Genomic DNA, 72089 nt, shown 5'->3' on the forward strand with positions numbered 1-72089 from the left:
TACCCCTGAAAACCCTAGCAAGGGTGTTGCCCCTTGACCCCACCCTATACTACAATAAGGAGCACAGTTGGGGCACTACCCCAGGATCCCATAGGGGTGCTTCCCCTTGACCCCATCTAAGGGGCATTGACCCTAAACCCCTATAGAAATAATCTAGAGGTAAATTATGACAATTAAACCTTTGAGTTTGATTATGCTCCACATCACAACAATATCCCACTTGGAGACTAATTGAGCTCCATGACAATAATCTCCCACTTTGAGATTGATCATAGCACTGCTAAACCTGTAGCTCCCACTAGAAAATGAAACCACTCTAGACTCTATTGTTCTTTTATTATGTCTAGTCTAGAAGACTAACCAAAGATGAAGAGGAATTTAGCTTCTCCCTTGTTACTACCTTTGTAAACATATTTTCTAGATTGTCATCTCTATGTATCTTATCCAGCTTTAACTATCCATCATCTAAAACTGACTGAATGAAATCATACTACAATAGTATGTGTTTTTCTTTGAATACAAAGCTGAATTCTTTGCAAGATGAATGACACTCTGACTATAAGTAAACAAAAAATTATCCCTCTAAGGGTGTCCTAATTATTCTAAGAAGAACTAAATCCATATCGTCTCCTTGGCTACCTCTGTAGTAGCAACATACTCTTCCTTTGTAGTGGATAAAGCATTAACCTTCTATAACTTAGAAACCTAGCTCACTACTACCCCACCAATAGTAAATACATAACATGCAATACTCCACCTAGTATCAATATCCCCTATCAAATCTGAGTCAACATAGCCCTGTAAATTAGTAGTAGAGCACCCAAAGTGTAAATATCTCCCAAATATTTTAGACCATTTAACTACATTCCAATTCTCAATTCTTGGATGGCTCATATACTTGCTAACACCTCCCACTGCATGTACAATATCTAGCCTAGTACATACCATAGCATACGTAAAGCTACCTAAAATTGAATCATAAGATACATTAGACATCTTGTCCTCCTCTTCTTGTGTCTTGGGACACATCTCCTTAGTCAACTTCAAGTGACCAGGTAAAGGTGTGATGATAGCTTTAGCATTCTCTAGAGAGAAACATTCCAAAACCTTCTCAATATAATCAACCTAAGATAATGTTAATTAAGTATTCTTCCTATCTCTACAAATCTTCATACCAAGGATTTTTTTTACTGTCCCCAAATCCTTCATAGAAAATGCATGTGCTAACAAGCATTTTGGCCCCTTAACATGATCCACATTAGACCGAGTTACAAGCATATCATCAACATATAAACATAAAATAATGTAGCTATCATCATCCAAACTCTTAAAATAAACACAATGATCTTAATGACACTTGCTATATCCATGCTCATGAATATAACTGTCAAATTACAGATACCATTGTCGATGCATGCTTTAAGCCATATAAACTTGTCTTCAATCTGCGCACTAAGTTCTCCTTACCTTGGACCTCAAATCCTTGCAGCTATGCCATATATATCTCTTCATCCAAATCACCATGAAGGAAGGTTTTTTTAACATTAGGCTACTCTAAATAAAAATCTTTAGTAGCCACAATACTTAAAACAATGCAAATAGAAGTCATTTTAACAATAGGAGAAAATACCTTATCAAAATAAATGCCCTTTTTCTATGCAAATCCTTTTACAACTAACCTAGCTTTAAATATTTTCTTACCTCCATCCTCTTCTTTCAACCTATAAACCTACTTATTTTGTTAAAAAAAAAATACCTATAGGAAACTTGCATAAATTCCATGTCTTATTTTTTTATCAAAGAGTCCATTTCTTCTCTCATTGTAGACTCCCACTAAATCTTTGTATCCACTTGCACAACTTCATCATAATATTTAGGTTCACTAGTATCAATAAGTAAAATAGAATACAAGGAAGGAGAAAATATATTTGGAGGTCTACTTAGCCTTATTAACAATCTAACATTCACTAGGGTGTGTGATATGTGTTGTTGTGGTTGTTGTACATCATGAGGAACTACTGGAACACCATCTTTTAGAATATCATCCAACACTACATAATCATTTTTCTTCTTCTCATGTTGCTACAATAGATCTTTGTACAACACATTCTCATTTAATAGGACATCCCTGCTTCTTATAATTTTATGATTTTCAAAATCCCAAATACTATAACCAAATTCATTAATGCCATATCCAACAAATACACATTTCTTTGACTTAGCTTCTAGCTTTGTTCTATTTTCAAAATCTATATGAGCAAATACTTCACAACCAAAGGTTTTGAGAAAAGAATAACTCACCTTCTTACCATTCCATGCTTCCTCTAAAATACCACAGTTCAAAGGAGTAGATGGACCTCTATTAATAAAATATACAATAGTGTTGATAGCCTTTGCCCACATATGTAAGAAAAACCCGACATGCAACCTCGTGCTTCATGCATGCTACATTATAGTCTTGTTCATGCATTCAACCACTTCATTTTCTTATGGAGTCCTTGGAACAATTTTCTATTGATGAATACCATTAGTGGAGCAATCTTCTTCAAATTCATGACTGCAGTACTCACCACCATTATCTTATCTGAGATATTTTAATTTCTTACTAGTCTCATTTTGAACCAAGCATTTCCATTTCTTAAAAGTTTTAAATACATCAAATTTGTATCGAAGGAAATAAACCCATAATTTTCTAGTTGAATCATCAATAAATGTAACATAATAATGAGAGCCACTAAGGGAAGATACCTAAGCTAGTCCCCATAATCTATATGCACAAGTTCTAATTTCTCCCTTTTATTTCCCTTCTTAGTCTTGACAAAAATCACTCTCTTTTGTCTTCCATACACATAACTTTCATATAAATCCATATTAACACATTTCAAACCTAGTAAAATTTTCTTTGAATGAAGTACTTTCATATCTTTCTCACTCATGTGCTCAAGTCTATTATGCCACAGTGTTGTATTAGAATCTACAATAGTTATTTGTTCTCCTTTCTTAATTGCATCAACTATTCCTAAACATTCATTTTTCTCTAAAACAATCAAAGTAGAAGGACCAATATAACCTATACAAAGATATAATGTTCCTACTTTCACACCTTTTGCTACTAAAAAGGAACCTTTTGAAACCTTCCAATTTTTATTATTAAAAGTAACTACATAACCCTCATCACTATTGCTCTGCTGAAATTAAATTCCTACTCAACCTTAGAACATGTCTTACCTCATGTAGTAGCCAATGATTCCCATTCTGTAACTTAATCTTTACTTTTCCGTTTCCAACAATTTGAAAAGGTTCATTATCCGTCAAATAAACAAGCCTAAAATCCCCTTGGACATAATCAATGAAATAACCTCTATGAGGTATAGCATGAAATGAAGTACTAGAATCTAAAACCCATGAATCATCAATACTTTCTAAAGATAGAAATAAAGCATCCTCTTTGGATTTTTTACTTACCACATTTGCCTCTTTGTTCCCTTCTAGTTTAGCTCCTTCATTGTTCTTTCATGTCCAACAATATTTCTTCTTATGCCCTAATTTTGCATAGTACCAGCAATCTCTTGGTCTTCTAGATTAAGACCTCTTCCCCTTTGACTTTCCTCTTGATTTCTCATGATTTATAGAATTACTTCCTCTCTCAATCACTCTGCCTCTACTTTTTACATTCAAAGCACTTCCTAATGTAGATCCCCACCAAAGGTTTTCCTGTGAGTTTCCTCACTCAAAACAACACCGATCACATCATCATATTTTAGGGTACTAGATCTAGGAATAAAATTACTCATAGCCATTACCAAGTCATTCTAGCTTTCAAATAAAGAACACAAAATCAAAAGATCCCTAATTTCTTCATCAAAATTGATACCCACAAAAGATAACTTACTAGTAATAGTATAAAACTCATTTTAATGATCTACAATAGATTCATCTTCTACCATTTTCACATTAAATAAATGCTTCATCACAAACACCTTGATTGAAGCAAAGTTCTTTTCATACAGTTTCACTGGGGTTAGCATCAACTCTTCTATTGTCTTTTCTTTTGAAATATTAAATGCCATTGATTGTGCTAGGCATAATCAAATGCTTCCAAGTCCCTTTCTGTCTAAAAGATCTCATTCATCATTTGACATAGATCCCTAATTCTTGATTTTTCCTTCCAACAACTTCCATAAATCCTTCTGATAAAGATAGTCTTCCATTTGCATCTTCCATAGCTAAAATTTCTACCCATTAAACTTGTCAACCCTCAACTTACCCTCATCTACGATTGCTCCCACTCAACCATGAGACCTTCTTGTAGAGGATCACTAAAAAAAGTTGATCGTCTAGCTAAAAAGAAACAACAATGACCATCTAGCTCTGATACCACTTGTTAGGATTAACCTTAGATAGAAATAATAGTTACGTGCATATATAACCAATACTAGAAAATAGTAGATCACAAAAAGGAGAAAAGAAGACACCAAGATTTAAGATGGTTCACCCAATACTTGGGCTACATCCACCAACATCAAGTCTCATATTATTATTAGCTAGTGGTTACAACCTAATTATAATCTGTAATCCCTTGCAGCTCAATACCACTGCAAGAAGCTACAATATCACCATCACATATTGAAATCACTAACCCTAAGCCATTTTATACAAGCTTTTGTTGCTTACAAAATTAGGGATAGAATAATAGAAAAATATGTCTTTTACAATATAATGGAATTTTTGGCTTTCCCTCAAAAACCCATGCAGGGGCATTGCCCCTTGACCCCACTCTGTACTATGATAGGGAGCACACCTAGGGTGGCACCCTAGTACCCCGCAAGGGCACTGCCCCCAAACTCCCATAGAAATAATCTAGAGGGAAATCATACCAAATAAACCTTTTAGTCTGATTAGGCTTGACATCACAACATATTTCATTATCAAGTAACAAACATCAACCCAAGCATTTAGACAATTCTCTATGTTGAAACAACCATGTAAGCAGGTTGTCTCTTCACTCTCTTTAAAGACCTAATCCATGTTGGTCTCATTTGATTTCTTAGCGACTCATCTCTATTTCTTGCACACCATGGATAATCTTGTAGCTTGAGTGATGACTTATTTTCTAATCTCAAAATCAAAACCACTAATGGTGATGCATCAATCTTTCAAGGTGTTTTAACTAATTGCATGGACACCAACTCATTGTGCCTTTCCATAGTTTCCATAAATGGAAGAAGGCTATCTTTTGTAATGTACATCTACATGCCAAACTTATCTCAACACTTCTATACAATATGCCTTTGACAAATTTTGTTCAAATAATAGCCCAAGTGAACTAGGACCTTTTTCTCCTTGAGATATTCCAACTTGGAATTTTTATAAATACCTCTATTAATGGTGGTTTTGATTTTGCAAAGGAAACTAACCTTAGGGAGTAAAGCTCCATGTTTACAAAGATAGTCCTTCCAAAATATTGGTTACCAAAATTATAATTTTGGCCACTATGTTGAGGAGAATGATGGTATGTTGGGGCATGAAATTTAATGATAGAGGAGTTTTGTCATGTAAATGTAACTTTTTTGGGAGTTATTTCTATTATTCAAATAGATTATTATGTGACTATCATTAAATGACTAGCCCCTATCATACTTATTGGTTTTGTCCCTAATCTTCTTATGATAAATTTTTGTAAGTTTCCTTTAAATCCTATAGGTGATATGAAGCTTTCCTATCATACTTATTAACCACATAAATTTTCCATCCTTGAAGTGGTCAAAAAGGAATTCATACAACCAACTATGATATTTAATTAAATTCATGGTCCATTAGTGGTGGTGCATCCTTCAATCTAAAAGATTCTAGACCCAAAACCCATCAAAGGTTGAAATTTTTCATAATAGAGGCCAATGTATGAATTGCAAATAGGAAAGAAATAAAGAGATGGTAAACATCTTCCTTCACTTTTTTGAAAATGAAGCATCTATTAGGAATTTAAAAGCCTTTATTTCTCATAAAGTTATTAATATATAGGATTCATTCATGGAGTATTGAAACAACTAGAAGAAGCTTATCTTAGGAGTTAATTATTAAACCCAAATATTATTCTAGCAAATTCTTGGTACCTCCAAATAAATCACCTAAAGGTAAGAAGACAGGAGAGAGATATCATCCAAAGGGTTTGTAACCTAGATGATTATGTCATTAGAGGGTGTTATAAGTATATTTAATGTGTTGATCAACTCTTGGAACTCCTTAATGAGAACCAAATCTCGACGGTTACCTCTCTGATTGCTAGTAAGATTTATTCATTTCTAAGAAGGGATAATGTAGTCCTTAACATGATGTCCAAAGGTATTCTTTATAAAAAAATTGACATGGAAAAACTTTCTAAATATTAGAGGCTTACCTCTTAAGTATTTTTCCTCCAAAATCCTAGTTTTGTTCCCCCTACTAATTAAACATTGAAGAGCCCTTTGGATAAGGGTACAATTTTTTATTATGTTCTTCTAGATCCTTGAACCATAGGGGAGATAGATGGACATTGTTTACACTAACAAGACTTAGAATTTTAATAGATATAACTACAAGCCTTCTTATTTTTCCTATCATTTCCACTATTTTGTTGATAATCTTTAATACTTTTCAAGGTCGTAGTGTCATAAGTCTCCATAAAATGAGCTTTCATAATGATCTTTTTCTCTAAAATTTATGGATAGACCAATACTAATAGATTAATAACTCTTTAACCCCATAATGGGTAAGTGGAAGAAGTTGGGTCCCACTTTTGGGCAAAAAGTGGAAGCATTTTTCCTATTTTTGAAGTTTATTGTAAATAGATGTCAAGATTTGAGGCATTTCAATATTGAATATAAAGAAAGTTCATAATTAAAAATTCTAGTGTTCAAAATCTACTTTTCGAATATGAAATTTATTTGTGTACCCATATGATAGATTTTTATTTTGGTATGGATCTTTAAAAGTATTTTTTTCAAAATGCATGTTTCACAGCCATACCACACCCATGTATGGATAGCATAATTTGACACCAATAATTTTTTTTGGTAAATCGTTTTAAAGGAAGTTAGCTAACACACCAAAGATTGATGGTAATATTTTTCCTTAAGTTTTCATTGAATTTAATACTTTTATAACTTTTAATTTTTAATTAGCTATAAAGGTCAATTTTATAACCTCTCATGTACAGACACCTTAAGTTGATCAAAATTTCACTTTTCTCAAATTTTTACTTCAAAAGAATTATATACATAGATTGATGATATATAAATTAATTTAAGAAAAATAAAATTAGAAAATTTATTAAAGTTGTAGCTAACCTCACTATTTTACATTTAGATACCACTTTTGATTAAAAAGAGTGCAAAAATAGCAAATAAAAGAATAACACTATTGTTAACATTATAGTTTTTGACACTTGAGTGCCAATAAACTTACCTACTTTCTATATTGGAGCCGAGTACACAATGGATGTCAAGCCACAACAAATGTTGAGTTAGGAAAAACTTCAAGTGCTGAGTAGTTTTCAGATGCCAAGTGAAGATCAGGTGTCGAGTGAAGTCTAAGTGCCGAGTAACACAAGGTGCCGAGTAATAACAAGTGCCAAGTAACATAAGGTGCCGAGTAATAACAAGTGCCGAGTAGCATAAAGTGCTGAGTGATATAGTTTTGTTTAGCATTAGCAATGCTTCAAGAGCCGAGTAACTCAGAATATCAGCATAAGAGTTTGTAATTGCACAAACTATGATGCAAACCATTTTTGCAGCTGACATAAGGTAAATCTCAAATTATTTAATGATAAGAGGAAATCTTTTATCTTTCCCATGATATATACATGCAGCGAATGAGAAAAATGATGAAGGCATGCAACCAATGGAAGAAGCACAAATAATAAGCGAAAAATGGAGATTGAATATGGATCATAGATCCATACCTAACCCTACATCATCAAATGTCTTTATAAGGAAGACAAAGTTTTATTGTAAAATATATGAGTGGACATACAAAGGTGCACAAGGGAAATCTTTTTTCAGAGCGAAGGTTATCAGATCACAAAGGATCAAGATTAGAGAAAGTAGAACAGGTGCCTGTATTTAGCAATCAAGGATTGTAATCTATCAGGTTCATTATACTTAATACTTTCTAGCAATTGTATTAGAATTAAAATCCTATGGTGATAGGTTAGCTTAACAGCTATTTCATAGATCCTTTAACTAGGTGATTAAATCCTTTAATAGGGTGACACTTCATGTAAAGTGTTTGTAAAGCCTCTAACCAGGTCACTATTAATACAGTGTAAAGCCTTTAACAGGGTAGACCATCAGAAGTGGTTGAACAATATTACTGCAGTAATTTTTGTCGGTATCATCCTCACTCCATTTTTACCTTCTTATTCCTAGAGGGTTTTTGGGTTACCAAATTCCAATGTTATGTGTTGTTGATGCATTTTTTATTTTCATTTTTACTTGATGTATTTACATGCATGCAATTTACTTTCACCTAAAAAGTTTTATTGGTTAAAGTGGAATACTTATGATTCACCCCCCCCCCCCCCCCCCCCCCCCCTCTCATAAGTACTCTTTCCATATTTGAATATTCCAAAAATTGGTATCAGAGTGTGCAGGTTCTCACAAGGAAAAGTCGAACAGCTTGGAGGAAAACATCTAAAGATGGGAGTTTTCAAACTTGGAAAGATCATTGAAAGTAGGTGATAGATGTGCAACTTGCTCTGCATAGCTTGGAGGAATCTAGAAACAAGTTGAGAAACTCATTAAAAAAAAGGAAGGATCTAGCCATAGCCAAAAATGAGATAAACTACAAGGAGATTGATACCACCAACATATTTTCCAATGAAGATACTAAAGAGTTTGATGCAGCAATAGCAGAACTGATGGAGAAAAACAAAGTTCAAGTAGAGGAGATAAGATCTCTCAAGATGGAACATAAATCACAGGCCATAATGATATGTGAAATCACTGAACAAAAGAAAAGAGCAGTTGAGGATAAAGTCATGATGGAAAATGACAAAAGAAATCTTGCAAATAGACTTGAAGAAAAATGTACTGAATTAACAAGGATCTCAAACATGTAGATGGATACACTTGCCCAAATGATGAACCTTCATCATGAACTCAATGTGAAAGATATTTTGAAGATACAGAATGAACAAATGCAGAATGAATTGAACAAAGAAAAAGAGGTTGCAGAGAATCTCAACAAGTCAAGTGAAGCCATCAAGTATTTTGAACAGTTGCTGAAATCCCCAAAATCTACCCATGATACATTAGGACTAGGATACAATAGCATTGGAGTTGGGGAATCATCAAAGAGTGCTAAACAAAGAAGTGACAAAGGTAAGAATTCAAAACCCACTTGTCTTTACTGTAATAAGAAGGGGCATACAACTAATGTGTGCAGGAGTAGAAGATTCAATCAACCAAACACACCCAAGAATAAGAGTTTCTATCACAAGTGCAACATGCAAGGACATATGACACAAGATTGCAGATCCAATGTCTCAAGGACTTAGAGATTTGATGGACATTGTTATAATTGCAGAAAGTATGGACATAGGGCATTTGAATGCAGATCAAAACCTATGTGGACATCAAATCAACCAGCAAAAATAGAAGGGAATCAAAGTCATTATCATTGGGATTACAATACTAGGTATAGTTGTCATTATTGTCAAGAATATGGACATATACCACAAAACTGCATAAGAACACATTTTAGAGGGAACTACAATAGATGGTTGAATCAAACTACATGTTTTAGTTGTTTGAAAATTGGTCATATCAGCACGAACTGTCCTACAAGATCAAAGGCACCCAAGCCTGAAGAAAACAAAGGAAAAGAAAAGATTGATGTCGAAAAGATAAGGGGGCAAATGAATAAGACTTGGAAAAAGAAAGATGAGTGCAACACATCAGGTTAAGGGATCACTTCATCTAATGGGTCAAGTGATCACACTTCATCAAACTAAGCATGAAAAGTATATGGGATTGATATACAAAGCTATATCAAAAATCAGTCCCAAGAAAAAGAAGCCATGCAAAGTATAAATCTGCATGAAAAATGATGTCAAGAAAAAAACTAAATGTTGTTGCTAAGCTGTCTTTGGATGCCGATCAAAACTCCAACACATGCCGAGCTCCTAACAGTGACTGAGCTGATAACTGATGTCGAGTTGGTTAACTCTAATGGAAGCTAAGTAAAGTGGAAATGTAGTGCAAACCGAGTTAGGTTAATTTCTTCAAAAATTGAGTTGGCAGTTGAGCATTTAATGTGATGAAAATTGGGTATATTATCATGATTTCAATCATTTTTACTCATCGCGATCAAGAAGCAAAGAAGAGGAAAAAGAGCAAAGCGGCTTCATAGCAAGAATCCACCATTTCAAGCAGATTGCAACCTCACTCAACACATTTTTCATCGATCTTAAGGTATTTTCATTTGTGCCAAGCTACGCAATTTCGTATTTTTTTGTTGTGAAAACCCTAGTTTGCATAAATGGCATCAAGTTCCAAGAAAACCAAGGATAAAGAAAAATTTGAAGTTCAGTTAGTTTCAAATAAGGTCAAGCAACTTTATTTTTGACCCATTCCCAAAGTTGCATACAAAAATGACCCAGCCGGAGCTCTCTCCCAAATTCCTCCAAAAGTTGTAATGGTCCAAGACATGAGAAAATGTTACAACTATAAGATAGGAGCCCTAGGAGATATGGAAATAAGGAAAGCTTATGAGAAATTGTGCTTAGATGGAGTCTGGAAAGATGAATTCAAAATCATTGAAAGAAAGGGTTTGACCTGAGTTTTGGGCTTTCCCACCGTGTTCAAGACAGAATGGGTTAGACTTGTGCTGAGCATAATTCATGGTGGTAATCTATGGTTAGAAGATACTCCCATCAAATTGACCAAAGAAATCATACATAGAGTAATAGGGTAGCCAACCCTAGATCGGTTCAAAACCTTGTGAAGTGAATCAGAGGAGGTTATTGAAAAGAACACTAGTGCCCAATGGAACAAAAGAGGAATGACAATTCACACCATATAGGATCCTCTAATTGAGTTTGCTGTTAGAGTCATCGCCCATAAGTTCTACCAATCTAGTAGACTCAACAGTGTACCTTGTATTGCAGTAGATGTAGGCTACAAAGTGGTCAAAAAGGATCATACTTATTATCTTGCAAAATTGCAACTACAATAGATTAATGAAAATCTAGCTACTATAACAAGAACAAAGGGTACTCAATGCAAATTTGGAGCAATTCTAGTTTTTATATTCTTTTATGTTTAGAATGAGTTTCCTTCTTTTGGAAAAGTGACATGGAGGAATGATAGAACAATCACATCCCAAATCAATGAATATATAGAACAAATGGGAGAAAATTTTGACACCTTGATGACAAGCTATTTTGAGGATTTCAAGAAATCCATAAAGTAAAGATCAAGGATACCAGTTTCCTTAGTGGAAAAATATACTAATGATATATGTTTCTTAGTTGACATTGGTTTTACCTATATCCAAGTAGTAATACCAAGGGTAAGATGGTTAAGGACATTTGGATATGAAATTAATGTTGATGAGGCATCTGCAGCAATAACTGCATTATTGGAAGAAGAAACAGATAAAAGTGCTCCACATTTTGGCACTTATGATGTGGTAAGATCAAAGATAAACATGGAATTAAAGACTGATTCCACATTGAAGAAGAAAGACAAATTATTAAAGAAGATTAAGAAGAAATTTGGTAAAAAAATTGAGGCTAGAGTAGAAGAAGAAGATGAAAATGATGGTGAAGATGAGCAAGAACAAGGGCCAATGGAATTAACTCAAGGCCTTGGAGAAGACAAGGAGGAAAATTTTGAGGAAGAAGAAGTCAAGGAAGCACCAACTGAAGCTAAGCCAAAGAAGAGAAAGGCAACAGAACAGCCTCCAGCTAAGCCCAAACCAAAGAAAGTTGCCATGCCATCACCTCAAAAGCCAACAACATGAGCTGCAATAAGGGCCTCCACTCTAAAGGCTAAAGAGGAAGTTACAAAGAAGGAACAAACCAAGGAAACACAAGAAGAGCCAAGAAAAAGTAGAAGATATGTGGCTCAACCTGATACTGATGAAGAAGATCAATCTAAAAAGGTAAGCCATTCTTCAGTTGATATTTTAAGTAAAAAGATTGGAAATGGTCATTTAAGCAAATTAAATAAAGTGGATTTCAATAAGTTTACTAAAAAAGAATAGAATAAGATAGAAGAAATAGTGTATGGAATGATGGCACAGTTCAAGTATGCTCCACTTGAACTAGATGGACAATTGCCAAAAGAATTGTTAAAAATTGTAGAAGACAGATGGCATTTCTGTTTAGAAATGGAGAAGGAGATTAGGGAATCAACCCTAGCAAGCGTATTGCCAGATTTGACTAGGGAACAAGTAAAGAATGAAGTCAAAAGGCATAATAATAGGTTTACACCTAAATATAGGGCATTCTTCATACTCCAAAATAGGATGGAAGAAATTGTTCAAAGAACAATGAAATCATGGAAAAACTTGTACAAGAAGATTGAAGATCTTCTTGAAGAAGAATACAAGGAAGAAGCTGATGTTCCAATAGAAGAGAGGAGAAAAAGGAGAGAAGAAAACATAGTAGTAGAGAAAAGAGAATAAGAAAGGAAGGAAGAAGAAGAGAAGAAGGAAGAAAAGAAAGATGGAGTGGAGGAAGAGACACAAAAATAGGATATAACGGCAACAACTGAGCAAGAGTAGCGACCAGATTAGAGTGTGCAAGACACACAATTGCCACCCTCTAGCCCTCCTCATGAGCCCATCACACCTGTAGACACTATAACTATTATTGATTTTCCTGATACTTCTGCTCAAAATATCAATCCATTAACTATAGAAGATCTCAAAAGAATTCTTGACCAATATATACAACAAGCAATATTATGTGCAGATCCAGTATTGGTCAGTATAGATGAACTATAGAAACTAGTAGAAAGTACAATTAGAGATAAGGTGAATCCACAAGAACCACCTTCTGTCATCTCTACAACTACTAGTAGTCAATTTCAAATGCCAACAAGCATAGCTGATGCTGCAATATAGAAACCAATTGCAACTGTAGCAAAAGGAATAGGACAAATGAAACAAATAGAACAAACAGGATAAACTATTACATCTGATCCTACAACACAAATGCAAGGTGCACTTCCACAAATTGTAATAATTGATCATGGTAGACAGGAAGAGAAGGAAACAATGGAAACCCCTAAAGAGTAGGATGCAATACAAACATTAATAAATTTTCCTACCTCAGGAACTCCTTCACATCAACCATTGCAAATAATAGCTCCAAGATCTACCTCTAACAGAGTTGCAAGGGTTCTTCACTATGGAGACCCTGAATTAGATGAGGAGATAGTCATACCAGGCCATGACTCAAAAAAAATAACCATTGATCAAATCAATGAGGTGTAGGAAGCACTAAATAGGAGGAAAAGATAGGAGATACTCAGGAAGGAGTATAAACAAAATCAAACACTATATGAGATTAAGGACATCTTTATGGATGCCTTCAGTTTGCAATCACCAGATTAGTCAAAGCATATCACAGAACAATTATCAAATATTGTTGATCAGGTGACAAATGAAGACCTAGAAACAAATGAAAAACTTATGGAATGGTTAGAAAGAAAATTCCAGGGAAAAGTAAATGAGCAGATATCAAGTCAAATTGCACTTTCCCAGGTTGAATTGGGAAAGCAAATTGACAAAGTGAAAAAGGTACTTGAGAATATATTCTCATTGTACAAAAATTTGTGTGATTTTTCATACTTCACACAAGAGACAAGCCAAAATATACTAAGCCTGGAAAGAAATTTAAACATTTCAAGCATGCAACTTCCAAATGATCTAGCTCAAAGTGAGAAGAATTTTTCTCAATCACCTCACACTCACAAAGAAATAGATGTATTAATAGCAGATGAGGCTAATATCAAGGCCAAATTAATACAACTCTAGTCCTCCATTACCCCACATTTAGAAATACTCCATAAAGATCAAGTATATGCTGAAACTGTTCTCAAGAAAGACCCGAATCTTTCTACTTCAGAAGGACTTATTCATCTTGCTGCTGAGACTGCCATCCAACATAAGTCACTAAAAATTGCTTTGAACAATTGGGATGTAGATCTTAGGATGATTATGGAGGTAAACACCACATTTTTGGCTAAATATGGTCTTAACCCTTAAACGTTCTTTGACGTAAGTGTCAAAAAGGGGGAGAAAAGAGACATAATAGGGGGAGATATAGATATTATGAGATGAATTAATGGGGGAGAAAAGAAAGATAAAAGGAGGAGCATGATATAAAAATAAGGCACAATCAACTTAGGGGGAGTTACAAATTTTTGAGGTATATATTGTAAGTTATAAATTTTGATCAAGTTTTTCTTAAACTCTGTATATACCAATCAGATTAGTAAATGTACTCATAAGGTCAGTTAAGTGTTTTCGTTGCTCATGTCAAAGGGGGAGATTGTTAAAATTATGGTTTTTGACACTTGAGTTCCAATACACTTACCTACTTTCTATATTGGAGCCGAGTACACAATGGATGCCGAGCCACAACAAACACCGAGTTAGGAAAGACTTCAGGTGCTGAGTAGTTTTCAGATGCCAAGTGAAGATCAGGTGCCGAGTGAAGTGTAAGTGCCACATACAATAAGGTGCCGAGTAATAACAAGTACTGAGTAAAAAAAGGTGCCGAGTAGCATAAAGTGTTGAGTGATATAGTTTTGTTTAGGTGCTGAGTTATCTAGGAAACAACATGTGCCAAGCATCAGCAATGCTTCAGGAGCCGAATAACTCAGAATATCAGCATAAGAGTTTGAAATTGCACAAACTATGATGCAAATAGTTTTTGCAACTGACATAAGGTAAATCTCAAAGGATTTAATGATAAGATCAAATATTTTATCTTTCCCATGCAATCTACATGCAGCCAATAAGAAAAATGATGAAGGCAATGAACCAATGGAAGATGTGCAAATAATAAGTGAAAAATGAAGATTGAATATGGATCATAGATCCATACCAAACCCTACATCCTCAAATGTCTTTATAGGGAAGATGAAATTTCATTGTAAAATATATGAGTGGACATACAAGGGTGCACAAGGGAAATCTTTTTTTAGAGCGAAGGTTATCAGATCACAAAGGATCAAGATTAGAGAAAGCAGAATGGGTGCTTGTATTCAACAATCAAGGATTGTAATCTATCAGGTTCATTATACCTAATACTTTCTAGCAATTATATTAGAATGAAAATCCTATGGTGATAGGTTAGCTTAACAACTATTTTTTAGATCCTTTAAATAGGTGATTAAATCCTTTAACAGGGTGACACTTCATGTAAAGTGTTTGTAAAGCCTCTAACTAGGTCACTATTAATACAGTGTAAATCCTTTAACAGGTCAGACCATCAGAAGTGGTTGAACAATATTGCTATAGTAATTTTTGTGGGTATCATCCCCACCCCAGTTTTACCTTCTTATTCCTGGAGGGTTTCTCGGTTACCAAATTCCAGTGTTATGTATTGTTGATGCATGTCTTAGTTTCATTTTTACTTGATGTATTTACATGCATGCAACTTACTTTCACCTAAAAAGTTTTATTGGTTAAAGTGGAATACTTATGATTCACCCCCCCTCTCATAAGTACTCTTTCCATATTTGAATATTCCAACAACTATAAACTTTATATTTATGAATTTAGGACAATGAGAACTCTAATGGATTTTTGTTTCATAATTTTTTTAAACTGGGAAGACCCTCTAAAATTTATTGGAAGCTGTGAATTTTTTAGTTCAATGCCTTAGGCAAACCTTAAGAGGTGAAAGCATATGCATGGTCTTACCAAGCCTATCTCAAAGAAAAAATCTAAGGTAGGAGAAAAATATCCTGTCCCATATTGTCAAAAATGTGCACCTATGATTTGAATTTCAAAAAATTGGTGCCCATCTTGAAAAACTCATATCTGAATTTAAAATCCCCAAAAAAACAAAGAAAAATGATTTTTTTAAAAAAGTGTACCCATTTTTCAAAATTAAAAAATGAGTACCCGATTTTTAATAAAAGGGTGCCCTTTTTAAAAAAATTCAAATTTTTTATTTTGAAAAAAATGGATACAAATTTTTTGAAAATAAAAATGGGAACTTGATTTTTAAAAAAATGGGTGGCCATTTTTTGAATTTCAAATCAAGTACCCGAGCCTAAAATGGGTGCCCATTTCTGAAAAAGTGTGATCTCAATCCATGGACTTTCACAAAATTGAGACCCAACTTCTTGCTTCTACCCTAATTGTTTTCCAATATCTCCTATGTGATATGGGAATATTTTCTCTCAACAACAGATTCGACATTGAGTGAAATCTAATAGTTAAATTTTGGATATTTCCCCTGCACCAAGACTATTTTTCTATGGTAGTCATGTATGCTTAGATGTTTATTCATTTTTAGTTATAGTTGGTAGTTCTAAATAGTTAACATTATAGCATTTCTAAATTCTTACACTTATAATTTTTTTCCCATCATGAATAATCTCATCCTACTTTAATAGAAATTTATGGACTTGGAACAGCACATTTTTGTTTAATTCTCAAGCATGGCCAAAATTTTCTAACCATGAAAATAGTAATCTTGAGTTTCCAAAAATTACCATTGATATGAAAATGGTGCTTGATTTAGTGACAAATCATAATATTTGGTAAATAATCGTTTAATATTAAATCTTTTTAAATTTCAAACTTTAGTCATTTTGATTTCTTAAATCCAATGAGCATATAGATTTCAATATGCTAAATCTGATGAACCTTGAACCTTGAAAATGTATGTCTTAAACATGCCTACAAAGTTGAACCTTTAACTTGCAGTTTTGATCTAGTGAATTGGAATTATTGAACATGGACTCTCCAATTCTTGACTAACAAGCTTGTACTTTGAGCTTTTAATTTTGAACCTCAATCTTAATAGTGCAATAGTTCAAAAGTTCACCATAATGGTTTATATATATATATATATATATATACATATGATATCACTTCTAGAGTGTTTGTCAGCATGAAATAGCATATATATTGAAAAAATGTGAAGTTTTCTCCCTTCAACTCAATTTTAAAAATTTTAAATGTTTTGGGCAAGAGGAGAGCCAAAAAATGACTCTTGTTGTAGATATGGATTGCAATCTACATAAAGAATCCTAAAAGCCTATGGTCAAGGACTAGTGCCTAGCCATTGGGGAAGAGATTCATTATAGAATAGAGAAACATGAGTTGTTTTATAGATGAGCAAAGGGAAATATGATGACACAAAACACCTAAGCTAATGGTACTAGAAAACCAAGAAAAGTAATCTAGGCATGACAAAACTTACAAAGATGAAACCTATTGACAAATATGTAAGGGTGAGAGGATCAAACCATAAGAAAATAAGTTCGAAAAGACTTACACAAAATGATTTTCCAATTGGAAGAAGTGTAAGCCTTTTTGAAATAATGTCGTCACATCAAAATTACACAACCTAATACAAAATCCATTTGGAAAAACCTCTATTATTTTAAGCCAAACTTATTATGTGTAGGGACCTTATGAACCAACTGCCATGGCTAAAGAGACATGATTCATCATACCTATCTAATTTATCCTAAACCCTTTATGTTAAAATTTCTAGGTAAACTCCAATCTTTATCTTTAAAAGATAATGCCTTGACATCTGCAAGAAGAACATTGCATCATTTTGAAGATGTTTTCTAGCACATAGATTTGTTGGAATACTTTAGATAATTGAGAGGGAGGTGAATCAGTTATTCAAGGTTCAAATGTACAAATAAATTTTTTTAGTACTACAACTTATTCTTATGCATGCATTGACCATTCAATACATTAAACATATGTATATTGTTGTCCTATGTCAAAATGGCTTTGCAGAAATGTTAACATGCAAAACCACAAAATCAATCACACATTTTGATGCAAGAATTTTACATGGAAATCTAATTTGGGAAAAACTATCAATAACATGCTACCAATTTTCACTCTTCTAAAGTGAACTCTATGAGGGGCTAACCCTGTTAAAGGATACAATGCACACTATTAAATGTACCCTGATTAAAGGATTTTAATCACCCTATTACAAGTTATCCTTGTTAGAGGACTTTAGAACATTCAATTGGAATGTCACCATATTAAAGGATTTACTAATGACTATTAGGTCAACCTTAATCCAAAGGATTTATCCAAACTAATACAATGATTAGAGAGTAATAATAGGACTGCATCTAATAAAAATTACAACTCACCTATAGATTACATAACTCACATTCAGTCCTCCATTTTTCTTGGCCACCATATCAAGCAACACCCTAGACTTCTTGTCTTCCTTAGGTTCTCACACATGACAACTTTTTTTCTGGCGTTCTTGAGCTCTATAAATAAATAATTTAGGTCTTTTTATACTTAACTAGAATCATCCATTCTAGGGTTAGGTAAGATTCAATGAATCTACCCACTTTTCATTTTTAGTCCCTTGTAGAAACTTCCTCTATAATCCTCTTTGAATTCACCTCAAAATAATTTATTTTGAATTCTATGCAACTAGCTCATCATAGAAATTTTTCACACACTTCACACAATTCAAAAAATCAACTTTGTCAACTTTCATTCATTAATTCTTCAATATAACACTTTTTATTGATACTAAATGATAACACTTTGTTTTCTTGGCAAACACTATGTTCTAGTGCTCAGCCAACATTGTCTTATGATGCTCGACAAACACTAGGTTGCTCAACATCCAGTAGATCTATTACTCGTGCTTAGTACATACTAAACTATCTTCACTTGATACCAACTAGATTTCACTTCCTTGGCTCATACTAACATTATTCACTTGGCTTCCAATGTTTTATGCTCTTCCTACAATATCTTTTCTTGGCTTGCATTATTTTCTTGGTTAGGCTTCGCAGACACTTTTCTTTACATATCCTCCTAGTTTTTGCTAAAGTATCCTTCCATTATAGACTTAAGTAGATAAGTAATATATTATATCATTAAAGTCTTGCTTGGTCTTAGTGCTACTTTTATACACCAAATAACTCAAATTTTCTCTATGTTCTCTTGTTATCCTTCTTTTCAAACCCTCTTTATCAATCTGATAGAATTCAGACCAAAATAAGCAATTGTCTCACCAACAAATAGAAGGTTTGACATTAGTTACAAAATAATATTTTTTCCATGTTAGTTTCATCAATCTTTTTCACTTCAACAATATCATTTCAAAAATCTCTCTCTTTATCATTGATGGTAAACCAATACCAACAACATTACCAAAAAGAAACTTTAAACCTTGTATTGAAATTTCTCCCTCTATCAATATGTGTGCCTTCATATGATTTCTAACCCTGATTTCTCCCTCATCTGATATCTAAACTCTTCCTCTTATGCTTATATCTCCCTTAAGCCTTATATCTCCCTCTTTGATAGTAATGCCAAAGATTTGACATCTAGACATGTAGATATACTCATTTCCAGGTTCTTCCTCTATCACCTTGACCAAGATTGTAAATCTTCTATCTCAACTCCTTCCTTACTTCAAGAAGGTTCTAGAGTAAGCTCTTTTGCATCACTTTGTAAGATATGCCATTCAACTTAGTTGGTGCAGGGCACTATTCTCACTTCTTAAGTAGATTTAGATAGGGGTATTACCCCTAGTTCACCTCTAAGATATTCATGTGTATCCTAAGGTAAAGGTTTTATGAATATATCAGCTATTTTTTCTTTTGTATTCACATATTCCATTCTCACTTATTTTTCATGAACCAACTCTCTCAAGTGATGATACTTGATTGTAATGTGCTTTGTCTCTGTGTACATCAAAGGGTTATTTGATATTTTTATAGCACTTGTACTGTCACAATAAATTATGATAAGTTTGAAAATTTCCCCCTTCATTCCTTTGAGTAACTATTTGATCGATACCACATTTGTGCAATTCACTATAGCAACCACATATTAAGCTTGAACAATAAATTGTAGCATATAATTTTATTTCTTACTAGTCTAAGTGACCAATCTCTTTCCTAAGAAAATTTCTTACCCACTTTTACTCTTTCTATCATCAATGATTCCAGTGGAATCAACATCAGTATAGTCTCTCAATTCAAACTAATTTTTCTTATACTATAGACCATAGTCCCCTATTCCTTTTAAGTATCTCATGATTCTTTTAAAAACCATTAATTTATTCTCGTTAGGATTTACAAAAAACCTTGCTTCAATCCCAACAACAAATGCAATGCCAAGTCTACTATGAACTACATTTTTCAGTTTTTCAATCATAGACCTATACAAGGTTTGATTTACTTCACCAAAAACATCATTTTTTGATAGTTTGTGCCCTACCACCATAGGAATACTAATAGGTTTTCAATCCTCCATGCCAAAAAATTTTAATATTCCCCTTACATACTTGGACTAATTTTTTAATATTCCCTTCACATACTTGGACTAAGTGATGTAAATAGAACATTTGAGCTGGCATACTTGCAATCAAACAAATAACTTTATTTCTCCAGTCATCAAAATTAAACTCTTTTTTCATTTCATTTTCAAATGTCTTACACAATGCATTTTTTCCTCCAAATATGATATCATCAACAAATATTTCAGCTAGTAAAATCCCTTTATCTCCTTCTATCTTCAAGTATAGATTGTTGTTGTCATCAATCTTCTCAAAACCAATCTTCACACGATAGTTGTAAAGCCTCTCATACCATTCTCTTGGATCCTGCTTCAAACCATATAAAGCTTTGTGTAATCTAAATACCATGTTCTTATTGTTTGGATCAAAAAATTCTTCTAGTTGTTCTATGTAAACCTCCTCTTCTAGTATACCATTAAAAAATGTTAACATCCATTTGATAAAATTTGAACCTTTATATGTAGAGTAAGAAAGAAGAGTTCTTACTCTTTCCAATCTTGCAACTAGGAAATATAGCTCTCCATAGTCAATTCCTTTTGCTTGTGCATACTCTTTTCAAACTAATCTTTCCTTATTCCTTGTGACTTCACCATTCTCATACAATTTATTTTTGTATATCCAATTGGTTCCAATCACATTCTCATTGCCTGGTCTACATAGCAGAGCCCATATTTTGTTCTCCTCAATTTGATCAATATCTTCTTTCATGGATTTACTCTAGTCCTCATTTTTGAATGTATCCTTCACTGAATTAGACTCATACATGCTTGACAAACATGTATCATTTCTCAACCTATTCATTTTCATTGGTCTATCTTCTTTATTTCTAATAATTTTTCTAGCAGCGTGATGTCTTCTACATACTTTGACTATCTTGGTTCTTCTCTTCTTTCTACAATGGGCCTGTTAGTTTCATATTCACTATGCACTTCTATATTAGGTAACTTGTCATTCCTTTTATTTATACTGATCTTAGTATTAGAATGTACCTTAGCTTCTAAATGCAACTTGACTTTTGACTCCAACTTGACATCCATTGTATGTGACTCAATAGTCATTGATTCTTCTTAATTACTAACATGGTTAGCAAAATTAACATCATTAGTAGACATGGCTTCATAATAGTAGATAAATTTTCTATAGTTTTTCTAGTTACTTTTTTGGTTCATCCTCATACACTAGTATGATCTCCACTTCCAATTAGTTTTCCATCAGTGTCATAAATTGTGGCTTTTTTGTTATGAAATTCAACTTTGCAACCTAACCTATTCAATTGTGACACACTTAATAGATTATAGTTAAGTCCTTCCACATAGTAAGAATTGGTACACATGATCTTACCTGTCAATCTTATTGTTCCTTTTTCTTTAATTAGATAGGGTGCATCATTACTGAATCTATAACATGATTTTCATTGTAGTACTCAAGGCTAATGAACTTACTTTTGTCTCTAGTCATGTGATGTGAACATCCACTGTCAATGATCAACCTATCATTTTTTTTCACATTGGATATCAATGAATTTTCCTTATCTTCATTAAAATCATGCTTCATAGAAACATAGACAACTTTATCATCATGATATTCTAATTCATTATTGGATTCTTCTTCAACAATGTAACAAGCCTTCTTTCCCTTTTCCTTATAGCCTTTGTTACTACCATCTTTTCTACACCTAAATTTGTTTTCATTCTTATTGTTTGACCTATTAGGATATCTTGCTACAATATGACCAACCTCACGATAATTAAAGCACATGATAGGTAGCTTACATGTTTGTATTTTCATTTGCCTTTTTGAAACTTCCTAGCCAAAAATTCTTTTAATTCTTCTAGATCTTCATCATATGTATCACTATCACTAGCAGCAGGTTTGGCCTTTTTCTTTTTTCCTATCTTTGGGCTCTTTTAGTGTCAGCTTAGCATTAAAAGTTCAAAAGTAGCGAGCCTACCAACCAGTCCTTCAAGGGATAGATTGCTACAAGTGGTACACCTTAGTTCTTGTATATGAGAGGCTCTAATAGCATAGATATGCATCAAGGTTCTTAATACCTTGTTGATCATAGTCTCATCTTCAATATATCCACTAGATCCTTGAATAGAATAAATAATATCTTTGATCAAATAATAGACTATAGTCTCACCTTCTTGCATTCTCATTTCATCAATTTTTTCTCTAAGGTTTCCAGCTTTTGCTCCCATCACATTTTTGTCTCCTCCATAGATCACCTATAGGGCATCCCACATCTTCTAAGTATTATCACATCCTTTTACATCATTACATTTTGAGTAACTTAGGGTAGATGCAATCTCCAACATTACCTGATTGTGTTCTTTCTTCTATTTCAATTGATTAGCTATTGGAGCTCCAACTAGATCAACATGCTCAGTGGTGATAGTTGACTGTGCATAATCTCCAAGATCTTCCAAATGTATTTTCATCAAACTTTACTGTGCAAGAAAATTTTCCTTTTTCAAATTGGGCACCTCCTTTTTGTACATTTCAATCTTTAGCTTTAAGTACCTGCAAACTTCTCTTCACAAGAACTTGTTGCTCTGATATCAATTATTGGAGTACTTTAGAATAACTGAAAGGGGGGATTTGAATTAGTTATTCAAGGTTCAAATGTACAAATAAAACTTCCTAGTACTACAACTTATTCTTATTGATGCATTGACCATTCAATACATTAAACATATGCATTTTTTTGTTCTATGTCAAAATAACTTTGTAAAAAAGTAAACTTGCAAAACCACAAAGTCAATCACACATTTTTACACCATGATTTTATGTAGAAACCCAATCTAGGAAAAAAAATGAGTAACATGGTACTAATTTTGACTCTTCTAAGGTAAGCTTTGTGAGGAGCCAATTCTATTAAAGGTTACAATGTACACTATTAAAAGTGACCTAGTTAGAGGATTTCAATCACCCTATTAGGAGTAAGCCTTATTAGAGGATTTCAAAACATTCCATTAGAATGTAACCATATTAAAGGATTTACTAATGACTATTAGGTCAACCTTAAGCCAAAGGGTTTACCTAGACTGATACAATTGTTAGAGAGTAACAATAGGACTTGATCTAATAATAATTACAACTCACTTGTAGATCACAAATCTCACATTTAGTCCTCCATTCTACTTGGCACTCATCTTCATCTTCTCTAAAAACTTGTTCACACTTCAATAATTCATCCTCTTAAGACTTCTTTCTTTGCATGCCAATTCCAAACTCTTCTATTCAGCCACCATATGAAGCAACACTCTAGACTTCTTGCCTTCATTAGGTTATTGCATGTGAAAAATATTTCTTCTGGCATGCTATCTCTATAAATAGAATTTTTTTTTTTTTTTTCCTCTTAACCACAATAGTCCATTCTAGGGTTAGGTAAGATTTAATGAGTCCACCCACTTTTCTATTTTAGTCCCTTATAGAAGCTTCCTCTACAATACTCTTTAAATTCACATCAAAATAGTTTATCTTGAATTCTATGCCACTGGCTCATCACAAAAATCTTCCACATGCTTCACACAATTCAAGAAATCAACTTAGTCTACTTAGTTTTGTTAAGTCTTCAATATAGCTCTTTTTATTGGTACTTGACAATAATACTCTGTGTTCTCGAAAAACACTAAGATATGATAGCTTGGCCAATACTAGGTTGCTCAACATCCACTGGGCCTCTTGCTGATGCTCAACACATATTGTATTAGCTTCACTCAACACCAATTAGATTTCACTTGGTCAACTCACACTAACTTTCTTCACTCAACTTCCATTGTTTTCACCTTGGCCTACACTAACTTTTCTTAGCTTGCACATTATTTTATTGGTCAGGCTTGGCATGCACTTTCCTTTACTTAGCCTCATTCTAGTCTTTTCTCAAGTATCCTTCCATTATAGACTTAAGTATATAAATGATACACTGTATTATCAATGTCTTGCTTGATCTTAGTGCTCCTTATATACACCAAATAAATCAAACTTTATCTAGGTTCTCTTGTTATCCTTAGTTTCAAAACCTCTTTATCAATTAAACAAATGATAACATTGAGACCAAAGTAAATAATTGTCTCACCAAAAATTAGTACATTTTACATCAATGACAAAATAATTATTTTTCCATAATAGTTTCATCAGTATTCTTCACTTCAACAATCTCATTGCAATAGGATTAACCATGGCACATATGGACATTTTATCATCATGAACATAAACTTCTTCCAACCCATCTTTAATTTTTGCAACTTTGACCAAGTTATTGTCAACTTGATAATCTTTGAATTGTCTACATAAATTAGAAGTCTCTTCACAACAAAATTGACTAGCATAAGTACTCTTCTCAACTGAAAAATATACATCATAAAGCTTACCTTCTTAGACCTAGGTTACACACAAATATTACCAAGGTTGATGATCTGAAGGCTAAATGTGTCTTCACTTGACCAACATCTAATTAGATCACATATTCTCTAGTGGGATACACAACAATAGTAGAATCCATCTAGCTATAAGCATGCCAAAATGTTAACTATCACAATATTTCTATGTGTGAGGGCACAAGAACTACCAAAATAAATGTCTCCATCTAACAATTTTGAATGACCCATAAGTTGAAGATTGATATCCTTATAGTTATCAACATGAAAGGAAATGAAACACAGGCTAAATTAATAAAGTATACCTTTTATGTTTAAGGAAGCCCTACAAACTAATTTTTTTAAGACCAAACTACTATAAAAATATATTCTCTCAATATGTTATCTAGTGTTATAGTTGTTACAAGTTGTAGAAAATATTCTTATTTCTTTTCTATCTTTGTATCGATTAAATATTACATACCTTTGTCAACTTGAGATTAGAGAATTTCAGCACTTTGGTTTAGGTTTTTGACACCATATTTTGATTCATGTTTATACAATATTGTTCAATGGTATTGTATTAAGGAGTTAAAATATTAATAATAAGTTGAATCATGATCTTATATTAGTCATATTAAGAACTATCTATTTACAAATGGTTGAACCCATAATAGTTAGTTATACTTTTTTGGAGGAAGAAATTCCTCCAAAAATTGAAATGATGAAATCTTAAGCTAACTTTTTAAAACTATTAGGAAGACAAAATAGTAAAAGTGATTTATAGTTGTGTTTTCCGTAATATATTGAGATCCTTTATTCTTAATCTCTTTTCATTCAATCCTTATATAATCTCTCTAATATCATATCTATGATCACTCCTTGATTCTACATCAATATGTCATTTATCCATTTCCCTTCATCATATCTTCATGTTACTTGCTTCCTTTTAATCTCTTCTTACCTTCACATGGAAAAACTAGTTAAGGTTTTACAATATTCCTTAGCTTTCTTAAAAATCCATCTCTATCTTGAAATTTATAAAATATTTGACTATATCAGATGCATCTAATTTATTCTTCAAAAAATTTCCTTGAATTCTTCACCAAAACTATTTAGAGATCCCTATAAACCTTTTGTTTGGGCTCTTTGATATATGTAGATCATTTCACTCTTCATCTAACTTAAATGAAACTTATTGCATCATGATCACACATCCAATAAATGAAGACTATGCATATTTTACCTATTTTTTAGATTGACTAGTTGGTAAGTTTACCCATTCACCTTTTTTTCTTTTGTCCGAGAACCTCTAGTTTATGATTAGAAATGATTTCCTTTGTATCAATTGGTCTTCGCAATACTTTTTCATTTATTTGTTTGACCCATTTTCCAATAATACTTAGTTAATCTATTATCTTTCTTTCATTGATAAGGTTTATCTATTTACCTACCATCCTTTTCATTTAACTTGTTCATCTAACTCTAGAATATTGACTTTACCTATAGAATGGTTTTCCAAAAGTGACATGTATATCATCAAAAATCATCATCAATAGCCTTAATATTATTTTCTAATTAAAATTTTGTCCCTTTGACATTGATGGAAAAGAAAACTTTTGAGATTTCAAAAATATCCGCTATTACTCCTTAACCTGTTACTTGTAGAAAACACTAGGAAACAAATCTTGACTCCCCTTTTGCTACTAATACATTAGGTTTGTAAAACTATTACTACCCCTTTTTCTAAGGTTCTATGATTTTCTCTCTCTATTATTATTTTTCTCCCAAAATTATTATACCCTTTTTTTGGAAAAAATACCAAAGATTATAGAAAGGATTTATATACGTGGGTACTCACCTCTTTATAATTTCTCAAGAGTAAACTTATACTTGTTGTCTTCATTGTCAAATAAATATTCTCATGAATCCTTTCATTTTGTTTAATTCAATAATTTGAGCCTATAGTTAGATAAAATTTCCTATATATTGTCCATGGTTCTTATCTCTATTATTTTTTGTCAGTTCATATGCTTTCTTCAAATAGGGTTTCATAATATCCATGTGTGCAATGAATTAAATTCATTGTAAATCCATTAACCTCATCCTCAGTCTCTCATGTCTTCTATCTTCTCTTGTTCCTTTAATATAATTTTCAATTATGCTCTCACAACGCATGCCCCATCTCTAGGAGAAATGGGGACCCCCTAGTAAAATTTGTCTCCTAGACCCCTAGTCTAGGCCTTGAATCACTTTTGGACTCCCCCAAGAGTCTGGGTCAATCCCTAGTCTCTGACATGGGAAGTTCAAAGAACATGATTTGGAAAAAATTGATTTTTTTTTAATTTTTTCATGTGGTAAAGTGTTCACTAGCACACATGTGTACCTTATTAGGGTGTGTAGGTATGCTTAGTGTGCAAGTTAGCAATCATCTCCTTCCAGAGATGCACACATTCACATGCATGCACCTTTTGAGAGTGTGCATCCTTAGAGATGCATACCCTTGGAGATGTTAGGGTCTATATAAGGCCTCAAACCTCGTCTTCCTTCTGAATTCTCTCTGCTTCACTTTGATCACTGCTCTTTCACACCTTCCAACATGTTCCTCCTGTCCTTTGATCCTAGAATCATAACACAAGAAAAAGGTCAACTAAACACCAATAATGCACCTTCTCAAGGTGTGCATATGTGCACCTTCTCTCAAACATAAAGATCTAAGACCTAAACACAAGAAGATGCATACTTGCACACCTTTTAATGTGCGTAGGTGAATAAAAACATCAAAACTTATGAAAAAAATTCAAGGGAAACACAAGGTGTGCCACCTTTTTGTCTTCCAAAACACTTAAGCATATCAAGGTGCCCACATGTGTAAGCATATTTGGAAAACTAAGAAACCTTAGTTATTTCCACCCATATAGCACTCACATAGTGCATGTGTGCACCTTACCAATGTGTGCATGTGCACAAATGCACACAAATGGCCAATTAGGGGCCATTTAGCACACCTAGCACACTTGTAAGGGTACACATGGTGGTATTTGGGGAGAATTGACTGGTTTTTGACTATTTTTAGTAGATTTTTGCTAGGTATTCATATGTTTAGGGTCAATTACTATTTGTTTTATATTTAACTCTAGCTTTATGAACTAATGTTCCCTTTCTTGTGTAGATGGGATGGCATCATCATCCTCTTAAATGATGGAAAAGCTACCTCTAAAGCCTATTGTATTCAAATATCATAGTGCACTAAGGGAATCCTAGTTTCAAGACTTGCTTGCTAAGATCAATGATACACAACTTGGACATATAGATTGGAATGCCATCCTCACTATCTGTAATAAGCCTAAAAAATTCTCTACAATGGTATCTACACTTATGTGTACGAGCCTCGTAAGAATAGTTTTACACCCAACTTCAATCAAGTCTTTAGCATTGATAATGACATTGGTAGAACACTATGTGTCCAAAGAAAAGGTCATTAAGAGTGTCATAGGAGAAATAGTCCTTGACCTCTAACTATAGAACATTAAGTTTTAGTATTTCATCTCCCAAGGGTAGATCAGTATTTGCAAATTTATTATGATGGAGTTGAGAGAAGGTACATAGAAAATAAAGAGGAAGAAAAAGAAACCAATTAATCCTCCTTCCTAATAGACAAAACAACAGTAGGCCATAGAGTCAAAAAAGTGGACGTTAGGTGGGGTTACATGAAAGACGAGATAGGATACACAATTATTCTTCTAAGTAGAGAAATGGGACTTCCTATAGCAAGACATCTTCAAACTTGGATGGTCAATTTCATAGAATCAACTAGGAAAACAAGAATGAAAATTTATTGGGCCACTACTCTAAGCTATAACTTAGATGAAAAATGGTAGTCATCAAAGCCAAATCAAGGTTCTACATGACACCATATTTGGTGTACTTATTGGGGGCTAAAACTATTGACTACCATGGACTTTATAAGAAGGGAAGAATGCAAGATGCTAATGCCTAACCTTATGTGGTGTACCATCAACCGGTGAAGAAGAAATTCTCATAGTAGAGCATAAGATCTATGGTGAAAGTCATATTTATATTTGCAATCATCCATATTATTAAAGGTTATTTTACTAAAAGTACTTTGGTAGAAGTAATGGATAGGATCATAGAGATTGACACATACTATATCTAGTTAAAGACATTCATAGATCTTAGGTTGGATAAAACTCTTTAAAATTTGAAGAAATTCCCAAGATATATGTTAGATATGCTCATCCTTTATAAAATTTCACACTAGATCACTTCTACATACGATAGAGTGGGGAAACAACATAAGAGGACCTGGGTATAGCCCATTACAATTGGTGCTTTTGATGTCAAGGAAAGGAAATATATTACCACTTTTGATTTTGAGTGGGACCAATATCTACTGGAAGAGTATAAGTCCCCTTGCCCCTACTTTGAGAATATAGGGATGGTACAACATTTGATAGGGAAGTAGCTTGTCTATGAGGATTCATTAGAAGATCATTGGACAAATGCTATAGATGACTATGATATCCACATAAGGAATTATTATAGGATCACTCTATATTTGGTAGAGAAGCTTTAAAATAAAGATCATGTTAACGGTTGTCAAGAAAGATATAGAAGACGTCTTGGATCCTCTATACAATAGGGAAAATATTTATGAAAGGCCTATAATGAATGTAAAGATTGGAACAAATGAAAAGGTGGACATCAATCATAAAGCTAGAGACATAGTTCAACTAACAAAGAACTAGATCAAGATAGCTTTCAAACTTTATCTAGTTCCTCAATTTATTCCTCTTTAAGCCACAACACATCCTATTGAGGGGAAAGGTACAAAAGTTACAGTACCAACCTTCCTAACTCAATCTCTCATTAGGCTGAAAATGGTACATCAACATGAGTGAGAGGTTGAGTATTTTGTAGAAAATATGTGTCTCAAGAGGAAGAGAGCTTGTGGAAAGGCAAAGAAGAAGATGACTCAAGATCAAGTACCTCAACAAGAATAGATATATCCTACACAAGTAGAGCCACAAGCTAAGCTTGAAGCTCAAGAGTCTAGCTAAGAGCCACAGGCACCACCACATGAAGAACATGTGTAGGACAAATAAGAAGACAAAGGATAGCTTGAAGAGAAGAGGGTGCTACTAGTAGCTACACAAGAGGAAGAAGCCATCCCCTCAACTCCAAAATGGGCAAGAATTCAATCACAAGTTGTAGTTGGAACAAGGAGGAGAATGTTAAAGAAGAAAGCTACTTCATCTTCATAGGTACCTAAAATAATAATGGAAACTGAAGTGAAAAAAGAAGAAGGGGAGTGAATTGAATATGTCCCCTTGATTCAAAGGATTTTCTTCATCTATTCCAAAAGAACTTATTCAGGTTTTTACATCAAAGGATGAGAAGTAGCAATGGATGGCTAATATGGGGGGTTAAGAAATTGATGTCTTCAACCTCTCTAATTTTTATTTCATGCTAGTAGGTACTGAGATGGTGGAGACAAGATAAGAGATACTCCCATGAGTGAAGCCCTAGAAAAGGGTTGGAATCAAATGTCATCTCTACACCAAAGACCTCTAGGCATGCTACCATCACTGTCATAGGACTTAACATTCCTAGAAAAAGGCTCAACAACACCACTTCCTCAAGCTATAGAAATAGAAGACCAAGAAATGCAGGAAACTAAACCACACTAACTACAAGTTGATGAATTATTAGAGGAAGGAAAAATACCTATAGGGCCTTAGAAAACACCTAATGATACAGAGGCTAGGACTTTAGCCAATGCAAATATAGAGACTCCAACTAGTGATATTTCTCAATAGGGAAAGCCTCTAGAGAAGACATATAAGGGAAAGGGACCTATAGTGAAAACCACCTCTTCAGTCAAGTAAATTTCTCCTATGGGCACTACACTAATATGGTCAAATAAGGAGATTATGTTTTGACAAAACAAGCAACTAGATTTAAGTACTAAGGAGGGAATGAGAGAGCTAGTCAAAGCCATCAAAAAGCCTAAGCCAACTATGGGTGATGCATGAACATTGATGTGCATAATGAAGAAATTAAGATCAAGAGTTTCTTGCAGACATAGCTATTACTCCTCTACATGTTAACACTGAACAACTAACTCCTAAGATATATCAAATAAAGGAGGTCATGTTGGGTACCTCTACAATACACACTACCAAAGTGAAGATCGCTAACGGGATGAAAGAGGTGTTTAGACATATGGACCAAAATGAGTTTTAATTGATTACACCACAAAAACTAAACAAGATTTTAAAGGGTTATTTGCATGGTGTTGTGGGCCCTATAGACCTTGATAACCCAAAGATCACTCTTGTTGTGGCATTAAAGAGAAAATAAAAGTGGAATATATAATTAGACCCATTTTTGGAGGCATGTCAAAAAAGAAGTGACAATTTTAAGGAGAAATATGTACAAATAGTATAGGGGAACTTGATCCTATTGCACCATATTTAGTCAAGTGCAGTTAGGTTGGTATCCATAGTGAATTAGGATTTTGGATTGATGGATGAGATACATAGCTAGGATAAAAACCTACAAGTACTCCAATCGATAAAAAGGCCAAAGGTATCGTATACTTATGGAAGTATATGCCACTCAGGAGCTTTATAAGTTTGATGACTACATATAGAAGATATCTTCTAGAAATAAGTCATGGAGGATCTACATGTAGATATTTAGAAAATAAGAGACCAATCTCAACAGAAAATTTTGGAAGTATAAAGGTATTACAATGCTACTTGCCTTGAGACTTTTGAACATGAGTCAAAGAAAAACCTCAATAGAATGCAATCAATAGTCCAATAATTCTAAGGAATCTTCTAAAATACTTCATCAAATGAAGGTATTAGACAAGTATTCAAGATCAAAGATGTATTTTTGGAGGTGGGCACTAAACATGAGGATTTTGTGGCAACCCAAATAGAAGTCAACAACTATCAATAATTAGTAAAGGAAAAATATGGAGCTTTGGATTTTCCATAAGCTTCCCAAGTGATAAAGATAATAGAGAAATTCAAGAGAAAATATTCAAACATCATTTTGGTATAAAGGGGAAGAAAAACCTAATGCTGAAAATTTAGTTTTGACACTTGGGAAAAAAAATTATTTTTGGAACTTGTCATCAGGGTGTGTAGGTGCACTTTACATAGATGTGTGCTGACAATTTTTAAGAAGAAGCAATGCATTGATAGTTAATTTCTCGTTCCTATTTTAGAGCATTCCATGTGTTGGAGACACATTTTAATGATAGTTCAACTATGAAAGGGACCTAAAGAAGGCTGATTTTCCATTTTTAAAGCTTCCAAAGATTTGTAGATCATCTTACAAGTTTTTTCTTCTTATCTATTTCTTCTTTTATTGTTTTAAGTCATCGAAAGGTTCATACACCCATGAATTGATATAAACAAGGGTGGAGACCTACTATCATTTAGAGAGTCATTTTTTATATAATTATATTTGTTTTATTAGATTTTAGCATGAATTACAATTTAAAAAGTCTCTCTCATAAAATAAAGGGAGTAGATGATTTCTTATAAATATATGGATGTAATATGTACTCTAGGCCATTATTTTGATGGAATAATATATTTTACTAGTGCTCTCATTTTGAGTGTAGTTATTCTTGCCAAACTGTGTTATTTTTGTGAATGCATGTTCATGAATTATAATGGAGCCAATGGTTCTATTTTATTGTTATGATTGTGTGACCTTTTAGTTCTAGTGTTTTCCTCATGTTAACAAATTTTGCTGATGTACCAAGTTGGACAATAGATCATCTACTGTTCTTGCATAGCTTCTTGTCTCACATGTGCAAACTTTCCATGGCCATATGATTTTCTGAGAAGTGAAACATGTTTTAGTTATTATTGAGTTCCCATCGATGATTGCATGAGTGGAATTGAGGAAGTTCTGCTCCTATTTTGGTTGGTTTCCTACATGATCTTTTTGATGATTTTACTCGCATAAGTAATGTTACCATGATTTATGTCCATTAACAATATCCCTTTCAAGTTAACTTCTTTAATCTCCTATTAGCTTATCTTTGTTATTTTCTTTACTAACACTTGGTTAAAAAAGAAATTCATATAGCTGCATCTATAAATTGCGTTAATCATAAAATAGAAAAAACCAAATATTTATCTCTTTTGTGGTTACTTTTCAAATAATATATCAAACATCTTATCCTAAATCAGTCAAACCAAAAAAGGCATCATCATGACCATACATAACTATCTTCAATTAAGTGTATTCTAGTATGTCGCAAGATTGCCCAAAACCTTGGAGTTGATCCTAGATTGTCTTCTCATGAGAGGAGTTTGAAAGGATTCCTGTCATTAGGCATCATAGAAAATGATAGTTAACAAGAATTAGAATTAGAAGGAGCACCCTTAACCATTCAGAAGAGAAAAAAAACTTGTTATTTTGAAATTCATTAGTTTTCATAATTTCAAAAAAAAAAATTGTTTAAAACTATTAGAAGTTGTGCACATTAATAATCTACATAGTTTATTGATAATCTAATTAAAGTTGCAAATGTTGGTAACACTATGAAAATTTAGAAGAATAAGTTAAACAAAGTTTTTCTGCCAAGCTTGACCAAGTGGACAGTATGTGTTGAGAAAAATTAGAACAAGCCACACAGAAAATAAGTTGGAGCCAAGTAAAAGTTTAATTTTGTGTATGTTGAGTAAAATAGTTGATGTCGAGTAAAGTTTAATTAATTCTAAGTGTAGGGCCCATTTACCGTTACACCAAAAGCCATGACTGTTAGTGAACATGGAACACCACATTATTAACCACCTGTGGGCAGGGGAGCGTGTCGCATCACCCAACAATCTCCCCCTCGACGTGCATACTAGGTGCTTACGCGGGTCGGGAAGGCACCGGGGAGATTTGAACCCATGACCAGGCCAAAACCAAGCTCTGATACCACTTGTAAGGAAACTTGGCAATAAAGAATATAACCATTTCCACATAACCCATAATAGATCTTAAATAAACACGGAATTAAAATCCACATGCAAGACAATAGACAACATACCCATAAAATGTGACACAAGATATACCCTGGGAAACCCTCATTGAGGGAAAAAAACCCAGCCTCCAAAAGCATCCATCATCATGTATTATTCAGCAAAAATACCATTGCCATACAACCATGGAAGCCTTCATGGCCATAGCCACAACCGAGCAAACTATGTGAACAAGCATGAATCCACACATCCCATGCCATGCTTCCAACCTTCACAAATGCTCCCTTGGCTAACCTGTCAAGCCTTGTCCCGCTTGACTCTTGCCTTTTGTCTTCTTCTTGTCACTCTTTTTCTCTCTCTCTCTCACTTGTTGTATACATTGCATAGGGTCAATCCGTAGCCACATAAATGAATAAGGGAACAATCCCTCCCAACACATCCACCATCATGGATCAAAATACACCAAGTGCTCCATCTTGGTACCCGCAACAAAATCAAAGTATCCAGCATCTCAAACATGAATGATCTCACCTCCTATTATGCCACTGCCACTGGACATACATAGAAGCCATCCAAAGAGAAAACCACCCAACCTGTTGCATTAGAAGATCATAAAATCCTGTACCAACTGAAATTCCAAGCACAAAAAACCTGATCCAAAGGTAATCACATGTATCCGTAGTTGTCAAAATATCCATAGCTGAAATAGCACCCACAGCAAAGTGCCAAACCCATCCAACTATCCATACCTCAAAGGTATAACAAGTGAATCTCATATCACCGACATATCCAATCTACAACCTGCAATCACAAGCCTCAAGAGCAATACCTGCCACATATATACCAAGAAGCTCCCACTGCAAAAGATAATGTCAAATCTATAACCAATCCACTCAACACATCTCAAAGAAGTGAATCCATGTAGTATCAAGGATATCCACAATACATAAACTAATATCCTGCAACTCTCATAACAAGTCTCCAATGCTCTCCCAAGTTCACCACAACCAACAGAGGAAAGAGATAAAGGAATAACCATGTCATCTCTCACATGACATACATGAGCACAAACCAGTGATCACAATCTCTAACCAATCTCAAATCCAATGTAGTCAAAATTGAACATCTAGGAAGATAACCAAGACCAAGAGAAACCATGCAAATCATAACCTGTATCATGTCCTTCTACACACACCTCTAGATGTAAACTGTGCAAGTATGATCTCCTCCATAAAACCCCAACAAGAAGCTTCAACAACACTCAAACCATACCATATAACTCATCATGGATGTAAGCCTCTCACAAGAAGATCAAACTCAATAAACCATTCCTAAACCAAGGAATAACCATTCCTAATCCAAGGAATATGCCCAATGTAAAACCATCTCCTAAACTCAACTAGCATAACAACATATGCACATGGAGATAACCAATGCTTAACCATCTCTCAAATGAACCCTCCAGAACTAACTCATGTACCATAGTTCAAGATCCATATCCATGAAAGACAAGCATAAATATAATGCAACTTGTAAGTATAGACCGCTTACAACACTGCACAACTTGTAGACCCAACAAGTCATCATGCATATCCAAACCAAACACTGATAATCATATCATCATGAGACCAATCTGAAATATGAACTGAGTATACAATGACATCAAATCTTAAATCTCGAATGCCATAAACTCACAATGTTACCATAGTCAAAATATACCTATAAAGTTCAGATCAATATATCAACAAATAAATCATGCCAAACCTGCACCAAATCTGAACCAATGTGTAGAGCTCTCCAAGAGCTTTCCGTTGACTACTCGAAGTCCAAAATCCGACTCCGTATGCCCAAGTTATGCCCTAATCTGTGCTCAAAATAAATAACATCTAACTTTAGGGCTCTCAAAACCTGACAAAATATCAAAATCAAAGAACCAAACCTACACCATCTTGTAGTGCTCTGAATTAGCTTTCCAACGCCTATAAGAACTCTAAAATCTGATATTCTGAGAGAAAGTTATGGCCATTTTACTAAGACAGTCTTTTTACCATTTTCAGTACGATTTTTCATTTTTTATTTTTTTTTAGTGACGAAAATTCCGACGGGATTAAATTTGACGGCCATCATGGGCTGAAACCAAAAAACTCTTTCATTTCCTTTGAACATGGCCAAACTAGGGCATATTATATATCAAAATTTATGGAAATGTCGACCCGGATCCAATGGTGAGGTCTATTTTTGCCCAGGAGGTCATTTCTGCATGCTACCCCCCAAAACCCTCATTTAAATGAAACATCCGAAAAAATATTTTTGTCCAACAATTTCCCATGCCCAAATATTTTAACATCCCATCATAACAGCAAATCCAAAACCCTCAGATCTGCAATAAATCATTCATATATCTTGCCCTTTCTTTTATCCTCTCATGCACTTTAGTTCATGCAGAGTGATTTTATAGAGGATGTCAGTAATGCAATATCTATCGAGCATCAGAAGAAAGTTAATGCCGAGTGTCAGAATTATTTGAAAGATCATGAATTTGATAGATCTAAGTTGACAAGTTTATTTTCTTGGATTTTGTGAACCATGTGGAAGATAAGATTGACGAACTAGTGGTAAAGAATCCATGGTAAACTATTTTGAGGTAAATTCAAAGAGGATTGAATGAGAATTTTATAGAAAGGGATGAAATGCAATAAGGATAGATTCATTGAATCCTACCTAATCTATCCTAACCCTAAATTGAATGACAGAGAATGAACAACAATATATCTTAATTCTCTATTTATAGGGATCATTGGTTAGAAGAAAAGGTTGTCATGTGCAAGAACCTAAGTAAGACAAAGAGTCTAGGGTATTTCTTTATTCAATGACCTAAGTGAAGAGTATACATTGGCATGTTAAGCAAGAAAGCTTAAGGGTATGGATGCTTGAAGGGTGAACAAGATATGATAGCTGAAGTCTATGAAAGCCAAGTAGAATAGATGATTGAAATAGAGATTTGTAATCTGCAAATGGAGCTATAAGTTGTTATTGGATCAAGCCTTAGTATTACTCTATAATAATTGTAATCAGTCTAGGGTAAATCCTTTGGATTAAGGTTGACCTAAAAATCATTTGTAAGTCCTTTAACTAGGTGACATTCCAAGTGAATGGTCTAAATTCCTCTAACAAGGCTCACTCCTAATAGGGTGATTGAAATCCTTTAACTAGGTCACATTTAACTATGTGCATTATAACCTTTAATAGGGTTGGCCTTTTAGAGGGCATCACTTCAGAAGAGTGAGAAAGAGTAGCATGTTATTGGTGGTTTTTCCCAAATTGGGTTTCCACATAAATCATTATGTCAAGTATGTCATTGAATCTATTATGTTTCATGTTTACATTTTTTCAAATTGATTTGAGAGTAACCTACAAGTTTTAAGTGATTATATAATCTTCTGGATGCATGCATGATGATGAAAAATTTATGGGTTCACTAAGATGAGTAAAGTTTTAATTATACATCTAGAACATGAATAATTGATTCACTGTACTCTAAGTTATTCTAAAGAATTCCAAAAATTGGTATCAGATCTATCTACTTAAGAGGACTAGTTTGGGGGTACTAAAAGCACAAAGATCAAGATGTCAAAAGGAGAAGTACCCAAGCTTAATAGAGATAAATTTCCTACATGACAAAATCTGATGAAGCTACACCTCAGAGGACTTGGAGATCATGTGCAATATACCATTACTATTAAGCATGTTGATCCTACTGGACCCATAACTACCAAGGATCTTAAAAACAAGAAATAACATAACCAGGCAATGTTGGAGATTGCCTTTACCTTAAGCTATGCTAAGTTTGATGATATCAAAAGTCTTTGTAGTGCTAAGAAAATGTGGGATGCTCTACACACCATTTATAGAGGAGACAAGAATATTCTAAGAGATAAAGCTAAAAGTCTTAGAGGGAACTTTGATGATATCAAAATGCAACAAGATGAGAATATTGCTCAATATTTCTCTAGGATAAAAGATGTTGTCAATGCAATAAGGGGAGCTATTGGTAAAATAGATTATGATATTATACAAAGAAAAGTTTTGAGAAGAGTGCTAACCATCTATGCTATTAGAGTTTCTACAATACAAGAACTAAGATGTGTACAAGGGAATGATCTAACTCTTGAAGGTTTGGTAGGTAGGCTCACTACTTTTGAGCTATCTAACTTTGATAATTACAAACCTTAAAATATTGAATCTGCTTTCAAAGCTAAGCTGTCATTGAAGGAACCTAATAACAAGAAGATGACAAAAAAGAGAGAGAGAAATTATGAATTTAGTGAAAGTGACACAAATGGTGATGATGTAGAACAACTTGAAGCACTACTGGCAAGAAGATTTCATAGAGGTAAAGGCAAGTTCAAAGGTAAATTACCTATCATTTGTTTCAATTGCAATGAGGTTGGTCATATCACTACTAGATGTCTAGAGAAGAAGAACTATAGAGGTAGTGATAAATACAAAAGTAGAAGAGATGAAAACAAAAAATATTACAAAGACAAAGGCAAGAAGTCTTGCTACATTGTTAAAGAGGAAACATGAGCTGAATCTAATGAACATGTGTTGGAATATTCAAATATGGAAAGAATACTTATGAGGGGGGGGGGGGGGGGGGGGGGGGTGGGGGGGGGGTAAATCAGAAGTATTGTACTTTAACCAATAAAACTTTTTAAATAAAAGTAAATCGCATGCATATAAATACATCAAGAGAATATGAAGTAAAAAATGCATCAATAACACATAACACTGGAGTTTCAGATTTTTCTCCAAGCTCAGTATCTTTTGGCATGTTATTGGGAGTGAATCTATTGTTATGCCTTTTGATTGCATTTGTTACTTGATCCCTAGTCAAGTTAGGCAAAAATCTTGCTAGTGTTGACTCCCTTATCTCCCTTTCCATTTGTAAACAAAAATTCCATTTATCCTCTACAATTTTGTACAATTCTTTAGGCATTGATTCATCTAATTTTAGAGGTGTGTGCTTATATTCAACCATCATAGCATACACAGATTCCTCTAATTTATTTTTCTCTTCTTTGGTGAGCTTAGAAAGATTTAGGTTCTTTAAATCTTTCAAATCATTATTCCTAATTTTTGAACATATCTTATCAATAGTATTCTGAGATTTGTGCCTTACTACTTGAAATTGGTTGTTGTTCTCTGACTCTATCTTCTCTTGATGCAGGAGCATCCAGAGGTATAAGAGAAATCCTATGTCACCCAAAAAAAAATACTTAGACTTAGTTTCTATTTCATGTGTTTTCATTTTTGGATACACATTTGGGTCAAATAAAGGTTCCAACTCTCACAGTTCCACTATCAGTGTTCGTGTAAATCTTGAAAAAATAGGAGTATGTAATTGAGCCATCATTTTGGTGAACTAGGAGGTGTAAATTGGCTAGATTAATGTAATTGTAATTTAGAGCATTCCAAGAAAAGAATCAGGTCAAAAGGCCCCACGGTTTGAAAGTTATTGTAGTTTTTCGGGTTGTGGAGACCTCCTAAGAATGCTTCAAAGTCAGGTTAGGGGCTTTAAATGACCTTGAAAAGGGTCAAAAAATGGGGTATGAGTGAATTTGGTCCATAGGGCTATAGAGTGCTTCAAGAGCTTTTCAAAAATGTAAACAATTTGTCAATCGGAGCTACGGTTCAAAAGTTATGCCTCCCAGAAGTTCAATTACCATTTCTGGATTCTTCTAGATTTGCGTCAACTTCTAACATAGCTTCTGGAACCTTCTATTTGGTCGGTGGATGCCTACTAGAACTTTCTAGGATGTACTCCTAGTCCTTAACCCTTCGGGGTCTATTTAAGGAGATTTTTGGCATTGTAAAAGGTAGTTCGGAGTGGAGTTTGAGAGGAGGTATTGAAAGGAGAAATTATCTCCACATTTATGCTATTCTAAGCCCTTAGGGCATGTTTTGAAGTTTATTTTCTCTATATTGAATGTACTAGCTTACTTTTTTTAGTTAATATAATTTCCCTTTTTTGTTGTGTCCATTCTATTCTTGGGTTGTGTCTCCATCATCTCCTCATCTATTTGAGGTTGGGCAACAAATTTTCTTTTCTTTTTAGGCTTAGCAGCAATCTTCTTTTGGAGTTTTCTCCTTCTCTTTTGCCTCCTCTTGAGATTTTTGTGCTGCAACCCTTGTAGTCAGTCTCTTTGGTGTAGGATTAGCTACTTTCTTTCCTTTGGGTTGAGGAGCAGGAGGATTTGTGGACTTTCTTTTTGTGGCTTTGGGTTCAACTTGTGCTTCCTTAGCTTCTTCTTCCTTGGCACTTTCCTCTTTGTCTTCTCCTAACCCTTGAGTCAGACCTTGTGGTTCATCTCCTTTATCTTCAATGTCTTCTTCTTCCTCTTCTACTGTTTCTTTACCTTCAACACCAAATTTTCTCTTGATTTGTCTCACCATTTTTTCTTTCTTCTTTATTGCTGAGGTAGTCTTCAAATCTATTATGACCCTTGATTTAACAACATCATAGGTTCGAAAGGCTTTTGCATTCTTATCAACTTCTTCTGTAAGAAGGGCTATCATTGTTGCAGAGGCTTGATCAATGTCGAGTTCATAGCCTAGTGGCCTAAGCCATCTTACTGCAAGTATGACTGCTTGTATATAGGTATAATCTATATCTACAAGAAAAAAAAAATCTTTTTCATATCTCTCAATCAATGAGACTGGAATCCTCATTCTTTTTTTCATGGATTTTTTAAAGTCCTCAAAGTAACTAGTCATTTGTGCATCAACATTTTTACCCATCTGTTCAATATATCCATTGATTTGTTGAACAATGGTTTTTTCTAGACTCCATCTTACCTTACCTACTGAAGGGAATTCTTTCAGCAGATAGAAAAATATGCACACTAAAACTGATCCGAATTTGCACTAAGCTCCCTTGCTTTTCCTTATAGCTCACAGATTCTCATTAATCTGTTGAAACATGAGCTCAGCTAGATCATAGGTATGATCCCTTTTAATTATCTTGTATGCAACATCAACTACTATACAAGGTACACTATTTAACCTGCTTGATTGATAGAATTTGTGTGAAATGATTCTCATAGCAAAATCTAGTAGAGGATCTATGACTGTATCAATAGTCATTCCTCTATTGTTCCATTTAGCACCCATGTTTTTCTCTATTATTTCCCTTTTGTCACTTCGCAGGGTTTTTTGTCGATTTAGGGTTGGAATACCAGTAACCCTATGAACAGTTTTCTTTGTGAATTTCATTGGCCCTAACTATAACCAAAAAGCTCCATCATGTATTCTGCTCAAAACTATGTGTACCAATTCAGTTTTGAAAACAATCAAAAATTCTAGGGTTCTGGTTAATCCTTTTCTTTCTACTATTGAGAACTCATCTTTCAGTATCTTGTTCTCACATAGCTTATCATATGCATTGTAAATTTCTAAATCTCCTATGGCTCCAATTTTGAAGTTATAACATCTGCAAACATCTTGGACCATAATAACTTTATCATGAATAACTGATAATGCACCTGCGGGATCATTCTTGTATGCTACTTCTAGAATGGGTTTGAATTTAGGTTGTTTTACTTCATTACTGACCAGCTACTATTTCATGACTCTCTTTACCCTTAGTGGTTCCAGAACTAGATGCCATTATCTACCAAACTAGGGTTTACAATTTAAAGCAAGTTTATAGACTCTACGTAGCTCGACACTTAAGTAAAATACCTCAAATTGATGAAACTTGTGCTGAATCACTGTTGAAATATTCACAAATGGCTTTTGAGCTGAACTTGATCTTCTCCGTTCTTCTTGACTCTGCTTCGCATTTGAATGGTGAAAAGTGATCGAAAATCAAACTATGTACCCTTCAAAATAGAGTAATTAATGCTTAGTGTGCTGACAACTATCTACTCGGCATTTGAAGAATTTTGACATAACTTGGCACTTATTGTATTTCACTTTGCTTGGCTCCCATTACTATTTCATAGCTCGGCATCATCTATCAACTCGATCGCTATTAGTAACTCGACACCTGAAGACAATTTTAACAAATTTTGCAAGACTCTCAATTTTGACTTAGCATCTTTGCATATGCTGATTTCTTCTTTGTAGTTATTCAATCTTTTGGGACTGATGTTTGATGTACCTTAGTTTATCAATCCCACACACCTATAATTTCTTAATTTGATGAAGTTTGATCACTTGACCTATTAGGTGAAATGATCTCTGCACTTGATGTGCTCCTCTCATCTTTCTTCTTCCATGTCTTATTCATCTCACTTTTGATGTGTTTAACATTTATCTTTTCCTTTCCATTGCTGAACTCAAAACTTGGTGCCTTTGATCTTGTTGGGCAATTCCTACTAACATGACTGGTTTTTAAGCAACTGAAACATGTAGTTTACCTCAACCATCTTTTATAGTTTCCTTTGAAATGTGTTCTTATGCAATTCTGGGGTGTATGTCCATATTCTTGACAATAGTGACAACTGTACCTGGTGTTGTAATCCCAAAATTCATGGTTTGATGTCCATATTTCTTGCAATTATGATAGTGACCCTCAAATCTTGACATCTTAATAATCTTGGTTCTACATTCATATGCTTGATGACCTTGTTTTCTGCATTTATGAAAATGGTTCATAGTTTTGGGTTTATCATGCTGATGGGCATTCTTGCTTCTACATACATTAGATGTATGTCCTTTCTTTCCACAGAAATGACATGTAGGTTTGACATTTTTACCTTTATCGCTTATTTGTTCTATGCTCTTTGATGATTCTCCAACTTCCGTGCTATTTTATCCAAGTCCTGATGTATCATGGGTTGATCTTGGGGATTTCAGTAATTGCTCAAAATTCTTGATGGCTTCATTGGGTTTATTGAAGTTTTCTAAAATTTCCTTCACTCTTCTTAGGTTGTTCTACAATTGTTCATTCTGAATATTCAGTGTAGATATCTCAATGTCTTTCACATTAAGTTCATGATGAAGGTTCATCATTTGGGCAAGTGTATCCATCTACATGTTTGAGATCCTTGTCAATTCAGTACATTTTTCTTCAAGCCTGTTTGCAAAATTTCTTTTGTCATTTTCCATCATGGCTTTATCCTCAACTACTCTTTTCTTTTAGTTAGTGACTTCACATAACATTATGTCTTGTGATTCATGTTCCATGTTAAGAGATCTTATCTCATCTGCTTGAAATTTGTTTTTCTCCATTAGTTCTGCAATTGCTACATCAAACTCTTTAGTATCTCCATTGGAAAATATGTTGGTGGTATCAATCTCCTTGTAGTTTAGCTCATTTTAAGCTATGGCTAGATCCTTCCTTCTTTTCAATGAGTTTCTCAACTTGTTTCTAAATTCCTCCAAGCTATGCAAAGGAAGTTGCACATCTATCACCTGATTTTCAATAATCTTTCCAAGTTTGAAAGCTTCCATCTTTAGATCTTTTCCTCCAAGCTGTTAGGCTTTTTTTTTTGTGAGAACCTAATTTACTCTGATACCAAATGTTGGAATATTCAAATATGGAAAGAATACTTATTAGAGAGGGGGGGGGGGGTGAATTAGAAGTATTGTACTTTAACCAATAAAATTTTTTAACTGAAAGTAAATCGCATGCATGTAAATACATCAAGAGAATATGAAACTAAAACATGCATCAATAACACATAACACTACAATTTGGTAACCTAGAAACCCTCTAGGAATAAGAAGGTAAAACTGGGGTGGAGATGATAGCCACAACAATTACTACAACAATATTGTTCAACCACTTATGATGGCTTGCCCTGTTAAAGGCTTGCCCTGTTAAAGGCTTTACATTGTGTCAATAGTGACTTGGTTAAAGGATTTCAAACACTTAACATGAAGTGTCACCCTGTTAAAGGATTTATTCACCTTTTGATAAGGATCTATAGATAGCTGTTAAGCCAACCTATCTACATAGGATTTCCTTTCTAATACAATGGTAAGAGAGTATTAGGTATTATAAACTTGATAGTTTGCAATCCTTGTTTGTTGAATGTAGGTACTTGTTCTGGCTCTTTCTCTAATTTCAATCCTCTGAGATCTGATTTCTATTTTTCTTCACTGCTTTGTTCTGATCAATGATTATTGAATTGCTGCTCTTATTTTCTATGTCTCCTTTCACTGAATTTCATTAAGTTTTTCTTCTAACTCTGTTCTCCTTCTATCATCTCTCTCATTCATGAAAAATTTTCATCTTCCTCAAGAGGACTTGGAAGACTTAGGGTTAGATATGGATCTACGATCCACATTGAATCTCAATTTCTCGCTCAATACTTGTCTTTTGCTAATTGGTTGCATGGCTTTCCAATTTTCCAATTGGTTGCATGCAGATTACATAGAAAATGTAAAAGATTCGTTCTTATCGCTACATCTTTTGAGATTTATCTCATGTTGGCTAAAAAAATGGTTTACATCATAGTTTGTGTAGGTACAAACTCTTATGCTGACATCCTGACTTACTCATCTCCTGAAGCATTACTGATACTCGGAACATGTTGTTTCCTGAATAGCTCGGCACCTAAACAAAAATATATCAGTCGACATTCTGTGCCGCTTGGCACTTGTTATCACTTGGCACCTTATGTTGCTCGAAACTTGTTATCACTTGGCACCTTATGTTACTTGGCACTTGTTATCACTCAACACCTTATGTTGCTCGACACTTGTTATTGCTCAGTAACTATAGTGAAAAATGGTTATGTGTATTGACACTCAGCTATCAAAATTATTCTTTAAACCAACAACATGATGATGAAGTGGTGTATGCTTTAATTAAGGACAAATCTGATGAAGATGAGGCAACTGCACTTGTGTCTTATGTGAACAAGAATGATAGATGGATCATTTATAGCGGGTATTTGTATTACATGTCTCGAAATAAAAGTAAGTTTATTACCTTGAATTTTTATGATAGAAATAGTGTAAGATTTCTTAATGATGCACCATATTTGATAAAAGTAAAATTTTCTATCAAACTCATGGAAAATATTTTATGTGACAATACTTACCATGTTGAAGGACTTAACTATAATCTATTGAGTGTGTCATAACTGAATAATTTAGGATGTAAGGCTGAGTTTGAAAATAAGATTGCTAAGATATATGATACTGATGGAAAACTAATTGGAAAGGGAGGCCACATTAGGAGTAATTTATTCTACCTTGACATAGAGGATGTTGCTTGTTTACTTGTAGAATTTGATGATGTATGGCTATGGAACAAGGGGTTGTGTCATGTCAGTTTTGCTAATTTGGTTAGCATCAATAACATGAAAAGAGTTAGAGGTTTTCCTAAGTTGAATATGCCTAACAATATAATGTGCAAACAATGTCAGTTAGGCAAGATAACAAAGTGAAGTTTTAAGAGTAAAATTCATACATCTAAAGGAATACTAGAGATTTTTAATATTGACTTGTGTCAACCAATTAAAGTGAAAAGCTACAAAGGAGATAAGTTCATTATGTTGCTTGTTGATGATTACTCTAGAATGATGATAGTTATGTTTCTGAAGTAGAAATATGATGCTTTCTAAATGTTTAAGTTGTACCTAGCAAGAGTTCAAAAGGAAATAGGTAAAAGTATAAAATGGTTGAGATCTGATAGAGGAGGAGAATTTACATTAAATGAGTTTGAGATGTTCTATAATGACAGAGGAATCAAAAGATAGAAATTTATTCCTAGAACCCCTCCACAAAATAGAATTGTTGAAAGGAGGAATAGGTCTATAATAGATTGTGCTAAGAAACTCATTATGGAGAAAAATGTTTCTTTGAAATACTAGAGAAGTGTAAGTATAGTTGTCTATACCTTGAAACATCTACAAATCAAGAAAGGTACTCATTCAACACCTTTTGAACTATGGTATGGATAGCCACCTAGTGTAAAATATTTTAAGGTATTTGGAAGAAAATTCTGTATTCTAAAAGATTTTAGGTATGGTAAACTAGATGGAAAAAGTGAAGAATTTATATTCCTAGGATATTCCACAAGAAGAAAAGCTTATAAGTGTTTAAATAATAACACTAACAAAGTTGTAGAAAGTGTAAATGTGAAATTTGATGAATATATAGAAGTATATGAGGCTGAACCTATAAAGGAACACGAAAAATAAAAATAATTTGTATACTTTTATGAAGGTATGCCTGCTCAAGAAAATGTTGCAAATCAAGTTACAAACCAATATCTAGTTTTAGTGACTATCGAGTCACATACTATGAATGCCAAGTTGCATTCAAGAACCAAGCTACATTCAGGTGCCGAGTTACAAAATGAAGTTGAGGCACATTCTAATTTTTAGATTAGTGTACATGATAGAAATGCTCAAATACTTGATAGAGATGTGCATAGTGATTGAGAAGTTGGAAGACAAAATGAAGAAAGTAGAGTTGAACCAAGATTTTGTAAATATGTCAAGAGACATCATCCAGTTGCAAAAATCATTGGAGATAAAGATCATAGACCAATGAAAAGGAAGAAATTAAGAAATGATATATGTTTGTTGAGCATGAAGGAACCCAAAATAGTAAAAGATGCCTTAGGAAATGTGGACTAGAGTAAAGACATGGAAAAAATAAAACATGGGCTCTAGTTCCTTGACCAAAAGATAAAAATTTGATTGGCACCAAGGGTGTATACAGAAACAAGTTGGATGGAAATGGTGAAGTCACCTGGAACAAGACCAGAATAGTCTTAAAGGATATGCACAAGAAGAAGTAATTGACTATGGAGAAAAATTTGTGCCTATTGCTAGATTGGAAGGAGTAAGAAATCTACTTGCTTATTTTGCATAGAAACATTTCAAAGTTTATCAAATAGATGTTAAATCTACATTTCTAACTGGCATATTAGAAGAAGAAGTTTATATAGAATTACTAGATAGATTTGTTGATGTTAACAATTTAAAAAATGATATGTAGATTACACAAAGTTTTATATGGTTTAAAACAAGCACCAAGAGTATGGTATTAGAAACTTCATAACTATCTTGTGAGGATTGGATTTGAAAGGATTGATGATAACAACAATTAGTACTTGAAGAAAGAGAAAGCTAAAGGTATTTTTTTATCTAAATTTTTTGTTGATGATATCATATTTGGAGGTCAAGATGCTTTATATAAGGCTTTTGCAAAAGAGTGAACCAAGAATTTGAGATGTCTATGTTTCAAGAGATCAAGTTCTTCGTGGATTTGCAAGCACATGTTGAGTTATCATTTTGCACAATGCTTAATGGCATGAATCCTTTCAAGCTCCTCTCTTTAGATGCTAATCTAGGATCAACTCCAAGGTTTCAAGCTATCTTGTGACCTACTAGAATTTGCTCAATTGAAGACAAATGAATTTTTTCACAAGGATTCCTTTGTTGGTTCTGTCCAATTTCGAATAAGATTTTGAATCTGCTTACTATCTCAAAAGAATAACCACATAAAAAGAAATTTTTAAATTTTTTAAAAATGTTTTTTAAATTAATGCAATCTAACACTGTAACTATATGAATTCCTAAATTAACCAAGGGTTAGTAAAGAAAATAATGAAGATAAGGTGACAAAAAGTTTAAGAATATAACATCAAAAGTAAAATCCTAATGGACATAAGCAATAGAAACAACAAGTCTATGAGTTAAGCCTTTGAAAAGATCGCTAGGTAACCAATAAAAATAGAAGCAGTGCTTCCTTAATTCCACTAATGAAATCATCAATGGGAATTTAGTAACTATAAGATATTTCACTTTCCACTAGATCGTAGGTTTCCTTATATCTTTTGATGGTGACTTAGGTTTCCTGAGATCTTCAATCAGTTCTCTCATTCTTTCTTCCTTAAAATCATATCCTTTCCTTTTGTTTCTAATAACCTCCTTTCTCAACCATCTTTGAATATCTTCCATTGGAGATTTACCTTTGGACAATGAAGGACTTTTATTTTCTATGCTCTCCCCCTTATCACTCTTTTCCAGAGTCTTCTCCTTCTATGAGAGATCCACATTGGGATTTTTTGTATTTGTAGAGTCCATAGTTCTCACCTCTATGTCATAGAAAATTTACTATGGTTCCTTAGGTATTTTCCCTTCCCCTAACACTTCATTGGCAAGTATTTGTTGTGGCTCTTCCTCCTATTCTGCATGGAACTATTCTTCTTCATTTTTAGGAGGAAGGGGAGTAACTAAACCTTTATCCATGCATAATTTAACTTGATTTGGCAATGGTGGAGCTACTTTGGGTCCTTGTGGTTGTGATGGTGATTGACTCCAATCCTCCTAATGAGGTTGATTAGTTAGAGCATCCCTTATCTTATCTACTACAAATTAATTTCCAAGTGGCATAATATCAAAATTTGACATCTAAAAGACATCAGTCCCTTTAATCTCCTATTCATCAATCCACTAATACATCTCATCCTCAAAAGTTGTAGACTAAATGGGCTACTTAGGAATGGACAGTGATGTAATGGTGGAGCTTTTTCTCCATTCTAACTATTTTTCTCTAGCAAGATGTGTTCTCTAACTCAAAGAAAGATTATCCTCTTCATCTTCATCATCTTCTTCTTCCCCCTCTGGGATAACCTTTGGTATTGATGGAAAAGGAATAACTCTTCTAATCACTTTTTGTCTCCTCTTAACCAAATTTTTGGTCTTTCTTTTCTTAGGATCCAATGAGGAGTCTTATACTCCTTGAGTAGTTGGAGATACTTCTTGTACATCTATTTCAACTTCTCCTTGCTCTTGTCCCATTGATAGTACTTGAGGATTATTCTGAGTTTTTGTAGCTTCCACATTCTTCATTTCTTGTACATCCTCTACCCCTTATTGTGGTGGTGCATGAAGTGTTTCTTCTTCTAGCTTAGCTTGTTAAGCTGAGGTTCTTTTCCTCTTGCCTTTACCCTTTCGAGCCCTATAATATCCAACTTCTCTATCAAGTTGGTGTACTATTTCTAGCCTCACTAGAGACTAAGCTATGAAAGTGAGCACTATTAGGTTGGCCCCTCTACCTTTTTTTGGGTGGGCTAAAGCACAGAAGACTACTACATGAGGAATCAGATCCAATTTGAAAGGCCTTTTAATCCAATCCTTATTCAATTTAATGATGTGTGTAGCTCTATGATTAATATCTAAATTTTCTTTACTATCAATTTCTACATTCATAATGGGTTGATAAAAAATATTATTTCTATTATACAATGGATCAAGGAAATCCTTAGTATCTTGTTGTACTACCTTTAAAGGAACTTTTATCTCCAAAGAACTACTTTCCAAATAGAGAGTCATCATACAATAATCCCTTACACAGATATTTTAGTCATATGCTACGTTCATGCAATGGTCAATCACATATTGATGTTGGACTATTTTGCCTACTAAATACTACACTCTCCCATTGTTATCAAAATAGGGACAAGGAGAGTTATACTCATCCAAGGGATATTGATCCCACTTAGATTCAAAAGATGGAATATCCTATCTTATAGCCACACTAAATGGTCCTATAGTAATAGGCTACACCTAGATTAACTTATGCTACTTTATTACTCTGTCATATGTAGACAAGAGTCACCAAGTGATCTCTAGAAATATAAGTCTATCACTTGGATACCTAGGGAGCTTCTTGGGATTGATAACGGTACCCACTACCCTCAAATAAGTGAATATCTTAAATTGGATGTAATAGGTGCCAACTTCTTAAATCTTGACCACTACCTTATCTGACATCCTTTTTGCATAATCACCTTCAATGAACTGGATAATTGTGAAAATAAAAGCATCATTCACTATCTTGTATTTCTTGGTATGCTCTAGAAGATTTTTCTTTACCAACTAGTGGCACACTATAAATGGCCATGAGTTTGCATCTTACATGTTACCCTTTTTGAAGAGTCCTAGATAATCGATTTCCCTTGTAGCTAATAGGTACAACAAATATTATGTCATGTAGAACTTACATTCATTCTTAACTATTACCAACTACTCATCCAAGTTCTTGCTAAGAATGGAAGCCCAATCAATTGGCATCTTTATTGTTTTGATAGTCTTAATAAAATGTACCATCCATATTTTTAGGTGTCCCAACGTAGGTAACCCCATGATTCTACTCAAGAGTATCATTTAATATCAAATTTCCTCTTTCATACAACCCCTTGTCATGTCTACTTTTCCTACTTTACATCCCAGAGGAGTTTTCTCAATAAAGTATGAGGACTAGATGATTTTAGACACTTCTACATGTTCCCTATACCATCTTTCCATCTAGTGGTAGATTAATCTGATGTATTGATCTTCTCGTGGAAGATGAAATACCTTCTCTATGTTCTTAGGTCAAAGATCTAGCACAATCTCTCTAGTTATAGTCTTGACAACCCTTTCTTTAGATAAATAGTTTTCTACCAGTGCCATAATCAATTTTGAGGATTGTACTAACACTAGTTATGATGCAACATTTACTAGTCACGATCAGATAAGAGTAGATATCAATGGGCACCTTTCTGTGGGTTTGTTGTACAACACTAGGAATGTGCTTCATGTAGTGTACGGAAAGAAAATCCCCAAAGGAGATATCCTTGCCCCTAGAAAATAACCACATAGTGGAAGATAAACAACAATGCAAAATTTGATACCAAACCACTACTCTTTATTCATAAAATAACTATTTACATGCCATGTGTTGGGCTATAAGGGCTTCCCAGTTTGACCAAATACTAAGAAAGTAATAGTTCTACAAGATCTGTCGAGATCCCATCCAAACACTAGCTTGTGTAGATCCACACTCTAGTAGAAACCTCCAAGGAAGATTTAAACTTTTTCTTGCAAGCCCACCAAGCAACTTCCTTGTTTCTAAATTTTAGCAACTAGCTCTTCTCCAACTTTATTCATGATCCAAGTGTAAATTGACTTACATTCGGTACTCTATCCACACACTTTGGAAAACTTTGGTCCTCTACTTCCTCCTATCCAAGCTTCCACTAAGAAGAGATCACGTCTTGAAGCTTGATTAAAAATGCTCATATTCCTTACTTAAAGAGGCATTTACCATCCAAAATGTTATAAACACAACAAATATGGGATAAAAGGTAAATAAAACTACCTTAAAAAAATATTTAAATTCCAACCCAAATAAAACTAAGCACCACCATGTGGCCCAACAAATATTAAATGTATGATATAAGGAAATGTCCACAAACTTATAGAATTCCACCTACACACCTTGATAAATGGAATGATAACCATTTTTATTTATTTTTCTATGTACGCCACCTATGCACCTCAAAAATAGAAATTCCTCTTTTTCTCATTTTTCCCCTTTTTTGATTTCCTCTAATTTTTGTCACTTTCTCTCTCCTCTAATTTTGTTCCTAACACAAGATGCTCCTATATCAGTGTTCTAGTCCATATAATGAAGTTCGGTGTCCCTAATCTCCGAATAGTCATCTTGAAAGAGTGAATTTGTTGGAACACCTTGAAACTTGAAAATAACAAGTTTTGGGACCATCTTTGTAGCAAGGGACGATGATGAAGAAGCCTTTAAATATTCAAAAAATCAACATCTATTAGTCTGGAGTCAAAGTAAAATCAATTAGTACAAACCTTAATGATAAGATTAAAAAACCTAGGAACCCTAATTAACGAAAACTATTAAAAAATTATTTTTAACCCTAAAATGCAAAAAAGAGCACACTTGGTGCACATTAGAGGTGTGCTAGGTGTGCTTTACCTACACTTACACCCTCATTTCCAAATGTGCACACATTTAGCATACCTCATGGGGTGTGCTAATTGCACACCCTTTACTTCCCTTTGTGGAATGCTTTAGGTCTTCATAAAGGTGACCATATGCACACCAAAATAGATGCCCTACTATGCATCTTTCCTTACATTTTAGTTTTTATTTTTTTAAAGTCTTTTGGTTTTTTAAGATTATGTAAAAAAAAAGGGTGCACAACTGGACACCTTTAACTTGGTATTTTATGTTGTTTTCTGTAGGTGTGAGGAAAGGAATAGGCAAAGATGCATACCTCAACTGATGTGGTGATGTGACAATGGAGCTTAGAGGAAGAAAAAATGAAGTAGGGATAGGGGTGGGGTTCCCAAGTTTTATAAACCCAGGACCCAGCACACCTCTTAGAGGTGTGTAGTTGTACTGTTGTACACTTTACAAGAGAAAATACTTCAGTTCTTACCTTAGTATACTAGCACACTTGGGGAGGTGTGCTAGGTCAACAGTGTGCACTTTTATGCACAAAAAATACTTTCTCCCTTAGATGATGATTTCCAAAATTTGGGTTTTTAGGTTGGGATCTAGATTGGCAAAAGACAAAAGGAAAAGCCCTAAAAATGACTTAGACCCTAGACTAGGGATCTAGATAGCTAAGAAAGAAAGTAGGGGGTCCCTATTTCTAAGAGAAATGAGGTATTCATTGTGAAACAACAACAAATAGCCCTAATAAAAGGGGAGAAATGACAATGGCATTTATTCATTAGCAAACATTTCTCTGATATTTTTCAAACACCAAGTAATTCTCGAATACTCTGAGCATATTTTAAGTCACTTTACAGTTAAATACTCAGTATTTTGAATCTCCTAGTTTAGTGTGTATTTAGTCTATCCATTTCCTTCGACATCTCAGGATGCAATCTATCAAAATTTTTGACAACTTGGAAAAAATCTTCCACCTTTTTTGGTGCATTCATGGGAATCTTCACAAAAGTTGTTTATTAATCCCTTGTCTGACCAGATGACAGAATCAATTCTAAGGGCTCTTAACTAGTTGTCACTTTTAATTTGAAGTCTTGGGTAATATTTTGAATACTTGCTTCACTTGGTTTGTAATGTTGCCATTTGATTTGTTGATGAAGCAATTATTTTGATAGTGGATAGCTCATTTGGAGTGCATTTACCTATAGTCAAATTACCTTTCTCAGACTTTGTAGAATATTTTAATCTTAACACCCTTTTTCTCTTTTATTTTATTTTTGTACCTTGACCATGCTTAAAGTGTATGGCCAAGACATAGGCATCATTTCTCAGATTCAATCTTTAGTGAACGTTGATTGCATTCCACTTTTAAGAACCTTTAGAAAATCTCATGCCAAACAACGATCTTAGCAATTCCTTCAAGAAGACCTTTCTATTTGAACTAGTAGGGTTTGGACTATCCCTTGGTGCAATTCTAAATTCAAGACTGAAAGTCCATTATTGTTGTAAGTAACATTCATTTATCAATTGGTATAAGAAACAAAACTGTTGAAAGTTTTTGACAAAGAAATACCTCTTCCAAAAGTCAAAACCAAAAAAGTGGTTTAATGAAATACATCAAGATAAAATCTTGACTGCACCTAACCCCTAGACCAACACAACTTTTGAAAATAAACACACAACTAAAAGCAATTTTATTTTATTTTATTAAAATAATTTAGGCTTCAAAGTAATGTTTCAAGAATTTCCCATTGACTGGAAACCAAACCAATTCCCGGTCTAATGAACTTAGCCTAAAAATGTTTTCTCCCAAAATTTATGGGATCTAATAAGGACCAATCCACAAGCATTAAAATCTAGTGTGGTTACCCAACTATTCTTTTGCCTTGTCCCAGAGTAGAACAATGTTGAATATTCTAATTTTTTTTTTATCATGGCCCTCTTGTCAAACCATCTCTTAACAACAGCTTGATGTTTGGATATTGTCAAAAGAATTTTTTTTTTTCATCCATCTCTAAAAGATTCATTTATCTAATTTGTACTCTATCAGCATCTTCAGCATACCCACTCATAAATTTCAAAGTAGAAAGAATATGGGCTCTTGTCCATAGATGAGCATATATGGAAATTTCCCAAAGCATTCTTGACCCTTACTCAACCTGTCCATAGCGCATGTCTAAGTCAAGTATGCCAATCTTTAGGGTTCTCCTTCAATACTCATCTTATTACTATGATCAAGTTCTTATTTGTAGATTTAGCAACACTATTTCCTTAGGGATGATAGTTTGAAGAGAACTTAACAATAACCTAATTTTCCAATGCCCATTGAGTACGAAATACAGATGCAAAAGCTAATCCATTATTGCACACTATAAAGAATGCGATTCCAAATCTAGTAATAATGTGTTCTTCAAGGAAGTTTGTAACCACCTTAATTATGTAATTTATGAAAGTCTTAGCTTCTATCCAATGTGTGTAGTAATCCATAGCTATGAGAATGAAAGTATGTGTAATTGATGATGGTGGGTTCACTAGACCAATAAAATCTAGCCACCACTTTGCAAGGGGGCATACCTTGAACACTAGTTGTAATGGCATTGTAGGATGCATTTTTCTATTAGCACTAGTTTAACAAATGTGGCAAGTACACATATGTTCAAAAGTATCTTGGAAGAATGTATGCTAGAAATAACTTGATCTTAAAATCTTATGAGTAGTAGCTTCTACTCAACTATGCCCTATACCATACTTATCGTGAAATTGTTCTTAAACTTCAAGTAAATCCTTTCATAGTTCCTCTAAAAACTTTCGATGTACCTTTGAAAAAGTGCACCTTAGAAGCAACACACCTACACACCTCAGAAGTAGGTTCAGAAAAATGCAAAATTTCACCAAGTGTCAAAACTAAAATTCTAGCTTCTAGGTTTTGTTCCTCTTTATACTTAAGTTGTGTCTTGGTATTTTCTATTAAATTTCTCAATGATCTACGTGACTTGGGTCATATTTGACAAATCTAAAGCTTCATATTTTACCTTCACTTTCTCATTATAATTTCCTACTTTGATGTGAGTTTTTGGAAAATCTCCTAGTTTCACATCCAAGTCTAGTAATGTTTCTTCAGTCGTGAATGCTTGTCTAATATCATCATCATTAGAAGCTTCTTCAAAAGTATTTTATAATGGTTCAACAATTGCCTCTACATTTATTAATTTATCCCTTGAATCATCTTCAAATTTATGTAGAAACGCATTAGTATAATATTTCTCTCCCTCAAAAATTTGCTCTTGGGTTTAATTATTGAGCTTATTAATATCCGCGTGTAATGTTTCCATCACTTTATTTCCATCCATAATCTTCTCTATCCAATCATCAATTTTCTCTAACTCTTTTTTTGTATACACATCCATCAACATCTGATACCTTTTACCATTGACCAATTGTAGTGTTTGCAGGTCCTTGCCCCAGGCACATACTTCCTCCATTAAACCAAAATCCTGATTCAAAATGGCCAGTAGCTTATCTACATTATTTTTCATATGGTGTAGTAGCTTAAGATTTCCCTGTATAATCTATAAATCAATTATATTTTCTTCAAAAGTTTCTCTCCATTGCTTACAAGCTTTAAAAAATGGGTCTAACTATACCTTCTCCTTATCTCTTTTCTCCAATGACACATTCAAAGTCTCCTCAGGATTTTTAGTATCTAAGGAACTAACTACTTTGTTTAGATATCCTTTTAGGATCTCATTTTGTTTTTGAAGTGTTATCAACTTTGCTTCATCCCATTCTATGTGCCTAAACACTTCTTTAGTTCTAGTTGTCACCTTTGACTTGGCAGTGTCCAACATCGGTTTCTCAAGCACAACCTCCCTGATCTGATAATCTTTTAGAGTCAATTCCTCAATATTTTCATGTAGAAGAGGAATAGCGATATGTACAAAGAAGTCTTGATTCTGATCACTCATAGTAAAAGCCCATGCCCTTACATCTTTTGATGGTGAGTCAGGTTTCTTGAGAATGTCAATCAATTCTCTCATTCCTTCTTCCTCAAAATCATATCATTGCCTTTTGTTTCTAATCACCTCCTTTCTCAACCATCTTGGAATATGTTCCATTGGAGATTTAACTTTGGACAATAAAAGAATTTTCTTTTCTATGCTCTTCCCCTTATCGCTCCTTTTGCAGTCTTCTCCTTCTAAGAGAGATCCGCATTGGGAGTTTCTATATCTATAGAGTCTGGGATACTATTGGTGTAAATAAGTATTTACTTACTACAATTACTTAAGTTTACTTAGGTTAATGAATTAGTTAATTATTTTGCATTATTTTATTTGTGAGACACTTAGGAGTTGGTGCACTCTTGTGAGTTGTCCTGATGACATCATAGGGGTCCCCATCTCTTTTAAGCACATGTTGTCTACAACACATGAATCTTCTACACACATATGACACTTAGTCATTCTTATCCATTCATCTAGAATGTTGGATAAGGTGCTTAGTTTTCTTATCTTCTGGTTGTTTCTAGAGACATTCTAGTGCTTCCTGAGAGGCCTTTATATACAGACACTACTAGTGTGTTGAACATCACATTCTAAACAGAGCAATGTATTTGGACATACTCTGATTAATTGATCGTATCCTTTTTTGGTCCACAGTTGTGCTTATGTTTGAGTTCTTAGTTCTTGGGTGAATTTTTCCCTTAGGAAAATTCTTACATAGTTTCAGAGCAACTTGGAGACTTTCTCATCACATAGCATTTTGAGACCACGCTTGCTTCAACACCTTAGCCCAAATTTTGAGTGCTAAAAAAATTGGGAGTGTCTAGAGCCAGATCTAATCTCGCCATGGCATCCAAAATGTTGATTCGATGAAAATTGGCTACAAAGCTGCCTACCCTAGGCCAAAGTCGATTGTGAGGATATTTTTCTTTTTGCAAACTAGCACCTTAAGGACTGATTTGCAAAATTGGTATGATCATTTCAGATCTATACATTTAATTCTTAGATCTATTTTTTTTCATCTGCATCTCTGCTATTTTTTGGAATCTAAATTATTTTCTAGAAAAAAATTTGGCCATAGGGCCATAAGAGAGATTTTTTTCAGGTGAAGATTGAAAATTGTTGGTGCAAATCTGATATTTGCATCATATTCAAAAGGTCCAAAAACCCCCAGATCAGATTTTGTTCATCCAAATCGGACATCTGAGGCAAAATCTAGAGGCATTTATTTTTTGGAGGTGCTATGGCAATTTAGAAAAAATAACAACATCTTTTTTAGGGGGGTTTCTTTGATTCTTTGGGGGTTCATTGATTGATCTCATGGAGTCTTGTCAGATTTGTCAGTTTGGTATTACACCATAATTGACAACAAGTAACTATTACAAATGGAGGACTTTGATAATTGATCATCTAAGAGAACATCCAGGATTGCTTCCTTATCTCTATTCAATGCCACCACATTTTGATTAGACATATATTATCAAGCTTAATCAATTTTTGCATAAAAGTATGAGTAGGGAATCTTTTGGTCCTTTAGATTGGCACATTTTCCTTGTGATATTTGGTGGTCTATTTGGGAAGCATATGGAGATCCATGTGATCCTCCATCTCTAGTGGACTTTCTACATCCAGTCACTCCAGCTATGGTTTCTTCAACCTTAAATGAGATCATAGCTCCAGCTCTTCTTGCTCCTATTGATCCTATTTCAGCCAGAGATGCTTCAGAATTAGTGTAGCAGGATACTTTATGTCTTCCTACTCTACCTTCATGTGAAGACTTCCTTTTAGACATTGCAAAGTTGTTCATGGAGTCTCACATTGAAGATGTTGGAGACATTATTGATGACATTTGTCTTCTTTTTGGGGCAAATATTCCATCCTTTACTGTAGTGACATATTCATGTACTTCAACACTACAAGTTACACATGGTCTTCTAAGTGATGATTTCTTGCCAGACATTTTAGCTCTATTCTTGGAGTCACACACAGTAGACATGGGAGACTTTTATGATGATTTCTTGCTTCTCTTTGCTGAGGTAGATTCTTCTACAATTATTGCACATTTTCTACATGATCAATCCTTCCAGGTTGGCATGATTGTGGATTCTTATGTACAACAGCTGTAGGAGGTCTCTTCATTAGTTTCTAAGACACACTCTTCCTCCTTCCTTATTTGATCTACTCTTCTCTTTAGTAGTTTTGGAGGAAGCCATCATCAGTATTGACACAAGGACTTTTGAACAAGTTTTAGAGATAGCAGTCATCATAGAGATTCCTTCTCCATATAGGGGACACATCTCATAGGTACCCTTGCCATTTTTTCTTCCAAAGGGGAGGAACATCATATAGAGGTCATAGATTAGCTTTTACACAAGAGCATTCTTCACTGATTGACACACTACTTTTAAGGGGGGGGGGGGACTACCTCGTCTCCTTCTTCTCTTTTTTTTGGGGGGACTTTTTCCTCATAGGAGGTTTTTTCCTTCTCCATTATTTCTTGTATACACATGGATGTATGTTATAATGGGGGTGGGGGGGCTCTTGATTATACCATCCATCGATGCATCCTTATTTATCTCTCATTTTGGGGGAGGGTTTTTCCCATGAGCTTTTCCCTGTTTCCCTAATTTATGGGAGATTTCACTTTCATTATGTACATGGGTACCTAACATGGCATAGTAGCTAGGACCCATTATGCATCTTCATCCTATTTTGTAAGCTTAAGGGCATTTCCCTAAGTTGCACTTAAGGGGGGGTGTTGGTGTAAATAAGTATTTACTTATTACACTTACTTAAGCTTACTTAGGTTAATGCATTAGTTAATTATTTTGCATTATTTTATTTGTGAGACACTTAAGAGTTTGTGTACTCTTGTGATTTGTCTTGATGACATCACAGGGGTCTGCACCTCTTTTAAGCACATGTTGTCTACAACACAGGAATCTTCTACACACATGACACTTAGTCATTCTTATCCATTCATCTAGAATGTTGGATAAGGTTCTTAGTTGTCTTATCTTTTGGTTATTTCTAAAGACATTCTAGTGCTTCCTGAGAGGCATTTATATATAGACACTACTAGTGTGTTGAACATCACATTCTAAACAGAGCAATGTATTCAGACATACTCTGATTAATTGATCATATCCAATTTTGGTCTACAATTGTGTTTGTGTTTGAGTTCTTAGTTCTTGGGTGAATTGTTCCCTTAGGAAAATTCTTATAGATACTAATACCAAACTTATGGAATGGTCTAAGAATAAATTTCAAGAAAAAGTTAATGAGAAAATATGTAGTGAAATAGCACTATCACAAGTTGAATTGGCTGACAAAATTGAGAAAGTGAAAAAAGTACTTGAGAGCATATTCTCATTTTACATGAAATTGTGTGATCCCACTCTCTTCACACAAAAAATGAGCCAAAGGTTTTTGAGCTTAGAGACCAATTTAAAAATCTTAGGTATGCAATTACCGAAGACCCTAGCTTAGAGTGGGAAATATTTTAATTTAGTGCTTCAAACACAAAATCAACTAGATGTGTTAACAGTAGATGAGGCTAATATAAGAGCCATGTCGATTAATATACAAGCTTCCCTAACCCCTCAAATGGGAATACTCTAAAAGGAATTAGCTTGTGTAGAAATAGTGTTAAAGAAAGATCCTAATCTTTCAACTTTGGATGGACTAGTTCACCTTGTAGTAGAGACACATATCCAAATAAAGTCTGTAGATGTTGCATTAGACAACTAGGATGCTACTCTACAAATTATAATGGAAGTTCACAAATTTTTTTTGTACAAACACACAATCTGTGTATAAAAAAGAGGGACATAATAATGAATAAAGGGGGAGATAAGTATACAAAGGGAGAGATAAAGTGTATCAATATATGGAGGGAGATAACCTAAAAAGGGGAGAACAAACAAAGGGGGAGAAAACACCAAAAGAATAGAAACAAAGTATATTAGAAAAAAAAAGAGTGTTAATATTTTTGAAGACAAAGAGTATCAGCATGAAGCCAACCTACTCAAAGAAGAGAAGAGATTTTGGACACAAAACAAGCATAAATTAACTTAGGGGAAGTTACAAAATTTTGAGGTATATGAGTTTATTATAGAGTTTTGAAAAAAAATTATATATGTCCAACTGTGTATATATTATAGTTGAGGACATTAGTTTTGTTATATATAGTTTAACTATTTTTGACACTCATGTAAAAGGGGGAGATTGTTGATCTTAGTTTGGTTTTGAAAATTGAGTGTCAACACACTTAAGATATTTAGTAAGTTCATGCTGAGATAGTAACACATGTTGAGTATAATATGTATAAATTTTGAGTTACAATCAGTGCCAAGTCACTCATGTGCTGAGTAATTCAAGTGTTGAGGATATAGTTGATGCTAAACAAGTTCAAGTGTTGAGCCATACAAAATTACAATAAGTGTCGAGCATTAGTATTATCAAGTGGCAAGTAACAAAGAATGGACCTAGTTGTTTGTGATGGTAGAAACAACTAGGTAAACCATTTTTATGCTGACTTATGGATAGATCTTGAAGCTTTGAAGATAAGATCGAATCTATTTGGTTTTCCTATTCAATTAACATGCAACCAATCAAAAAAATGGAAGGAATTAAGCAAGAAAAATAAATGAATCTCAGTCGTAGATTCGTACCTAACCATAAGCCAACAAAGTCCTTTTAAGGAAGATGAAGCCCCATAATTTAATGTATGTGTGTGTGTATGTGAGGAAGTGATGCAAGAAAATAATTGAAAGAAGAAAAGAGAAGATTAATTTGAAAGTGTTCAAGGTGACTTAGAAGTGTGAAAGAATTGTAGAATTAGTTTGCAGAATAGAGAAGTGATACAACATTGATATAACATATCAAGTGGATGGAGATGGATAGAACTATGATCTAAAATCAGTAAGGAAATGTTATAAGTTATCAAATCAAACATTCTACTATTACTTTCTAACAACTATATCAGTAGGGTGAAATACTTTGGACTAAGTTTGATTTAATAGTCACTATAAAATCCTTTAGTAGGGTGACATTCCAAGTGAGTGTATTAAATTCCTTTAACCAAGTGTAGTTTTAACAAGGTGTTTCAAAATCCTTTAACAAGGTAGGATCTAACAATCCTTTATAAGTTTTTAATAGGGCAGGCCTTTCATAGGGTAAATCATGAAAATGGCTAAACCATGTAACCTTAATAGGTGACACATTATTGCTACAGTAGTGGAGAATTCTAGGTTTCATCCCCACACCAATTTTACCTTCTCATTTGGAGTGCTTTTGGGTAATCATATCTGGTGTCAAGTGTTTATGTGGATGCATTTACTTTACAATTTATTTCAATATGTTAATGCATGCATTATTTTAAATTAAAAGTCTTATTGGTTAAAAATTAATACTTCAATTCACTCCCCTCCCTCTCAGAGGTATATATTCCCATTTGTATTTCCAACACTCTGAAGCATTGAGTTGTTGAGATACTATCTTTTAAGGAATAATATTCATATTATGGGGTACCATTGTATGATCAAGAGTTTTCATTAGTGCTTCTCGTTGATGAGGATAGTTTTGCGACATGTTAAACATGGACATGTTGGCCTTTGTTCATTTCAAATCTTCCATCACACTAAATTTTTTGGTAGACCAAGCAGGATTTTTCAAGATTGTTGGCATGTTTCCTTGATTCTAATTTTTTTGTCCCTCGTACGAGAGCCTAATTGCTACTAGATTTTTGCTTGCTCTCATATCAGGAGGAGTTAGTTGTAATGCTAGAGCAATTTTGTATATCATAGGCTCGTTTTGACTCTGTAGATTATACATGTTCCGGTTACCATTTCAAAAAAAAACATCTCTTCAAGTTGTGTATCTAACTCTTGAATAAATAGAAAAGAGAATTCTTCATTGGCTACTTGTTCCACTTGTGTGTTCTATGTAGAATTGTAGGACTCTAATAGCATAGCATTAAACTACATAGGAGGCACATTATCATTTTCTTGTGAATTTTGACTCAATTATTGATTTTTGTTGTAATGTGATCCATCATTGTGATGCATGTTTTAACTATCATCATATTGACCGATGTCCACATATTGAATATTATTGTCATTTTTATCTATAGGAATGCTTCTATTATTAATTCAAGTGTTCCATTGTCAAATTTTCCTTTGGAAATCATTGTTGTGATCAAGAGGATTGAAATTATTTCCTCCATTGTTGTTTCCTACATTATTGTTGCCACTAAAATTGTAATTATAGTTCTAATTGTAATTGTCGTTGTTGTAAGGTTCAATGTTGTTTCTCTAAAAGTTGTTATTATGTCCTTCTGACAACCTCATTGCTCATTTGAGACATGGTCTTCTTCATTTGACAAAATTCAAAGGCAAAACTATTATCTTCTTTAGCAGAGGATGCTACCTTTTTCTCGAAGAAAGAAGCTTTTGGAGGTTTATATCCTGGATATGTTATAGATGGGATTTGTGGAGTGGGTGCCTGCTATAATAGAATTAGATTCATAGGTATACATTGGCTAGGCATCATAGGTGCTCCAATAGGATATGTTGGCATGGTCATAATAGCTTGAGCTAGAAGCATCAATCCTCATCCATTAGTATTGGCTTGCTTGGTAAAGGTACTCACTTTCAAGAAGAATTTTTGTAATGTGTTGATATTTTTTTATAGGAAGTCTTCTATGGATAATAGTAGTAAGATGGAGATGGTCCATGGTTTTCAAATAAATATAAATTGTAGTTGCAACTAGTATAGTGTATGGTATTTCTAGCTTGCAGTATGCCATATGAAAGTGATTGTTGAAGTGTAAAATCATCTCAACTAGGTCCCTTTTGATTGATATGAATTTTTGATGTATCATAACTAGGTTGATCAAGGTTTTGAATTGTTCCAAGAATAATTTTTCAAAAGTATCCCAATCTCCAATTCATCTTGGTGGCAAATTAACATACCACTTGAAGGAAACCTCCCCCAATGAGTAAATGAATAAGTGAAGAACCACATTCTCATTTTGGTTGCAAATTTCCTTGAATACAACATGATCTTCAACTATTCTTGTCTCTCGATAAGTGAACCTTGGAAAAAACTTCTCAAGATTCTTAGGAAGATCATTGACTACTCTGATCAAGTTGATTGGTGAATCTACAATATTTGCAAAATAGGGCATTAGAGGATTGGGTAGAATGATACGTGGTTGTTGTGGAGGTGAAACTATAGAAGATAATGAAATATTGAATTAAAGTGATAGAATTTGGGGTAATCCTTTGTCACTGTGAGGCTTACAAAAATGGCTAAGCTTGAGGAACTCATGTGCATTGGGTGAAGATTTTAAATCTCACTAAAATGGAGATGCTAGATCAAGATCTTCTAGTTTGCATCAATTCTAGAAAAAGCTCAGCTCTATAGAACTACACTTTCTCAAAAAGTATGGCACACCTTGGATGCTAGAACACCTAGCACACCTTGAAAGCTTGGAAGCTAAGAAAAAAATTTGAACTTGTAAAAAATGCAAAATTTTGAAATGGCAATTTGTTTTCTTCTATTCTGAATGGTTTGTACCCTCCTTCTAACACCACTTCTTCCAAGCTATCATTTTGTAAAATTCTTAATGGTAGGAATCCTTTTGAACTCCTCCCTTCAAATGCTAATCTAGGTTCAACTCCAAGGTTTCAAGTTATCTTGAGGTCTACTGGAATCCATTCAGTTGAAGATAAATGTATTTGTTCATAGGGAGGCCTTTGCTGATTCTAACAAATTTTGGATAATATTTTGAATCTACTCGCTATCTCAAAAGAATAACCACACAAAAAGAAAATTATTTTACTATTTTTTATGTTTTTTAAATGAATGCAATAACATGAAAATAAATTATTTTAAAAAAAAATAACAAAGATAGGGTAACAAGTAGATTAAGCAAATAACGTGAAAAGTAAAATCCTAATGGACATAAGTGATGGAAACAACATGTCTAGGAGTTAAGCCTTTGTAAAGATAGGTAGGTAACTAATGAAAATAGAGGAAGTGCTTCCTTAATTCCACTAATGCAATCGTCAATGGGAATTCAGTAACCATAAGATATTTCACTTTTCATCTTATTGCAAGATGATCTGAAGGATATTTTCATCAAAATTGAAGTATCTCTAAAACTCCAATAATCAGCATCAAGTTAAAGTTCACAAAATATTGGACCCAACACAATTCAAATAGGTGAAAATAGAGTCCATATGCAAAATTTATAGCCAGTCAAAGTTTGGTCAAACTAGGTATATAGGTCATCAAAAGGTGAAAAAATAATCATCTCCAAAGTGGTCAACAATGAATTTTAAATCAAAGAGCTTGTCGAGAGCTTTTTGACAGTGTTTAATCAAAAAAGGAGTTCGTACATGGAAGTTATGACATTTTGAAGTTTAGGGTAAGAGATGAATATTAGTGATGTCATCATGATGTCAACAAAGTGACAAGGCAACTTCAAGCTATCAAAATCTAACACGTGGCATCTAGAAAGAAGGTTTGTTTTCAAAAAATGATAGCCCATGGTTGGATTTGAACTCATGACCAATTACCTCCAAATTTGAAACTTTAATGGTTAGACCAAGCATAGTATTTGATATATGTGAGCTAGAATTGAGTTTTAAATCTTCATTGGTGCCAAAGTTGGTAAAAGGGAGGCTGTCGATGGGGTTTGAACTCCTAACTAGCTAGCCAAACAAAATTGATAACCATCAATGCACCAAATGTGTGCCTACAGATAGAGATGGCATAGATTTTATTTATTCTTTATCCAACCTACCAACCTTATGTTAAATAGGGTATATGTCTAATTTGTTACCCTTAAATTGCCATAAAGGAAAATCTTTCAAAAGGCTAAAGGGTTATTCTGAGGGTGTAATTAGTTAAAGACCATAATTTTATATTATTTGGTTATAGCCTTATTTTGGCTAATTTTTTTTTTTATAAAAAGGGGGTTAAAAGGCTCTTAAGGGTAATTTGGGAATAGAGAGAATGTCCAAGTGCTGAAAAGAAGAGAGAGATTATGAAGGTGTGATCATTCCTATCCTATGGAATAGTGTGATGTTGTTGTACTTGAAGGGAGTTATTTTTTAAACACTTGTACCTAATTTTTAGAGTTAATTGGATTGGTCCCCCTAATGGAGCAAGACTTGCAAACGTAGTCCATATGGATTAACTCCGAGATCAAATTGTTTGCATCTTCTTTCTCTCTATTTCTCTTTTATCAACTTAATCTTGTTGTTATTTTATTTCAATTATGTTAATTTCTTCATTTAAAGCTTTAAAATTAACTTTATGTAATTAGTTAGCATTTTTTTGTAATAAATTTACATCCTCTAATCAGATCAAATTTGGTATTAAAGCTTTTGTTGGAATAGTATTGCAAATTTGAATGCTAACAAGATCCAAGATTGAGAAAGGTGAAGGAAAGCTCAAGGAATACAATCCTGAGATTGAAAAATAAGGACTATACCATCATCACAAATGGTAGACGAAGGTGGTGGACAAGCTTTTCAAGATAAGATTATCCAGAAGAATTCAAAATTTGCATATAATGGTAGAAGTTTTGTTAAAAGAAAGAGAAGAGAAGATGCGAAGATGTGCAACTTGAAAGGACAAAGGGAAAAAGAAAGGTGATGATCATGATCTGCCAAAGACACCTCCATCTTCTCCTTCTTCTCCCTCATCTCCTTCTCCCCCCTCTTCTCCTTCTTCTGCCCATTCTGAGTCTTCTAATATTTTTAAGGGTGGACATAAGCCTCACATCAAGTTGGATGTAAAGTTTGACTTGCCAAAATATTGTGGGGAGTTAAATGCTGAAAAACTAGGTGATTGGATTCAGCAAGTAGAAGTCTACTATAGAGCTCAAAACCTTGTAGATGATGTTGATAGAATTTAGCTAACCACTCTTTGGTTAGGTGGTGTAGCTTTAACCCAGTGGGAGAGTAGGAATCAACATGAAACTTCACAGCATGGTAAGTTCAATTTGTCTTCGTCATAATTTATTAGTGCTTTAAAGAAGCAATTCTAATCCTTAGGCCATGTGCAATAGTTAATGATGAAGTAGCAACATTTTAGGCAAGAGAAAGGTTAGTCTATCCAAGATTAGACCCATGAATTTCATAGAAAGGCTATTTCATTCAATGTCCCATTGTATACCCAAGACACTTTACTCAAGTATATAGGTGGTCTTCATTCTTACCTAAGGCATTCTATTCTTGTAATGAATCCTCATAATTTGGATGAAGTATGTGTCTAGGAAACACATTTGGAATCAAGGGGTAAGGGTACTTTCATTAACAAGTCTAATAAAAATCCATCTAAGTGTGAGGAAAAGTCTAAAGGAAAAGGAAAGGGTAAAAAGATAGCAACAGTAAAGAAAGAGGGTGAGAAACCCACATGCTCACATTGCAAGAAAGGAGGACATGATGATTCTAAGTGTTGGAAATTACATCCTAAAAAGAGGCCAAAGTGATATGGTGGAAACAAAGGTAAATAGAAAACTACTACTATAATTTAACAAGATCTTTGATCTGACTCTAGAGATGAGAAAAATATTGTTGCAAATGGGATTCAAGGTAAAGGAAAAGGTATATCTCTTTCATTAGCTACAAGTTCTTCTAGTATAAGTGCAAGTACAAGTAAAGAATCTTCTCCTAAGAATGATAAGAAAAGGAATCAATTATTTCACATCTTAGTCGTTATCAAGCATATTAAGGCCGATACATTATTTGATACAGGTTCTCAAGTTAATTTGATATTTGAAGAAGTTGTTAAAAAGCTTAATTTGACTACAACACCTCATCCAAAACCATATCCTCTTGGATGGGTTTGCAATGATGCATAGTTACAGGTAACTAAACAATGTAAGTTAAGATTTTCTATCACTGCAAAATTTGTGGATGAGGTAGAAGCTGATGTAGTTCCTTTAGATATTTGTGGTCTTGTACTTGGGAGTCCTTATTTCTATGATCAAGAAGCTATATTCTATATGGGGGAAAATAAGTATCATCTTTTTAAAGATAAGATTGAATACATTGTACGAGCACATAAGGTTAAGACTAATCTAGCATTAGTCAATGCTAGTCAAATGAAAAGGTTAGTCAACTCTAGTAAGAGTTTTTTGTTCATGATTGTAAAAGCGAAAGAAGATGGAACATCTGAGGCATTTAAGGGATGTGATCCAAAACATAAGGCTGAATTGGTCAAAGTTGTTTCTACTTATGATGACTTGTTTCAGGAACTAAAAGGATTATCTCCTAAGAGAGAGATGTAGCATGAAATTTAGTTACAACCAGAAGCGCTACTTCCTAATATGAACATGTACCATTTATCAGTCTTGAAAAATGAAGAAATCAAGAAGCAAGTTTAGGAGCTCATTGAGAAAGGAGTTATCTATCCTAGTACTTCTCCTTGTGGTTCTCCTTTTGTATTGTTTCCAAAGAAAGATGGGACTTGGAGAATGTGCATTGACTACAAGGCTCTGAACAAGATAATAGAAAAGAATAGGTACTCTCTTCCTAGAATTAATGATTTACTTGATCAGTTAAAATGTGCAATTTATTTGACTAAGCTAGACTTACGTAGTAGATATCATCGAATAAGAATTGCAAAAAGTGATATTTGGAAAACTACTTTTAGGATAAAATAGGGACTTTATGAGTGGTTGGTTATGCTAGTTAGGCTTTGTAATGCACTAGCTACATTCATGAGAGTCATGAATGATGTCTTTCATCCTTTTATTGATGATTTTGTCATAGTCTACTTAGATGATATTCTTGTATTTAGTAAGTCTTGGGATGATCATGTAATTGATGTAAAGAAAGTACTTGATGTATTGAGGAAAGAGAAACTCTATGTAAAGATGTCCAAATGTGAATTTACAAAGACATCCTTAGTGTACTTAGGCTATGTCATAGGAAATGGTCAATTGAAAGTAGACCCTACAAAGGTTGAACACATTGTAAAATGGCCTATGCCAAGTAAAATTATAGAAGTTAGGAGCCTTTTAGGTGCAATTCAATATTGGAGGAAGTTCATTGAAAACTTCTCTTACATTGCATCATCATTGCATGCATTAACCAGTAGGAAGGAAACTTTTTGGTGGGAAGGTCCGCAACAAAAGACTTTTGATAATTTGAAGGAAAAGTTTAGCATTTCACTAGTTCTAGCTTTACCAAATTTACACCAACCATTTGAGATTGAGACAGATGCGAGTGGGTTTGCCATGGGAGCTATACTCATGCAAGGAGGACATTTTATGGTAAGTAAGACATTAACTCAATTGCAAAAATATTTCTACTGGCCTCATATGAAAGAAATTGTCACCAAGTATATAAAAGGATGTGTAATGTGTGCAACTAGCAAACCAAGTAATAGGAAATTAGGTCTATACACACCATTACCTGTCCATGGGATAGTGTGTCTATAGACTTTGTGGGGGGTTTACCTATGTCTAGGAAGGGTCATGATTATTTGTATCTTGCAGTTGATCAGTTTAGAAAAATGTGTATTTTAATGCCTTGTAAAAAGCAAGTTACTGCTAAACTGACAACACATTTGTACTTTCAATTTGTATGGGTTCATTTTGGGTTACCTACTTCTATTGTATCGGATCAAGATTCTCAATTCTTAGGGAATTTTGGTCATCTTTGTGGCGACTCATGGATACCAAGCTAAAGAAGAGCACAACCTTCCATCTGCAAATTGATGGATAGACAGAGGTAGTGAATAGGATAGTTGTGCATCTTCTTAGAGGTTACTACAACAAGCATCCTAGATTGTGGGATGAAAGTCTTCACTATGTGGAACACACTTGCAACCATGTGGCACACTCTTCTACAAAGAGGTCTCCTTTTGAGACTTGCTTTGGTTACTTGCCAAAAACACCAATGGATTTTTCTTTTCAGAAGAACGACATTATTGATGGATGCCATGATGTAGAAAGGGCTTTGAAGTTCATCCAGAAGGTCCAAGCAATCCATCAGGTAGTACAAGCATAGTTGGAGCAGAGCCAAGCAAAATACAAGGCTCACCATGATAAGCATCACATCAATCATCAGTTCCAAGTTGGTGATAGAGTTTGGTTACATATCAGTAAGGAAAGAATGCAAGGTGAAGGAAGGAAGCTCAAGCCTATCCGATATGGTCCTTTTGAAATCTTAGAGAAGATTGGTACCAATGCCTTCCACCTTAATCTTCCTCCATACATGCATATATACTCAATTTTCAATGTTGAGAATTTAAAGTTGTATGATCCTCCAATGATCTTGGGTGAAGACATCAATGTTCAGGTTCCTTCCATTGATGATCTTTCACCAAAGTACATGTCAGAATTGCTAGAAGATGTCATCCTTGATAGAAATGTTAGAACTTCATAAAGATGACTAGTTGAATACCTCCAAGTGGTATTGAAGGGGATGCATCCAAACAAGGCAAAATGGATGGGGATTGGTAAAGTTGAGGGAAAAATACTCTCACCTACTTTTAGAGTAATCCAAAATTTTGGTGGTCGAAAAGCTTCTTAGTGGGGAGGCTTGATTCAAGGGATATTTTTGTCAAAATTGAAGTATCTCCAAAACTCCAATAATTAGCATCAAGTTAAAGTTCTCAAAATTCTAGACTAAACACAATTTGAATAGGTGAAAATGGAGTCTGTATGCAAAAGTTATAGCCAGCCAAAGTTTGGTCAAACTAGGTATAGAGGTCATCAAAAGGTGAAAAAAATCATCTCCAAAGTGGTCAATAATTGATTTCAAATCAAAGTGCTCATCAAGAGATTTTTGATGGTGTTCATTTCATCAAAAAAGGAGTTTTTATGTGGAAGTTATGATATTTTGAGGTTCGGGGTAAGAGATGAATATTGGCGATGTCATCATGATGTCAGCAAAGCGACAGGGCAGCTTCAAGCTACAAACATCTAACATGTTCCATCTAGAAGGAAGGTTTGTTTTCAAAAAAAGATAGCTCATGGTTGGATTTGAACTCATGACCAATTACCTTCAAATTTGAAACTTTATCCATTAGACCAACCATAGTATTTGATATGTGTGAGTCGAAATTGAGTTTTAAATCTTCATTGGTGCCAAAGTTGGTAAAAAGGAGGCTGCCAGTGGGGTTTGAACCCCTGACTAGGTGGTCAAACAAATTTGATAACCACCGATGTGCCAAATGCATGACTAAATATATATATGGCGTTGATTTTATTTATACTTTATCCAACCCACTAACCTTATGTTAAATAAGGTATATGGTTAATTTTTTACCCTTAAATTGTCATAAATCCAAATCTTTTAAAAGGCTAAAGTATTATTGAAAGGGTGTAATTAGTTAAAGACCCTAATTTTATATTATCTAGTTATAGCCTTATTTTGGCTAATTTTTTTGTATAAAAAGGGGGTTAATAGGCTCTTAAAGGTCATTCAGGAATAGAGAGAATGTCCATGTGCTAAAAAGAAGAGAGAGATTATGAAGGTGTGATCATTCCTGTACTTTTGAATAGTGTGATGTTGGTGTACTTGAAGGGAGTGATTTTTTAAAAACTTGTGCCTAATTTTTTGATTTAATTAGATCGGTCCCCCTATTGGAGCAAGACCCAGAGACGTAGTCCATATGGACGAACTTTGAGATCAAATTGTTTGTATCTTCTTTCTCTCAATTTCTCTTTCACCAGCTTTAGCTAGTTGTTCTTTTATTTCAATTATGTTAATTGCTTCATTTAAATATTTAGAATTAACTTTGCATAAATAGTTAGCATTACTGTTTAATAGTCCTAGATCCTCTAATCAAATCACAAGGCCACAAAGAGTGTGCTCATTCAAGACAAAAAGTTGTGTAGGAAGAATATGATGATCTCTTCTCAAACTAAGTACATTAGTAGAATTTTTAAAACCATAGCAAACACCATAAATAAAAGATCACACAATGAAAATAACACAATTAAACTATTGGCTCAATTACACTTCATGAACATACACTCAATAAATATAACACACTTAGGCAAGAATCACTACACTCCAAATGCGAGCTCCTATAGCATATATTATTAGATCAAAAAAATGGCATAGAATACTTGTTACATTCATGAATCTATAAGAAATCTTCTCCTCAATTTGTGTTGAGTGAGAGATATCTTTATGTAAACATATGCTTCTAAACTAATAAAACAAATATACTTATCTACAAACTAACTATCTAACTGGTTCTTAGTAGGACTCCATCCATATTTATATCATTCAATGGATGCGTGAGGCTTTACTTGTCTTAAAGAAAAGAAAGAATGAGAAAATAAGAAGAAGAAAGCCATTAGATGATGTAGGAGTGTCTAGAAGTGCCCAATAAATTAAAAGAAACATCTTTACTAGCTGTCCGTAGGAACTAAATTGTCATCAGAATGTGTTTTTGATGCAAGGAAAGCTCTAAATTTAGAATAGGCAGCTAATTGTCAGAACACCTCTAACTTCTTCAAAAAACTTTGGGCATACCTTTGAAAAAGTGCACCTCAGAAGAAATACACCTGCATACCTAGAACACCTGTGCACCTCAGAAGTAGGTTAAAAAAGATGAAACTTTCACCAAGTGCCAAAACTGAAATTCTAGCTTCTGGGTTTTGTTCCCCATTATATGAGACCTATGTTTGGGTATTTGCTATTAAATTTCTTGATAATCTCCATGCATTGGGTCACATCTAGAAAATCTAAAGCTTCATATTTTTCCTTCACTTTATGCTTATAGTTTCCTACCTTAATGCAAGTCTCTACAAATCTCCTAGTTTCACATCCAAGTCTAGTAATGCTTCTTCAGTCTTGAATGCTTGCCTAATATCATCATCATTAGAAGCTTCTTCAAAATTCTTTCATAACTGTTCAACCACTACATGTACATTTATGAATTTATCCCTTGAATCATCTTCAAAAATATCTAAACACACATCACTATAATGCTTCTTTGCCTCCAAAATTTGCTCTTGGGTTTGATCCTTAAGCTTATGAATATCCCCTTGTAATATTTCCATCTGCAACCTTCTCTATCAAATCATCAATTATACCTAACTTTTCCACTATATACACATCCATCAATATCTGATACCTTTGACCCCTGATCAATTATAGTTCTTGCAACTCCTTGCCCTAATTATCTACTTCATCCATTAAACCAAAATCCTGATTCAAAATAGCCACTAGCTTATCTACATTATTCTACATATGGTGCAATAGCTTAAGTTTTCCCTGTATAATCTGTATGCCTTTTTATTGAAAACCTTCTCGCCATTGCTGACAAGCTTTTAAAAATGGGTCTAACTATATCATCTCCCTATCTTTTTTCTTAGATATCACATTCAAAGTCTCCTCAAGATTTCTAGGATCAAATGGACCAACTACTTCATTTAGATATCCTTTTATGATCTCATTTT

Source organism: Cupressus sempervirens, chromosome 10, assembly GCF_028749045.1.
Source record: "Cupressus sempervirens isolate cs-2001-9-10 chromosome 10, ASM2874904v1, whole genome shotgun sequence".
Classification (NCBI taxonomy): Eukaryota; Viridiplantae; Streptophyta; class Pinopsida; order Cupressales; family Cupressaceae; genus Cupressus; species Cupressus sempervirens.